Here is a 72,089-nt window from a genome sequence, read left to right as displayed (position 1 = left end):
AAAATTATCAGTGCATATATTCTTTGTCTCAGCAATTCAATTTTGGGGAATTTATTATTCGATGTATAGCACTTTTGTTTTTTAATAGCAAGAATTAGAAATAACACAAATATACATTCTCATGGGCTGGCTTAATAAATTAGGGAACATCCACACAACAGAATTGACTGGAACTGTTAAAAATAATAGTAGTTACTCTCCAAGTTGAAGACAGAATAAGTTACATTAAGTGAAAAAAACACACATTAATATAAATGTTATCTTTTGCAAAGTAAAATGAATATATTTTGATTTTATTTGCATAAATAAAACCTGGAAAGATAAATAGGAAACTAACAAATGGTTATGGTTGCTGTGCAGGATGTAGAAACAGAATGAGTAGAGTGGAGTGAGACCAATACTTTCTATCATCATTTTATACTAAAATGTTGAACTATGTCAATATATTACCTTTTTTTAAAAAAAAATTCACGCTAGTTTAAATTTTTATTTTTCTTAGAATGTCATTAAATTGTGAATAAAAAACAATATAACTTGTCAAGGATGACCATTAAAGAAAAGAAAAAGCTTTACATTTTAGTAACTTCAATGGCACTGTTTTTCTCAGCATTTTAAACAAGGGGCTTCATGCTTTAATTTTGTACTAGGTCTCCCAAATTGTTTTTTATTGTTCAAAACATTACAATGCTCTTGACATATCATATTTCATACATTTGATTCAAGTGGGTTATGAACTCCCATTTTTACCACGTGTACAGATTGCAGAATCACATTGGTTACACATCCACGTTTATACATACTGCCATACTAGTGTCTGTTGTATTTTGCTGCCTTTCCTATCCCCTTCCTATCCCCCCTTCCCTCTCCTCCTCTCCCCTCCCCTCCCTTCCCTTCTTCTCTCTCTACCCCATCTACTGTAATTCATTTCTCTCTCTTGTTTTTTTTTCCCCCCTTTCCCCTACCTCCTCTTATATGTAATTTTGTATACCAATGCAGGTCTCCTTCCATTTCCATGCAATTCCCCTTCTCTCTCCCTTTCAATATATTACCTTTTAATAAAATTAAATGAAAAGAAATAAAATAAAGTTTCATTAAAGAACACCTAACTTTGCAATTCACTGGATATTCAAAAATGATCAAGCATCTTCCATGTGGCAGGCACTCTTCTAGGAACTATACTCCTCGAATAGGCACCAGATCACATAAGTCATGGTCTATAGCAAAATAATTTATGTCTTTAATCATATAAGTCACCCTTCAAAACCCATATCTTCCTAATAAGCCCACCCATCAGTTTTCTCTCATCTCATCTAGTTTCCTGTTTATGACCTCAACATGGTAACAATATCCTCTGATGCCATTTTAGGTCTAGTAATAAGTTAATATTTGTCTTCTCTCTGTGTGTACTCTGTTTATGTTTTCACACTTTGGTTGTCTTTTACACTGTGTTGTTTAATCTGGTTGATAGAAGATGATATTAAAAGGTCAGGACTTTAATTTTATGAACCGTTCAGCTTCATTGGAATGAGAATAAAGCTCCCATGACTAGAGGTTTACCCATCAATCGGATCCAGAGGCTTAGCAAATGTCTGCTGTGTCCTTGGACACTGGAGTTCAGAGGAAAGACCATAGATGGTTTGTTCCATTCAAATCTTTTATCATTAACATTAGTAGGCACAAACTTTAGGTAGTTTGGCAGCAGTTTCTGTTCACAAATAGGGGTAAGTATGGGTCTATGTCTTTGAGTGTAGTTTTGCAATCTCCTCAAGGGCAGTAGAAACAATGCTTGCTATGAACCTATAGGCAAAATCCCAGATACAAACAAGTCTTGTACAGTCACATATTTGTGCTCAAATATTATCTTTCCAGAAAGCTTTTTTTTTTTTTTTTGTGGTGCTAGGGATTGAACCCAGGGCCTTGTGCAAGCAAGGCAAGCACTCTACCAACTGAGATATATCCTCAGTCCCAGAAAGCTTCTTAATGCCTGTCACTAGAATGTAAACTTACTGGGATTTTTGTCTATTTTGTCAACTCTTGGGCTCTCTTTGATCCCAGTTCCTACTGCATTTTTTCATTTTTGGTCGTTGTTTACTAGATGAGAAGTTCCTTAGAGGGAAATACTATACATATTTCCTCCATAACCCCGGCATCTAACAAACTGCCTAACATTTAGAAATCTCTAAATAAGTATTTGTGGAGTGACTGGTGAAGACATGCTCTTTGAAAAAAGAACATGGATATCATTGTAGATATCTCTTTGGTTTGGGAGAATTGGAATCCAAAAGGCATGCTTTGTTTCCCAGTTGGGTGGGTTGGTATACTGCTGGGTATTTGGGGTACACATTGATATTTTCTCCTGCCCAGTTAGCCTGCATCTGCATACATATACAAGGCAGTTGGTTCTCCACAGTGGACTGTGATAGTTCTTAGCTCCCTGCCAGTTAGTTAGACTCTTGCATTAATCTGACCCAGAATCTCCCCTCCCTCTGATCTGACAGTAACTTAATCCCCTTAGATTTCTCTGATCACCGGCCTGTGTTCTCCTCTGTCCCTTGCTGTTTGAGCTGCTCAAACTTCAGCAGCCATGTGGGACTAAACCAAAAGTGAGTTCATCCACAGAGCATGTACTTGGGTAGCCAAGTCCTCCAGGTTTGAATAAAATGACCGAATCCTTTTGGTATTCACTGGGCAGTCACACAGGGACATGTCCATTCTGGAACATCCCTCATTAGGCCCAGAAGCTGCCTCAGCCAGATTTGCCTAAGGTCCTTGACAGGGACTCCTAGTGAGAGGCATGGGAGGTTGAACTCCACCTTCCACTTCCTTGGCAACTAAACCCCTCATTCTACTTACCACTGGTTTTGCCTTAATAATGAATTTCAACATGACTTCCCAACTCCAGTTCTGTTTGGATTCTTCCCAAATTAAAATTGGAATTCTTACCTGTCTATAGTGGCATATTTAAGAGACTCAAAATAAATGCAGCTTTCACAGGCAATGGACTATTTTATTTTGAGAGGGTAAAAAATTAACACTGGCCAAACAAATAAACAACAATTAAAAAAAGAAGAAAATAAAGAAAAAAAGAGAATTGATACTGTATATTCCAATGGACAATACCCTCTAATTGTGTATTATATATTAGCAAGCTGAACTTAAAAGAGACAATTTCATAATGTTTTCCCATAATTGTCTCAGCTGCAGTGTCAAGAATAATTGTCTCAGCTGCAGTGTTGCATACAAGCCAAACCTGTCATTCTCCTATCCAACCACTTTCATTGTTGTGTTGCCCTTTAATGGCGACCTTTCTCAGAGTTTGTGGAGCAAAGGCAGAGACCTACCTAAATGTCATCTCCTTCTCACTCTGGGAGAAAAGGATCCATTTAGATGGAAAAGCTTTGAGTTTCTTATTGCACCCCAGGCCCCCAAGTGGTAATGCCTCAGCAGTTTCCATTATTCATCAACTAAATATTGGGCCATGGGATTGCTTCTTCCTAAAAAAGTTAGGAAATACATTAGACATGAAAAAGGCTCTCGTGACTCCCTAGTAAGCTCGACACTGAAATAGAAGAAAAGCTATAAAAATTATTGTCAAGATACTTTTGAGAGCAAGTAACAGAAAAATCTAACCCAAATTGTCTTGATCAAAAATTTTTATTGGCTCACATAACCGAAAAATCCTGAGATAGAATAGCATGTCTACATTCCAGAACTCCAAAATATTTTCAAGACTTGCTCTTCTGTTCCCATATCTCTGCTCTTCTTTCTTCTGTAATCATGAATTTTACAGTCCTTCTTGCCCTCTTGGCAGCAGTTCAGCTCCAAGATCAGTGGAAATCCCAAGATTTAATCTCATTGGACCAATTTGGGTCATCTTCCTCATTCTGAACCAATCAGAGGACCACGTAGAATTGAGACTGCTGATTGGTCAGGCCTGGGTCACTTTCACCCAGAACTTGGAAGACAGCCTTACATAGATTAAGGAGAAGCATGTGAACGGGGTGGTAGTGATTCTCTTAAGATAATTCAGGTACTGTGACTAGAAAAATGGGACGCAGATGCCGAACAAACAAGAAAAACAAGAAAGGGGCCTCCCCCTTAACTTTAGGAATAAATATCTTTGTAGGTTGCTAATTTGTCTTCTCTCCGACATAATAAATTGATCATTTACTGAGTGACAGCCTTGTACTAAGCGTTTTATATACATCTTCTCATTCAGTCTTCATTATTACCCTATCATGGAGGTATGATCAACTCCCTTTTCTAAATAAAAACGAAAGAGACACAGTGAGGTTAAGTGACTAGCTCAAAGCCATACAAATGTTAGGAGTGAATCATTTTATAAACCCAGTCTTACTCCAAAGTCCATGTTTATTCTCCTTTCTTGTGTTTTCCAAACTTGACCATTTACAAGACTCTCTGGGGTTTTTTTTTATTAAAAATACAAGTTATCTGCCTGGCATGTTGGTGCATGTCTGTAATCTCAGTGACTCCAGAGTCTGAGGCAGGATTGCAAGTTCAGCAATTTAGTAAGACCCTCAGCAACTTAGCAAGACCATGTCTCAAAAAAAAAAAGGTCTGGTTATGTAGCTCAGTGGTAAATGCCCCTGAGTTCAATTCCCAGTATCAAGAAACAAACAAAAACAAAAACCAAAAACTAATAAAAACCCCTACATGCACAAAAAGCAAAAAACAACAAACGGGGCTGGGGATGTGGCTCAAGTGGTAGCGCGCTCACCTGGCATGCCTGCGGCCCAGGTTCAATCCTCAGCGCCACATACGAAGATGTTGTGTCTGCCAAATACTAAAAAAAAAAAAAAAAAAAAAAATTAAAATTCTCTCTCTCCCTCTCTCTTTAAAAAAACAGCAACAACAAACATACAGAAAACAAAAATCCTGCAAAACTATATATATATATATATATATATATATATATATATATATATATATATATATATATATATATATATATTTATTTAGAAAAAAATTCTCAGGCACTCTTCCTGGGAAATTTTTATTTGATAAATCTGTACTAAAGTCTGGAAATCTTTTTTGTTAACAAGTGTGCCCAGTAATCCTTATGGTCAGACAAGAGGCTGCCTTGCTGTCTTAGTCAGCTAGTTGTTGCTATGAGCGAAATACCCAATAAGATCAACTTAGAGGAGGAAAAGTTTATTTTGGCTCATGGTTTCAAGAGCTTCAGTCAATGGATAGCCAACTTCATCGCTCTAGGACCAAAGTGAGACAGAACATCATGGCTGAAGTGATGGTAGACAAAGCAGCTCAGCCCATGGCAGCAGGGATGAAGGTGGAAGGGCCACTGGAAAGATGTACCCTTCTAAAACATGCCCCCAGGGGCCCACCTCCCTTAGTCATGTCCCACCTGCCTACAGTTACCACCCAGTTAGTTCATTCAGACTAGTATGGACTGATTAGGTCACAGATCTCAGAATCCAATCATTTCATCTCCAAACATTCCTGCATGAGCATAGGACCTTTTGGGGGACATCTCACATCCAAACCATAACATTCTCACAGTTTAGCAGCTCCCAAAATGGCCTCTACCCAAACCTAGATCCTCTTTCTTTCCTCTTCCCCTCCCCACAGAGGGAATCACTTTAGCTGCAGATCATGCTTAGTCCACTCTTCAGAGCAGTAGTTTCTGCCCTCAGAGTAACTCCAGTGGGTTTTCATCCTTTATATCTCAGATGTTAGACAGGGTCTGCACTGTTCTAGCTGAAAGAGGTGCCATGAAAGAGCAAAGGGTGAAGAATACTGATTCCATTAAAAAAAAAGATGGTAGGACTTATTCTATGAAATACAAAGATTTATTTTAAAACTATAGAAGTTAGAACTCAGTGGAATGGTGCAAGGATTAGAAAATAATTTATGGAATAGGACATGAAGGCCAGAAATACACTCACACCTATCTGGACACTTGATATATGATAAAGGTAGAATTATAAATCAGTGGGAAAATAATCAATTTTTCAATAAATGGTGACTTGAAAATTGTTTCTTCATATTGGAAAACACAAAATTGAATCTCTGTCTTATATCACAGGTGGGCTGAAATCCTATAGGTGAAAAGCAAAACTTTGAAATGTTAGAAGAAAATATATGATAAAGAATGCCTTTATGACCTTGAGATATAGAAGGGTTTTTATACCATATACCAAAAAAACTCAAACTGAAGGAAAATAAAGATAAAATTTTATTACAGTAACAAAATGTGTCATAAATAAAGAAAAAAGACCAATTATAGACATTTGGGAAAAAGATAAAGTATAAAATCTAACAAAGAAATAATATAGAAAAAAGAAATAAAATGTAGAAAGAACTCCTATACACCAATGATGATGGTAGCTCAGTGCTACTATTCTGAGCCCTTGAGATATATATCAACTCATTTAATATTTCCTACGTTCTTATGAGATAGGTGTTTATTATCCCTATTTTACAGATGAAGAAACAGGCAGAGAAAGGTTTTGATAACTTGTTGAAGATTACACAGCTAGTAAATCGTGAAGCTGAGTTTAAAACCTAGGAGTCTGACCCCAGTTCTTATGATCTTGAACAATATGTTTGCTCTCAAATTCAATACAAAAATCAACCCAAGTAGCTAACACATACATAAGAAAAATCTCAATTTCACTAGCAATCAGGGATGTGCATATTAAAATACCAAGAAAGAGTCATCTACACCCCTGAGTTGAACCATTTTCAAGTGAGGATGTAGATATATGGGAATTTTTATACACTGGAAGCATATGTTTGCAAGACCATTTGGAGAGTAATTTGGAAATATCTAGTAAATTTAAGACGCTCATACCTAATGAGTCAACAATTTCCTATCTAGAAATATATTTTAGAGAAACTCAATATTCCCTCTAAAGGCATGCCTGCCATGACCTAACTTCCTCCCACTGAGCCTCATCTCTTAAAAGTTACACCACCTCCCAATAGCATCACTGGCTTGGGACCAACCTATAAACACAAGGGCTTTTGGAGACTATTTCAGCTTCAAATGATAGCAGTGAGCTTTTGGACAACTGGTTTTTAAGGAAGTAAAAATTGCTTTTAACATGCGTGATTTTAAGCCTCTAATAAAATAATTGATTCAGGCAGTATTCATTTAAGAAGTCTAAAACTGTTAGCTGAAATGTCAATGGGGAATATCAGGGAGACTCTCTAAGAATACTTAGGGTCATGTCAAAACAACACAGGAAGTTCTTTGAAGGGGCTTCCAGGGGTTTAAGTGGGGGCAATTTGTGAATCAAAAAGAATAATAAAGCAATGGATTAAAACCTATCAAATATATAAAGGTCGTGATTTCATAATGATACCTAAAAAAAAAAAAAAATCCCTAAACAACCTAATGGCTTACCACTGAAGGTTGGTAGGGTAATAATTTATTTTTTCTAAAAATGAATAAATACTGAAAAAGTATTTTTTTACCTTTCCTATGCCATCAATATTTTGGGATAACTGAATAGTTGATAAAAGTAGGTCCTCCTATATAGAAGAATTACAATTAATAAATGCAAAATAAATGGTAAAATTTTTATTTTTATTTTTATTTTTTTGCATTTTTTATTGGTTGTTCAAAACATTACAAAGCTCTTGACATATCATATTTCATACATTTGATTCAAGTAGGAAATGGTAACATTTTTAAAAAATGCATAATTTTAAATCTCTAATGAAATACTTGATTCAGGCAATTTTCATTAAGGAGTCTAAAACTATTAATTGGAATTTCAATGAGAGTCATTGCAATAAAAAGGTCAGACTGACCCCACACCCCGTTTTCAGTCAGCCTCCTTAAAAGTTGGACAGACCAAACACTGTGTACATCATGGTGTGATACAACAGAAACTTCACTTGTTTTCTTGTCTCAGAAATTGTACCTGATTGCATCACATCTTTAATATTTGCTGTTAGTTTATATATAAAAGAACAACTTTAATGACAAGAATAGAATCAGCTAAATCCACAATGTGGGACCTTGTATTGGAAAAACAACCCAGTGTCTTCAACAAATATACATTATTCTTAGTCAAAATTACATTAGAGAAAAAGGAGGGGGTCAATTATTATAGGATAAAATATATTGAGAAGAGGTAACAGTGTGATGTTGAAATTCTGGATCCTGATTTGAACAAATCAATAATAAAAAGACATATTTGAAAAAAATCAAGGGAACATACCAAATATTGATATACAAATGAAGGATATTAAGGAATTAATATCACTTTTGTTAAGCATGATGAATGCATGGTAATTATGTTTAAAGTATGTCTTCCCTGACAAGATAAGGACACTTTGGACAGAATGTAACATGGTAAAATGACTTTCTGTTAGTCTTTTACTCCAACTTTCAGGGAACTTTAATTGTATTGGTCAACTTTGTGTCACTGTGACACAAATACCTGAGATAAATAACTTCAAAGGAGGAAAATATTTTTTGGCTCAAGTTTCAGTCTATGGTTACTTGGTTTATTTGCTTTTGGGTCTGTGGTGAGGCAGTATATCATGATGGAAGCACATGGTGGAGAAAGTTGCTCATGGTGACTAAGAAAAACAGAAAGAGGAGAGAGAAGGAGAAAGAGGAGAATGAGAAATAGAAAAGAGAAGAAAGAAAGGGCCAGGAGTTCTAATTCCCCCAATAACTTACTGCCTCCAACTAGGCCAAACCTCCTAAAATCTCCACTACTTCCCAATAGCACCATGAACTGGTGATTAAACCTTGAACACATGAGCTTTTGGGGGACATTCCAGATCCATACATTCTATCTGAATCCTAAAGGCTCATGTCCATCCAATTAAAAATGCATCAGTCCATCTCTAAGAGGCCCCAAAATCTGAACTGTTCCAGCATTGCTAACAAGTCCAAGTTCAAAGTCTTCTCTGAGACTCAGGGTGCAAACTCTTAGCTGTGACCTCCTATAAAAATAAACAGCAACAACAAAACAAATTACATACTTCCAACACACAATGGTACAGGGTAAATATTACCATTCCAAAATAGAGGATAGAAGGATTGGTTCAAACCAAGACTTTAACCCAGTGAGGCAAATATTAAATCCTGTAGCTGTATGTCTGGCATCTGAAACACTGTTGCATGATGTGAGTCTCAAAGGGAAGCACTGTCCCTATGGCCTTGCTGATTGCAGCCCACTTGGCCTCTTTCTTGGGAGGCTGTACTTATTGCCTGTGACTTTCTATGGCAGATGATTCATGTATCTGGCATTGCTAATTTCCTGGGGTCTCAAATGCAGCTGAGACTCCACTATTTTTGGTAGTGGAGTGGGAAGTGGGGTTTAAATTTTATTATTTTAAAAAAGAAATAGTTGTTATTTTTTCTTGGAGAAGAGTATATTTTCATAGAAAATATATATGTGGATAATTGGTTTTTCAGGCAAAGATTATACTTAATTACTGGTAATCTACCTTTCTTTCTTTTACTCTCTCTTTCTTGCTTTGTCAGTGCTGGGGATCAAATCCATGGCCTCATACCTGCTAACAAGCACTTTACCACTGGGTTACATCCTCAGACCCTTGGCTTCATTCTTACAGCTTTTTTTTTTTTTTTTTTTTTTTTTGGTGCTGAGGATTGAACCCAGGGCCTTGTGCATATGAGGCAAGTATATTACTAACAGAGCTATAACCCCAGCCTCATTATTACAGCTTTACATATTACCCTCTCAGGAGATGCTGTGAGGGACTTTGACCTTGTTATACAGGGCTGGGTCTCCCAGGCTTTCCTTTTAAGTCTTGATGAAAGCCCTGTGACCCCATAACTCTTACATTCTATATGCCTGAAAAATTAGCATTATGTAGATGAAACCAAGGTCTGCTGTCAGCAGGAGAAGGTCTGCTGTCAGCCGGAGCAGTAGCTGAGCCCCCGTTGGACCATAGCTGCAGCAACCTCTGAGTGCTTGAACAACTGAATATGGAAAAAGGAATCCCTGGGAAATAATTCTCTAGGTTGCTATGTGTGAGCAAGGCACTCCATGACTCTCAAAGTCTTTGAACCAAGTTTCCATTGAGCTTTCAATGGGCAGGGGTCTTCCTGATTGCTGATATGTCCTTAAGGCATCTTTCCTTGAGCCTTAGTGCAAAGCATTTAGCTTATTTTTAATGGTGCTAATCTCTTTAACTGCCACACCCTCCTTGGCCTCAACTTCACCCATGCTTCTTTTCTGGACAAACTACAAGTTTTTCAGATCTTTCCATTCTGCTTTTTGCTTCCAAACCTCACTGTAAATCTGCTAAAAGCATACAGCAATATTCATGCTACAGCTTGAATGCTGTATTGCCTTGAAATTTCCTTTTCTTTAAACTCAGTCCCCCACAATGTCACAGGGAATAGTGAAAATGTAGATAAGATCTTTGCCAGAGTATAATGTGAATGTCCTCTAGTCCAATTCCCAATAGAGTTCTCATTTCCATCTGAAATCTCATCAGCCTCTCTGTGCTTTACTCTCCACATTCCTATCAGCATTCTGGTCTTTTGAGCTCCCACTAGAACCACCCATTAAGCCCTTCTGAGAGCATTCTAGGCTTCCTCTAGCCCACTTCACTAAACTTATCCAATGTCTTTCAACAAACCAATTCTAAAGGCTTCTGAACCACATCTTCAAATATAGTTACAACAATAACCCTATTTTAAGTACCAATTTTCTGTTAGCTTTGCATCACTGTGAAAAAATACCTGATTTAATCAACTTAAAAGGAGGAAAGCTTTATTTTGGTTCATGATTTCAGAGGTCTCAGTCTGTGGTTTCTTGGTCCAGTTGCTTTTGGTCCTTTGATGAGGCAGTATATCGTGGCAGAAGCACATGACAAAGGAAAGCTGCTTACCTCATGGAAGCCAGAAAGCAGAGAAAGGAGAGGGGAGAAGGAAGGGGCCAGGGTCCCAATATACCCTTCAAAGGCATGCTCTCAATAACTTAGTTCCTCCAACTAGGCCCCACTAAAGTTATTGATATCTCCCAGTAGTACCATCAGCTAAAGACCAAACCTTCAATACATGAGCTCCAGATTCAAACTATAACATTAATGAACAACAGAAACCAGCCAGATAATTCACTCAAGGGTCTATATAATATGCATATCTAATTTTATTCTGCTTGGTGCCCCAGAAAGAGAATGTAATATAGTTGGCCCTCCATATCTGCAGGTTCTACAGCCATGGATTCAACTAACCATGGATAGAAGATTTTTGAAAAAAAAAGTTGTGTCTGTAAAGAACATGTACAGACTTTTTTTCCTTATTATTGTCTAAAAAATATAGTACAATGACTTTTACATAACATTTGTATTATATCGAGTATTATAAGTAATTTAAAGATGATTTAAAGTATAGGGAGGATGTGCGTAGGTAATAGGCAAACACTATGCCATTTTATATAAGGGTCTTGAGCATCCATGGATTTGTCTATCTGTAGGAAATCATGGAACCATTCCCTCATGGATACCAAGGGTCGACTGTAAAAACTGGAAGGAGCAGTTTTCTTGTCTTTCAGTAAAGCCAGTGCTGGAACAGAGCACTGGAGCCCCACATCAGTGTCTGTGGGGCCCAAAATAGGGTCATCAGCTGGGTAGGTGCAACCTAGAAAAGAGTATAGTACCTTGGGCCTTTGGGAAGGGGATTAGCCACTGGATTCCCAGGGGCTCCTGGAACCAGAAAGGCAGAGAATGAGAAAGGCTCCCACTGGTGAAGGTTGAGCCACATGGCTTCTTTGTCAGGGTGCCCACCCAGAGTGATGTGACTTGAGGAATTTTGGTCTACACTCATACTGTGGATTTGGAATTTTACAGACAAGCACAACAGTCCTAACCCTGGGTCCCCTCATTTTACAGTTTGGGAGACAAAAGCACAAAACCATTGAGCTTGTAACCCCTTAAAAAGGCTGGGCAAGAACCACCTTCTGTTCAGGCTGCTCTCTACCCACCACTAGCCCTAAAGTTTTCTTCCTCTAACATGCAGAAAGACCATCAAAAGAGTTGCAGGGCTCAGCCCAAGAGATGTTAATAGCTACTATCTACTTCCTGAACTCTTATCAGGAACTAATGTTTTCACAAATCAAACTGTGAGAACATTTGCCAGAGATTTCCTTGCAATGGGCTTAGATCTCCTGGATGTATCAGCATTAGCATGTTTAGCAGTTGCACTTCTCGGGAACTGGGGCCACTCTCAAGCCCAGATCAATTCTTCCCTAGAAGCTGACCCTCTGTACTTTTGATTTGGTGCCTGCTTCTCAGTGGAGGCTGAGGGGCAGGGGTGGGCAATGTTTCTGTGGCAAAAGGATGAAGCTTGCCCTGAAAATTTCCATCTGTAGGGTCTGAACTAAATCTGGGAATCCATCTACCAAAGGGTCCTGGCATTGAGACTGGAAAGGAGAGGGATACTCACAGGCAGCTAATTTTCTATCTCTGCTTCTTGACAGTAGCACCTGTGGTGGATCTGTTTCTTACATACCCCACACTGTGGCTGCTTCTTTTGATAAAATTCCCTCTTAATTTAGACTATGTAGGCCTTGTTTATCATGAGAGGACATCTTCCTATTATAAGTACATGTTCATTCATAGCCTCTATGAAGGCATGGAACTAAGAAGAGGTTCATAAGAAGAGGATGAATAGAAGAAGTAGGGTAGTTTTTCTGATCTTGATGTCAAAGCCATGGTATATGTTGTCAAATACTGAAGAAAACAGAAGCCAGTTTTGAGTAGAATGGTCTAAAATGGAGAGCTCTAAATTGGGAGGCTGGCAGCATGACTCTTAGGAAAAATTTAGTCTACCTTGGCTTCAGTTACCTCATCTGTAAAGTGAAGATAATTATAACTAGCCTAAATCAAGGCAAAGGTTCAATCTGATAACTGTCTGGTGTGACTTTCCTCTTTCTTAAATCTGGGCCACACTGGCAATCTAATCATCCATTCAATCACTTACTAGTTTTTTATACACTCATTCATTCATACATTTGTTCACTCAACAAATAACAAATATTCATCAAAGACATATTATATGAAGTTAAAACGTATGATACCATGAGGGATCAGGCAAAAGCTGCCACTCTCAGGGATTTCTATTTTAATTGGAGAGGAAGACAAACAAACAGAATGCTATCATGCAGAGTGTGCTAGCTATAGCGAAAAAGGTACCAGGTGCCATGAGAATTCAGAAAAAGAGAAATTGCTTCCCTGAGGAAGTTTCGGGGAAGACTCAATGAAGGAGGAAGAGGTTGAACTGAGGTTTGAATAATTAAATAAAATTTAGAGAGACAGATGAGGGGCAAATGTTCCATTCCATAGACATAGGAAAGGGATGAGCAGAGACCTCAAGATGGGAATGTGTGGATATGTTTGGAAAACTGTAAATCATCTAAACAAAACAGGGGAATGTGGAAGATATTTGAGTGGGCAACCAATGAGGAGACAACTGCCACAGTTCAGAGATAGTAAGCATCTGGACTTGAGGGCCAGGAATAGGAGGGGAAGTAAGAACTGGTCAGGAAGTATGAAAGTGGGGTGAACAGGAAGGGGTGAGGTGAGGAAAGGTGGATGAAGATGCCTCACATTTGCCTCTTTCCAGTAAGATTGGTGGCTGCTTCCCAAAGGCCTAACTGCTTCTCTACTCTGTTTTGAAGAGCACTGGTTTTAATATTTTGTTGTGGGAATTAGGTGCCATGTTAATGTTGGGGAGAGGGCATTGTGTTTCTCAGCCCTTGTATCCTTGCAAGAGAAAATTTCAAGCAAGGCATGGAACAGAGTACAAGTATAGCAAACTTTATTTGAAAACAAAGGAAAACACCCTCAAGGGAGAGGATGAGTCACGTCAAAGAGGATAGTGATGCCATGCCCCCTTTATTTCCTAGTTTTATTGGGATCTCAGGGAAGTTTCTAGAGAGTCCTGTCCAGGTACCTCCTCTTAACTCTTGACTGACATTGGTATCACATCATATTTTTAAGTCCCTACTCTGCATGATCCCCATGGGGTGAGGATCTTTTTATTATAATGAGGTTAAAATGTCATACTAAAGATCTAAAAGCAACTCTCTGTCACTTTGGCCCACAATGACTCATTCTAATTGGAACTTGTTTTTACAGGTTTTTATGGTTGATTGGCTTTTCTCTTAATTATCCTGTCTTCCTGAGTCTTGGAATCTTTGGTCTGTGTAAAGGTCACAAAGGTCTCCTTTCAGAGTAACTTGTCTTCTTATTGGTAGGGAGGATTCTTTGGACATGAATTCCCTGGCCCTCAAAACAGCCCTGTAGATATCAGGTTGTTTGTCAAGGAATGTAACATATTCTATTGCCGTAAGCCAGAGCAGGACCAGAATGGCCTTGGGTAGATTGCTTTTTAAAAGAAAACACGTGAGGGCCAACATGTAGGTCCCTTAACTGTCCCCTTAACTTCATGTTTTTACTGCTTGTCTTATCTTTTACCTATTGATCTGTTCGGAGCATGTCAGTGGTTGACCAAACAAGGTAGTTTCCCTTTATCTATAGTTCTGCTTTATGCAATTTTAGTTGGTCAATTATTGTTCAAAAATGTTAAGTAAAAAATTTCAGAAATATACACTTTATAAGTTCAAAATTGCACAGATTCTGAGTAATATGATAAAATCCCCACTGTCCCACTCTGATACTCTGACCTGCCTGGGACATGAATTGACCCTTTTTCCAGCATGTCCACACTGTATACACTACCCACCCGTTGGCACTCAGTAGCCATCTTGGTCATCAGATTGACTGCCATGGTATTACGGAGCTTGTGTCCAAGTAGTCCTTATGTAGTAGCCTAACACTATGTTGTAGTCCCTGTACTATTCATGTATCATGTCACATCATCACAAGAAGAAAGGTGAGATAGATAGATAGATAGAGAGAGAGAGAGAGAGAGAGAGAGAGAGCACACTCATGTAACTTTAATACAGTGTATTGTTAAAATTGTTTGGTTTTATTATTAGTTATTGTTAATATCTTACTGTACCTAATTTATACACTAAACTTTACCATAGGTATGTATGTAAAAACAGTATATACAGTTTGGTAGTATTTGAGGTTTCAGGCATCTACTTGGGGTCTTGGCATGTATCTCCTATGGATAAAGGGGACCAATATATTGATATCATGATTTTCACTTTGGGTGGTATTGTGTTTTTGAAGTATACCACCTTTCTCTAAAAATGGATGAAAGAGTCAGCAACATTTATTAAAAAACCACTGAGGTTTTACAATTTGTGTTTATTTTCAACAGTTTATTGGAATATCTCTGATGTTTAAGGTGATGTGGGGAGAGGAGGGATATAACTAGTGGGGAGAAGGCAGTATGTGAGAATAATTAGATAAAACAGGATATTAAAAAAGTGCCATGGGATTAGAAAAAGTTTAAAAGGAAGCACTCAGTTCTAGTAATCTGAGAAAGCATTAGGAAGGAGGTGGCCAAGAAAATAAAACATGGGTCTGCTTCTAAATGCTTAAGGGCAAAGGATAGAGCAATGGGAATCTAGTGGTGTGGAATGAAAGGCATGGGTAAAAGATAGTTTTGTCAGTAAGCAGGATACCAGTGTTCCTTATATGGGCCTCCAAACTCAGTTTTGCAAGTTCCACATAACTGACCAGTGCTTTATGCTTTCCTCTGGGTTGAAACTGTCTTAGTCTCTGGAGAAGGACTATGCCTGATGAATGAGAGAATAAAGTTAGTGTAAAAACTAGGTGGTCTCCAAGGGTGGTATTTTGACAAGTTTGACCATGAAGTTGTTGTGAAGGCAGGGCCCTCATGTTGCCATTCCATCTCTTGAAACTGGTATGGCTTATTAAAAATCCCACCTCCTACTCTACCAAGACCAGCTCTCCACACTGTGGAGATGGATTTCTTTTGTGGTCTCTTAGGCCACTGTGTGGTTCCCCTACTGGATTCCTTTTTGTGGTTGGAGGTCAAACCTTTTCTTGCCTGCTGCTTCCAGGAATGTGTGGTGTGTGTATCAACGTGCTACGCAGGAGGGTTTTATTTTACCTCCCTTGAATGGAATGGCAGTCATCCAGCAGGCGGGGTGCGTGTATAAATAGAGGAACACGTAAGCGTACATTTAATATCCAGAACATAAACCAGTCACCACTGTGCACTACACTGTCATGCTTTGATTAAAGGCTGCTGACAGCCCTGCGGACCATGCCATTGGGCCCAACAAACCACCTAATCCCAGGCATGGAGTGGGCAGGTTTCACTGCCAGGAACAACTTCTTTCCAGCCACTAGTACCTCTGAGTTTCTTTTGCCTTTACTGCTTCATCTATCCATTGTGGGTGACCCATGGTCAAAGAGGCCAGCATGAATATGGAAGAGGGCAGCATGAACATGGAAGACTGAAATGTACAGCTAATCCCCAAGTTATTGTCTTTTTTTTTTAAGGCAGAAGATTTAGACTCACTGCCATGTGATCCCTTTGACCACAGAGCTAATGTCCAAATGGCCTGTGAAAGTTCTGCATTTCTGTATCTCTTGACCAGCTTTCTATGTTGTGCCACCTGATATGCCACACTGTAAAGATCACTTTCTAGTCTATGTAGGATAAAGTGTGACTCCCTGATGCTGTCACTTAAATTTTCCATCATCTTGTCCCAAACTACCTTTTTTATTTTTATATCTACCGTATCGGTACATTAACTTATATGTAAATAGATTGATCTACTTTTTGTTGTCCAAGGGCATATGTCATTATAGAGGTCTCTTCCCTAGATCAGTGAAAGTCTTTCTATCCATTAAGGCTGAGTTTAATTCTAGGTTACCATGACCATTCCCATATATTCTTTTTTTTTAACATTAAAAAAAAACCTTTATTATTTATTTATTTATTATTTGTATGTGGTGCTGAGGATCGAACCCAGGGCCTTGTGCATGCGAGGTGAGTGCTCTACCGCTGAACCACAACCCCAGCCTACCCTCCCCATATATTATTTATCCATCTTATATACTAATTCCAATAGACAGATTTTAAGTTGAAATTCTAGATTTCCCCCTAAACTGGAAATCCCATGAAGTCAAGGCCTTGTGTTATTTTCTTTTTTAATTTCTGCATTGATGATTATTGTATTCTATGCATAAGGGGCCAGGAAGTGCTTGTGGATTAAATGAATAATGATCCACTCTTGAAAAACCAGAGTTGATAGTTTCTGTTAGTGAATCCAGTGAACTTTCAAGGACATTCTTTGGCTAAGTGTTAGAAAATTGGAATGTGAAGCAATAATCAAAGTTATTCTCAGGTTCAGGAGGAAACCCAGAGAATATTGCTCCACTAAAATCTCCTGGAGCCAACCAGAATGTCAGGTTAACTGAGCTTCCAGGTTCAGTTGCTTCTTCCAAAGTTTTAAGTCTCTTGGGATTCTATTCTATGGATTCAGAACCTAATTGTCATCCCTCAATAGCCTTCACATTAAATACATACTTAATGAAACAATGGTCTAACTTTCTATTATATATTATAGAGAATTTCTAGGATATTTGTTGAAAATGTAAGTGCTCTTTATACAAGATTTAGTTCTTTTATTTTTCAGTGCCAGGGATCAAACCCAGGGACTCATGCATAGTAGGCAAGATCTCTACCACTGAGTTATACCCACAGCCCACCAGATTTAATTTTTGAACAGTGTCTTTGGAATTCTCTAAATATTTAGAACATATAGTCAGTAGTAACAAAATTTTTCTTTAAACAATGGATTTGACTCTTGTAAATATCTTAATATCATTTTTAGCTACATCAGATTAATAAAATGGAGACTCACATATGGTATTATAATTTTAGCACAAAACAAAGAATACAGAAACACCAAAAAAATCTGTGATTTTTGCATATGGTTTATGAAAGGGCTTTGAAGGTAAATCCAAAAGAGAGTTTTCAGATATGTATTAAATTCTAGAAGTATTCCTGTAACAATCATTTCCACTAACTTAATGTTTGTTGTGAGACATTAAATATTCAGTATTTAAAAATCTCAATTCTAAAAGCAACCCCATGCAGAGACATTTTATGAGCTCCATTTTAGAGGCATGAAAGCTAAAGGTTATAATGGTTAATCAGAATTTGAACTCAAGATTTCTTGGACTGCACAGTTAGGAAGCCCATCTTGCAGGATAAATAGCCCAGTACATTCTGCTTAATATGTTTGAGGCTGCTTAGGGTTGTTCCTTGCACAACCCTGGGAGTGTCACTCATATGCTTGTAGATATGTCACTCATATTTGGATTATGACATATTTCTAGCAGATGGCAGAAAGGTATCTTAAGAAAAGGGGGTTTATAATTTGCAATTGCTCAACAATTGGTATTAGTCTATGATAACATGTATAATGCAGGGCCCCCAAACTGGAGGAATTCAAAATCTTGAGAAGTTTCTAGATAAGCAATGAGAGTCCATATGACTTAGGACTAGATGCGATGCCTCACTTGGCTATTGCCATGGTTCTGATGTTCTGTTTTTTTTGGAGTGAATTGCATTTTCTTCTAATTTTAGGTATTAATTTAGTTTAAGGTAACAAACAATGACTTTACTATATGAGAGATGCTATAATTGGTCCTTGACAGGAGGAAATTATGGAGAATAGTGGGGTGAAGAGTGGAGGTGGGAATTCAAAAGGCAGATGCAAAAGTAAGATGTGGGCTTGATCTCAACTTACAAACTGGAGGAGACAGAATAAAAATCTCATTTGTGTTATAATGGTGGGGGTGAGGAGAGGGTATAAATGAAATCTCTTAGGTGCATGGGGAGAGAAGCATTAATTCTGTCTGGGAGAGCTAGATGAAGGAGGTGACATTTAAGCTAATGCCTGAAGTACAGACAAAGGAGAAGTGAGGACTAGCAGCAGGAAAAATGTGAGGTGCAAGTGGTCTAATGGGTAAGATGAGTGTATACTTACATGTTATTGAGATGATAAGAAGGAAGGGAGGGATTGTGGCAGGAAAGATAATGAATTTTGAATGTCCTCTTAAAAACTTCAGATTGTACATTGACAATGGAGAGTCACTGAAGGTTTTTGAGCAGGGGAGTAGCGTTTTCTGATCTTTTGATTTTTTTCAGAGTTGGCTATTTTTGCAAATATTTTGCAGCATTGGCTAAACTATGTGATTTGACCTTTTAACTTGACCTTTCCAGGGGAGCTCTCTCCAGGAAAAGGAACTTACTGTGCTTTTATCCCCATTTGCCTAGGCTTCACCTGATGTTCTGTCATTCCTCCTCTCTTTCCTTAGACATTTTGGCAAGGAAAGGAAATGTGATAGCATTGCTTCTTCCTGTTGACCTCTGGGTGAAGTATTTGATTCATACTACCGTACAACTATTCCTTTTGGTGTAAGTTGTGATGTAGTCCATGGGTTGAAAACCCAAGAAAATTTAGGATTCAGAAAAAGAGAGACACAGAGAGATGGGACATGCGTCAAAGCACAGGATAGCACACCATGAATTGTGAGAGATCTCAAAATAGAAGGTGCTTCTCTTGGGATTCACACTGTGGGCCCTTGGCAGGCAGCCCACCCTTATCACCATTAATTTCCAGAGTTTTGAATTGGGCACCACACCCTGGTGTTAAGCTGTTAACCTCCATCATCAAGGATATAGCCACAGTAGAGAATTCCTCTCTGTCAAGCCGTGGCTCATCGGAGTCTTCATCTGGTCATGCCACAAAAGGTAAATGTTCCATCTAGTCCCCTGATTCTGGGATTCTATATATACCTTGGTGCCTCCCACTTCTTTATTCTAGGACACATACACGTAGAGCAGAGTCTTCCTGTAGTTGACCAACATGCCACAATTGCAGTGTGTGTGTGTGTGTGTGTGTGTGTGTGTGTGTGTGTGTGTGTATTGGAGCATACTTTTCCATATGCACACAGAAGTGTATAATCTTTTAATGCATAGGACATCAGCCTTCTTCCAGACCTTTTTACTTCTATTACCTGGAAAAATAAAATCTGAAATAATGTCAAGAATGAAAGGAAAGTGACCACAACACTCCAAGTGACCAAGAGATCTTTATTGCAGCAGTGCAAAAGAGGAGAAAAAGGGGGGGGCGAGAGAAGAAAGAGAGAGCAAGAGAGAGCGAGAGCAAGAGCAAGAGAGAGGGGCCTGGCAGGAGGGAGTTTTTATAGCCCAAATCTAATGGGGTCCCTGGGTCTGTAAGCTGCCTTGTTGACGTACAGTGATTGGATCATACAGTAGTTGCTAAGGGTGTCATCTTCTGCCTTCAGGCAGATGGGGCAGGGGTCAGATGTGGGTTTCTGTTGCACCAGACCAGTGGGGGTCGAGTGTTCAGCCTTGAGTGGGGTTGAGTGTTCAGACTTGATGCAAACAGGTGATAAAGGACCAGACAAAGGGGGGTTTGAGTGCGTGGGTTATCCTGCAGTTAACATTTGTTCAGACTGCCCTGTAGACAATTCAGCCTGTCCTGCACCTAACAAAGAACATTTCTAGAGCCTGGCTTTTCATAGCAAAATTCAACCACAGGTCTAGACAGGTTATAGTTCTCAAATTTTGGAATTCTTCAGAGTTCATTCACTTTTTCTTGCTCTGTGGTGTGAAGTTACAGCCAAGCCATCAGCAGAGGGCTCCCTCAACCTTAGAAGCTGGTAGCAATGTTTGGAAGGCAAACCAATGTAAATGGAAGAATTGTGGATATGATTGTGAATTTAAAACCCAACATAGCATATGAATCTTAGGATTACTTTTTTCTACTTCAGTGAAGAATCACTTTTTTCCCCCATGGTACTGGGTATTGAACCAGGAGTACCCATCACTGAACTACACCCCCAAATCTTTTTATGTTTTGCGACAGGGTCTGGTTAAGTTGCTAACTCTGGTCTCAAGCTTGTGAATGTTGTGCTTTAGCCTTCCAAATTGCTGGGATTACAGGTGTTTACCACTGTGCCCTCCATAACATTGGTATTTTGATAGGGATTGCATTAAAACTGTAGATCACTTTGAGTACTCTGGACATTTTAATAATAGTAATTCTCCCAACTCATGAATACAGAATGTTTTTCCATTTAGTTGTGTCCCCTTTAATTTCTTTCATCAATGTTTTATAGTTTTCATTCTAGGGCTCTTTTACCTTCTAGGTTAAATTACTAAGTGTTTTCTTTTTAGTAGCTATTTTAAGTGGTATTGCCTTTTAAATTTCTTCTTTGATAGTTTGCTATTGGTCTGTAGACATGCTACTGATTTTTGTATGCTGATTTTATATCCTACAACTTTACTGAATTTATTCTAATAGTTTCTTTTTAGCAGAGACTTTAGGATTTTATATATATATATATATCACTTGCAAATAAGGACAATTTGAATTCCTTTTTTTCCAATTTGGACAACTTTTCTCTCTTTTCCTTTTTTTTTTTTTTTTTTTTGTACCGGGTATTGAATCCACAGGTACTTAACCACTGAGCCACATCCCCAGCCCTTTTTAATATTTTATTTAGATACAGGGTTTCATTGAGTTGCTTAGCACCTCACTTTTGCTGAGGCTGGGTTTTGAACTTGCGGTCCTCCTGCCTCAGCCTCCTGAACCCCTGGGATTACAGGTATGTACCACTGTGTCCAGCCTGGAGATTTTTTATTTTTCTTTCTTGCCCTAGCTAGGACTTCAAGTGCTGTGTTGGACAGAAGTGATGAAAGTGGGCATCCTTGTCCTGTTCTAGATCTTGGGGCTCATACTGTTAAGTGAAATAAGCCAGGCACAGAAAGACACATACCATATGATTTCACTCATATGTGGAATCTAAAAAAGCTGAGCTCAGAGAAGTGTAGAGCAGAGTAGTGCTTACCAGAGACAGAGGAGTGTGGGTGGGGAACTGGGGAGAGATTGCTTAACAGTGCAAGTCACAGCCAGATAGGAAGAATAAGTTCTGATGTTCCATTACACAGAAGGGTGATTCTAGTCAACAATAGTGTATCATGTAATTCAAAAAGGCTAGAAGAGAGGATTTTTAAATGTTCTCATCACAAAGAAATGATAAATGTTTGAGATGATGGGTAACCTAAATATCCTGAGCTGTTCATTACACAATGCATAAAGAGTACTGAAACATCACACTGTACCCCATAAAGTTGTACAGTCATTATCTGTCAATTAAAAGTAGTCCAGTTCCCCAAAGTACTTTCATAGAGAAGAAACTCTAACCAATCCTGAAAACAGACCACTTCAGCAAGAAGGTATTTGTTAGCGTTTACATGAAATGACACTGTTTAAATTCCTGGATCAAGGTCAGCATAATGTTTATGCTCAGAGTAACACATAGCTGAGTTATCCTTTAAAGAAACTAAGAAGCAGGGCAACTCCCTGACCAACTGTTTAATTGTTTCTGGACTGGTGGCTTGGCAGTTCCTAACTATCAAGTCACAGAACCATCAATCACTATTGGTCCCAGGTCTGGACCAAAGCTTTGCAGATGCCAGATCTTTTGTTGGCATTGCCAAGGTTAAACAGAGCATTTGCCTGTTAATCCTGTAATCCTAATGACTTGGGAGGCTGAGGCAGGAAGATTGCAAGTTCAAAGCCAGCCTTAGGAACTTAGCAAGGCCCTAAGCAACTCAGTGTGACCCTGTCTCTAATAAAATACACACTCACACACACACACACACACACACACACACACACACACAAAAGGTCTGGGGATGATGTTTAGTGGTTGAATGCCCCTGGGTTCAATCTCCAATAGCAAAAAAAAAAAAAAAAAAAAAAAAAAAAAAAAAAAAAAAAAAAAAATTAGAGCACCTAATTGCCCACTTTTCTTAGGTGATCGCAGCTGGCTAACTGCTCTGAATTAAAATTGAGAAGCCCATCTGATGAAAATACAGTCAGAAAAAGGAAACTGAGTATCACCAAAATGCTATTTACGTAAAGTTATCATCTTTTGGGGGATATTCTGGTTCTCTACTCTGAAGTCACTGTGATCTAGGATCCAATTCCAGGTATTAGAATGAATATGCTCTCTCCTGTGGAATTTGTTAGGCAACCACAGGTTTTCTTTCCCTCCAGCTTAAGGCAGATAATCACACTCCTTTATTATAATAGCTGAGATGTGTTACAGTGAATGGTGCCACTGCCTGGTTGACCTTGAGGGAGGTATTGTGAGAACTACATTGGGGAGGTACATTGGGGAGGTATTGTGGTCTTTTATTTGGGGGCAGTGAGGACATAGACGGTTAGGGGACAAGGCTTTCTGATCTTTTTAAATTTCAGGGAAAATAAAGCACAATACTGTGACAAAAGTCTATCTCCCACCTGTCTTCCATCAAAAATATCCAATGAGACCCAATAACCATTGGGCAGACTGGGGCACAGAAGTGAGGCAGGGACTGGAGGGAAAGTGGGATTCGTGAGATAAGAATCCAATTGCATGGTCTGGACAGGTTTTCAGGAAGGAGCATGTGTCTTCCTTGTGTTACAAAGATCAAGACATACAAGTAGAAATTTTGGGGAAGCTACTGCAGCCTATGGCAGTGGGAAATTTGATGATTTCTGTTTGTCCTGGCTTCTTTCATTCAGATGTTTCTCATCAGCCACATTCAGATTGATTCCATTTGCAAAGCTCTCCTGGCAGTCTCGGTGGATGAGGCTTGGTGGCAAAATCTCTGGCATTTCTGATCCTGTCCAGGCCCTGTCTTCTTGTGTAGTTTCTTGGCGCTTTGGCTCCTCAGCAGAAATTGGCTAAGTGGAGGTTGCTGCTGAACAAAGCCAAATGTAAAACAGAACATTGGAAAGCTGAACGAAGTGAATTTTCTGGTTCAGGTTGGGGGAGGGAATGCAGTGGAGAATGGTGAGGGATCAGGAAAGGGAGGAGCTTCCTTAGAATGGGACTGAATCATGCACTGATGAAGGTTTGTCTGTGTCCCCCCAGCATCCTCACTAATTGTGCAAATCCAAAGGTTACTTCCCCTTTATGTTCCAGTCTCACTAATGAATGCCATATAAAATATCTGGGTCTTACTCAGTGCCAGCCTCTCCTTTTCTGGTCCTCATGAAAGTGTGTAATCCAGGAGACCCCAACACCACTTATTTCTTCTCATGAGCCTTCAGCTCTGACTTGCAGTCTCTCTTGGCAAACATATCCCGAGCCCGCCTGTTCCACATACATGCTCTAGCTTTTACTCCTCTACTCGATGCTAACTTGTCTTTGTATTGTATGGGAAAATCCTCATTGTCCCATTATTCCCATTGCTACAGTAGGAAGAGTCTATCTGCTTGGAGCAACTGCCATCACCTCTCTTCCCACTATTGAAAGTGGAAAGGGACATTGCTGTCCACAAACCTTTGGCTCTCTTTCCTCTGGACTGGCAACATGTGTTCTGTTGCTCTGATCCTTCATTTTGATGTTTAGGTTTTATGCCCCCTGTGCAGGTCATAGAATCTGAACTTTGGGGAAAGACCCGATTCTTAATAAGCAGGAAGCTCATTGTTTTTAGGTCCAAGATGTTATCCGATCCAATAATAACACTAACACAGAGGCACATGTATGAACGTGAGCATGAACACATATATACACATGCACATACACAATAATGCAGTCTTATGGCCACACAGTTCACAATCCAAAAGGTACAAAAGAACAGTTTCCCTCACTGTTGTTCTCTATCTTCTTAGTGGCTCTCTTTAGAGGCAACCAGTGTTTAAGTATCTTCACTGTCCTGGACTTATTTTCTATATACACAAAGAAATACAAGCATTACAAGTGCTCACACATTTTTTCCACCATCAGTAGCACACATATATTTCATTCAGTATCTTGTTTTTCACATTTCTAAATGGCTGCACAGCATTTCACTGGATGAGTTTCCATGGTTTAACTAGTGCTGTAAATCTGGGCATTAGGTTATTTCTAGTCTTTTGCTATTATAAAAATTAAGTGATATTTTGATACGAAGATTTCATGTTTATTTCCCAAAGGCTCAGCACACCCAGGAGAAAGGAGTGTGGTGTATAATTTACATCTCTGGCAAGCCTGGTGCTGGATTCAAAGAGTACATCTTGTGTCAGACACAAGATGCAGATATGCAGATCTGCCATTTTGATACCCCTAATTCTCTCCAATTTGCTATCATGTGCAGAATTATACTACCAATTTTTGTATTCACTGAGTTAGCTGATTTTATTTATTCTTATTTATCTACATCCTCCTCCAACCCAGGGATTTGGCTGTAATCAAAATACTGTTTTGACAAGTGGTGCCCCCAGTCTCCTTAGGACCTATGGTATTGAATTCCCTATATTCATGTTGCATGCTGTATTTTGCAAAGCACTTTTTACATACCATTCTTTTTTTGTGTGTGTGTGGTGCTGGAGATTGAACCCAGGGCCTTGTTTATGCAAGGCAAGCACCCTACTAACTGAGCTATATTCCTAGTCCACATTCTTTCATTTGATGTAAGACAAGGGGAAGGGCTAGGTAGATTAAGCAAGGACAAACCAGCTCAGGCAGGTAGTCCCCTCATCCTCTTCTTATCAGGAATTCCAGATGACCCTGAGTTCAGGACCACAGGAGACCAACAACCCAGGAAATTAAAGTTGTCCAAGCATCTTGAGGTTCCAAGGCATGAACCAATCATCAAACCCCAGCATCAAACCCCAGGATCCAATCACATAATGCCAAGACCCCTACACACAAGCCCCATAAAAGCAGTACAGTTGGCTCTAGCAGGTGGCATTCTTGCCTCTCCCAGATACCATCGGGAGCGCTGAGCTCTCTCTTTTTTCATTTTCTTTTAAAATAAAATCCTGTTCTCTTGCTTACCTTGGCTTTGTGGTGTTCATTCTGTGACTCTGTGGAATATGAACCCAATCCTGACTCCTGCAGGTAACATTGGGACATTTTCTAGGTGAAGCAAATGAGGCTCAGAGGGTCTGAGTGTCTGGCTTGCCCAAGGTCATCTAGTTGATAAATAGTAGAGCAAACTCGACATCAGACCACTTAACTCTTTATCTACTGCTTTTCTTTTTGCCATGTATGTGACATCATATTTCCATTTGGAATATAGTGGGAGGCTGAAGTTCTAGCAAAGTCTTCCCCAGATTTCATTTGCATCAACAGATAGAATGAGGCTATTCAGACAAGAGGAATCATGGACCAATTCATCCATAATAGTGTACAGCATAATTAGGGCAGGAAGCAGAAGGTGAAGGAGGGCCAGGTAGCCTGTGACCTGAAAGCTCATGTCTAATGTGAAGCAGGGCATGAGTTGGGGATCAGGAGGAGAAGGAAAGAATGTACACATGGAGAATATGCTACTTGCCACATGTACTCATTAATCACTTGCAGAACTTGAGAAGGACACTTGCAGAGCTAAGACAAAGCTGTGCTAGTTCACAGAAGGCCTTGTGATGCTCTGCCTAGCGGATAAGGGGCAATTTCCAAGGGCAGACAGAAGACCTTGGAAGTAGTGATGCACAGGACTGAGTGATAGATTTTCTGCTCTTTTCAGAACGACCTCTTCTCTCCAGGGACTCATGTCAAGTTCCCTGTGTGTGGCTCTTTCCTTCCCCAGAATGGGGTTTCTCTCCAGCAGTTTCTTAGCTACTGGAGCACAAGTTTCTGGCAGTTTTGCCACATCTGTTTACTGCACATCCTTCGATGTGCTAACCCTGCTGCAGCCATTTGTGCTTTGAGAAAGCTGCTAACAAGGCTTAGCTCCAAACTGCTGCAGAGAGCAGAGCAGCCCTGAAGGAGGCTGGTGGTATTAAAGAAGACAGAACATTGGGCATGTTCCTGAAGGAGAAAGCCATGTTTGCAAGTCCAAGGGAGACCCCAGAGAGAGAGGCACGGGAGCAAGTTATCATGGGTTTAAGAAAAAAAGATAAATGTTAAGCTAAGGACTTTGGGGTATATTCTATAGGTGATGGGAATTTCTGAGGAACTTTGAGGAAAGGAGTGACAAGTTTACATATGAGTTTTAGAAATACTTCTCATTTGGATCCCCAGCATGGCAAAAAAAAAAAAAAAATACCCTTCACCTTCAATTCACTCATTTGCTCTCTGAATACTGACAGTCCATGCTATGAACTAAATTGTGCCCCACCCCAAATCTAGCTTATATGTTGAAAGCCTAACTCCCAGTATCATGTTACAGTTGTCTCCTTATATCTGCCAGGGTGTAGATCCAGCACCTTCTCCTCCCCTGTAGATACTGAAATTCCTGAATGTTCAGTCTCATATAACATGGTCAAGTATTTGCATATAACTTATAGATGTCCTCCTCTACTTTCAATCATCTCAGGGGAAGAATTCCTGAGTCTGTGACCATCAATCTAAGACTAAAAGGGTAAGTTTGGGGAAGACAGAAAATGGCCAGGGGAAAAAAGGATCCCAGGCTTAGGATAGCACCTATGAAGCCCATAGGTAAGAAATGGCTTGGCAAAAAGCTGACAAGAGAAAAGTGTCACCAGAAGGAGAGTGATATAAAATAAGATTTGTAGCTGGCAGGCAACAGTTCACATAGGAACTTGTTCTTGTTAAGAGATTGAATTTTTATTCTTAGTGTATTAGGCAAGCAATTAAAGGGTTTAAGTAGAGAAGTGAAATGATCTAATTTTTGTGTTTAAAAGATCACTCTGAATAATGTGAGGATGGGATTAATACGGTGTCAAGTGAGGTAGAATGGGGTTGTTGAAGCCAGGCTGGATTAAGAAGACCCAGAAATTCCATGAAGGTGGCTGTAATGGGAATGGAAAAAAGTGTAACATTGGAGGGCCAGTTAGATAGAGAGAATGGGGAAAGATCCAGAGGTGGAGGGTAATTTGACTGAGCTCATTGAATCTGGTGGGAATTTGGAAAGGAGTTAACAAAGCAGAATTGGCTCTGCTGTTCTCAGAATCACCTGCCAGCCAGGTGGCCATTGGCTGCTGTCTGCTTAATGATAAAATGGAGGTCCCTATGGTAGTGTTATGCAAATGATATGCTGAATGCCTGCTTTTCTTCTAAGAGTCTAAAATTTTGATAGTACTAAGCAGAAAGGCCAACATAGACAGCCACTGGGTAAGAACTTAGGCACTGAGTCAGTGATGGACTTCCTCAGTAAGAAACATCACATATTGCTGTGTTTTGGGGGCAGGGGGAGAGTGAGCCTGTGTGGCACTTTATGGGAAGGAGGTGGCACAAGGAAGACTGCACTTTGATTCTTCCAGACTCTGCTTGTTTCTCTGTCTCTTATAATTCAGCTGTATATCCCGCCCCTACCACTGTAACAGATCTTATCTAGAGTACAACTACATGATGAGTTCCTTGAGTCTTTCTGGAGAATCTCCAGGTTATGGAATGTTCTTAAGGGTCCCTGAAGCCTCTCAGGTTTGAAATTTGGGAGTCAACAGCATATAGAAAAAACAGAAACCCTAGGAGAAAATGAGACCAACCAGGAAGGGTACATAGAACCCCAAGGAACACCACAACTGAGGGATAATGAGAGGGACACAATGTACAAAGGAGGGCCCAAACTCAGGCCATAGGATTGAAGAACGTCTGCTGGATTTAGCTAACCTTGGCAAGATTGTCCCCCTGGGCAGTTGTGGGGAGAACTCACTCATTAGTAGTCATGAAGAGGGGAGAGATTCCCTCAAGTCTGATTGTGGAGAGAGCAGAGAAGAGCAGAGGTATGTGGGGGGGGGGATGTGTACACATATTTTTTAAGATGGAAGAAAAGGTGATCATTTGTTTTCTCTGCTGTTTCACAGGCTCTAAGCTAGACTCAGTAATGCAAATGAATGTGAGATGTAGACTGCTACTCGTGGAGTGTATGGTGCTACAACAAAGACAGGAAGGAATCCAACATACTGAGTGTTTGAAAAGTGAATCACACAGCCTCATGGGTGGGGGGTGTTTAACCTAACCTGAAGGTTTATTTGAGGATAATAGTGAACTTTAATTTGGAACTTGAGGTATAAGCAGGAGTGTGTTGAAATGGGGAGAAGAGAAAGAGGAAAGGAACATTTTGAGAGGAGGGAAGAATTTATGTATTTGGGGAGAGAAAAGAGTGCTTAGTTTGGAGGAAAATGAGGGATAGTGGAGGGAGATGGGCGAGAGAATGTAGCACCTGCAAATGCTGATGGGAGTAGTCAGTAAGTCATCTAAGGGAGAGACTAAGTCCTTAGGAAAGCTAGGGACATTGGTGGTCTGAGCACCTTGAAAATGTGGCTGTGGTACCTAGAAGGCAAAGGCTTTTTTCAGGGGGTGGGGTACTGGGTATTGAACTCAGGGGTACAAGACCACTGAGTCACATCCCCAGCCCTGTTATATTTTATGTAGAGACAGTGTCTCACTGAGTACCTTAGCACCTTGCTTTTGCTGGCTGGGTTTGAACTCTCTATCCTCCTACCTCAGCCTCCTGAGCTGCTGGGATTTCAGAAGTACACCACAGTGCCCAGTATAGAAGGCAATATTTTGATAGTAGGAAAAATATCTCACTACAAAACAGAAAGAGAAGGGAAAAGGGTAGACTTTTTTTAAAGGATGGATATGACTACAGGTAAGACTGGTGGCAAGAAATGGATAGAGTTCTTGCATGATGATTTTTATTACCTCATGGGGCAGGTGTTTTTCTTTTTCCTCCTTATCCTTTTTTTTTTCTATTTGGCACATTTGTAGGGTAGGAAAACAGAAGGGGGTTTTTAGAAATACAACCCAAGATGGAGAAGAGGGAGATATCCTTTCAGAACTGCAGTGTGCCAGAGATAAGCTCTCAGGAGGCAAAGGTCAGCACTGCAGAAAGTCTATCCTTCAAGATTCGTTGTCCTTTCTCCTGTCCCTGTGAAGGCTTTCTGCATTTCCTCCTTCATCCCTAGGATCTGAATAGCCATCTCCATCTAGCAATGAATCTGTATAGGACTGAATGTCTGGTGAATAATGTCAGAAGCCAAGTGCAGACTCAGAGCAAATGGTGGAGAACAGAGTGGTCAAGGAGGATCATGGTTGGAGGAGCTGGGCCATGGTGGAGACCAGGAACTGTGCCCATCAGCAGACCTAAGGGATCAATTGAATAGGGTAGAGGAATAATCTTTCGACTTTCACCCTTTTATGGACTTGACAGAGATTGGAATATGCTTCCTGAATCCAAAATAAGGTAGAATTATGTTCTTCTGGATTGGTGTCTACACTGGGTCTGTTAACAGTGACTGTGTCCCTTATGTCTTCTATGATTAGAGATATGTTATTGGGTCCACTAAGTATTAGAGGTGAAGTCATATACCCTCAGTTAAATGTGGCAGCATCATGAACTTAAGGAGAGTGGAGAAAATGGAAAATGGTTTATGTGAGAGTTAGAGAGAGAGCTCCTTGTTTGGGTTGCTGCATGGAGTTTCCACTGGACACCATAACTTTATATTGACACATCTGTGCTCCATGATATGATTTTTCCAGTGGTATGAATTCTTCTCATTAGCATAATAATAATGAGTATGAGGAGAGAGTGGAATGTGCCCAAAGTGGGGCTCTGCTGTTGAGTGACAGAGAAAGTCAATGGGATGGGTGCCCTAAGAGACAAGAATATGCCTTGGAAAATGTTGGGGTATTAGTGGCATCTGAATAGCTCTTCCTAGCCTTTGAAAAATCCAGGGAAGAGGATGTAAATCTTATGCTGGGTTGTGTGCATACAAGCAGTAGGTCTCTAAGGAGAACAGCCTTTGGCATGTTGGAATCTTGTGGGTACAGGGAGTCAACAACTTTGGGATAAGGATCGATTCTAAAGACTGGACCAGTCAAGTTGGGGTTAAGGTTTTGGGGAGAAAGTCAACAGAGCAAGGACACTAAGAGTACTGTCAATATTTGGGTTGCCAGAACTTGGAGGCTAAGCAACCCAGGGAAAAAAGTAGAGACAGAAAAGTAAAGATGAATGGGAAAAAGTACCTATGTGGGGTAGTCTAGGACCTAGGGACCTGATGATGAAGGATGTTTAGTGGGAGCTAGTGAAAGATCTGGAAAGATGGGAAGTTGTGGTTGGGGAGTAGGCTATTTGAATTTATGACATCAGAGGTGGAGAAGTTCTGAGTAATCAGTAAGCCAGGAAGTGGTCTCGGGAGGGGCATTGTTGACCCTTGTCATCACTGAGACCCTCTCTTTGATCCCACATTCACATGGCTTTTCTCTCTCCTTTCAGCATCTGATGTACCTCACTTCCCAACTCCCCTTTTCTCACTTTCTGGTCCAGTAAGAGAAACTCACAGCATCTTTTCTTACTTCCGGAGAAATTTATTCCACATGTGTCTGATTCATTTGCGTTTACAGAAACTTGAAATCTCCACTGTCCAAAAATCCTTTCAACTATTTTTTTCTTCCCTTTCTTAGAAACAGGAAGTTGTATTTGGCTGAGGACAAACTCTTTCAGTGCCCCTGGGACTTACAAGACGTTTGGAATGAGGAACGGTGAGGTCTGGGGAAGGCTTCTTTGCTTTCTTCTTTCGTGGGGACAATTGCTCATCTGTCAGGGTAGGCTGGGCAGCCCATGGGGATGAAAGACCAGACAGAAATTTCTTGTCTCTCCTTGATGAGCTCAAGGCCTGAGGGAAAGTAAGTTCTACAACAGACAGGTGGATTTCTCTCCTTGCTTTAGTGTTGCAGTTTGGAATGTGATTGTACATTGGGTATTGTCCCTCTTTTCCCAATAGTTGAGCAGTGGCTATGAGAAGTCCCTTTATTTATTTATTTTTTTCTGGGAAGTGTTGGTTGGCCAGCATTCAATTTTGACCAAGGTTAGCTACTTCTTAAGTGGAATGTTAGTGAATCTCCCTACCTGAAGAAGAATGAACCTGGGAAACATGGCATATTACAATGGGGCACACCTATTTTGATAAACTTGGTCAGGCCATTCTGAAGTGTTAACCTATAAAGTGGACAGATGCCTTGGAGGGACCAACATGGTACAGGCAAAACATGGAGTCCCAACTCAACCACTTTGCTCACTCAACATTCCAACTTCTAATTCTCTTTGTATTGTTTAGAAGTTTCTTTCTTTCTCCCTGCCCTCTTCCCTTCACTCCTTCTTCAACTCTTCCTCCTCCTCTTCCTTACTCATGTACTGGTGGGGATGGACCCATGGCCTTGCTTATGGTAGGCACACACTCTACCACTGAGCTACACTCTCAGTCCCCTAAAATATTGTCCTATGTAAGGTAAATATGACCATGGTATTTACTCCTTTAATACTTACCCAAAATGAACCAGCAAAAAATGTCAGCTTAAATGGGGGACTTCTTTCTCTTTCATGTCCCACATGCTGCTTTCCCAAAGCTGCAGGCTCAGCTGGAGGAGCGCAGATGGGAAACGTGCTGTGCTCAAGGAGAGCTTTCATCATAAAGACATACTGTCCTCCAGCCACAGGCCACCAAAGGAGAGCAAACCCCTGTTTATATTTCTCAAGGATAGGAATGATGTCTCTTGCTTCCTCTGCTTACTGTCCTAGCACCCTAGATGGTGTGTGCCTCAGGGACTTGGGGTAGCTGACAGTCTTGGAGCAAGGGGTGGTGATTGCTGGGCAGAGATATGCTTCTCATTGCTTGGGGAATTCTCTTCCCAAATTCTCAAAATCCTCTGGTCAGCTATAGGGGGATAAAAGGCAGAGAACAAGTGCCAGACAAGGATTTACTTATCTTAAGGATGAACAATTGGAAATGAATTTTGATGCTAATGTTTCACCTTTGGAATATTTCTGGCAGCTGCTTGGAGGATCCAGATTAATGACCGAGTTACCTTCTGAGTCAGGGCCTTAGGGGCTTCCATTAGAAGGCATCAGTACCAGTTTCTATCAGGAGAAATGGTTGGAGAATGCAAATACTAGAGGAAATATAGTCTTTCCTTCTGTGGGCTAAAAGGATGGTTGTGGTTGGCCAGGGCAAACAATGGTGTGGTCTCCCTTTGCAGCTCTATTTTCTGAGTCCCTGAGCTGCAGCTGTTGAATTTCCAGACACAAACAAGTATGTATTCTGTGAGCCTTGCCGAGCCCACACAGCAAGGGAGAGCCAAGCTGGATTCCATTCTGCTTTGCACATCAGCAGCTCTGCTGCCAGCTGAACTTCAGGGCAAAACCTGTGCCTGGTAATAATGCAGGCAGTAAGGATGGCACAGCTGGCTTGACAAGGGCAGTTAATGGGGGACACACTTGCCCTTGATTGCTTGGGGAAGAATGATAAACAGAAGGAGATAAAGACTTACAGAAACATCTATCAGCCTCAACAAAACTGGTTCACAGCAAGGAAAAATCTGCTTTTAGTAGTCATCAGCAACATGCCTCTCTGTGTGTGCTTGTTTATGTTTAGGTAAGCCCGGCCTCCCACTCACTAAACAGACTGGGCAGAGAGGGAAAAGCAATATCTCTGTCAACTGCCACCATGTAGAGACCAGCTAAGGGGGACAGTTGGGGCTGAAACTGCATTGGCCTTGTCTTGGGCCCCAAGGGTCTGAGAACTCATTCACACTGGGGCTCCAACAGCATCCTTTCTGCCTGTGTCCCCATGTCTTGAGAGAAACCCAAAGGGAAGGACAAAGGGGCCAAAAGAAGATCTCTTCCTTCTGTTTTTAGAATGTCATTACTTTCTTTCTTTATTTTAAATTTTTAGTTGTAGATGGACATAATACCTTTATTTTATGTGGTGCTGAGGATCAAATGCAGTGCCTCACTTTTGCTAGGCAAGCGCTCTGCCACTGAACTGTCATTTCTTAATGTTGTCCATTTCTTCTCACCCATTCAAGACCAAGGACTAAATTACTTATATGGAAGACTGAGCCAGAGAGTGCTTCTGAGCCATGAGAGAAAAGAGAAAATATGGGCAGGAAAGGGGATATTGGAGGCTCTCAGGTAGATATGGGTTACCTGGTGGGGAATGCCATCCTGGATTGCTAGGAGCCACAAGCAGATAAATGATGCATGGCACCTTTGGTTGTAAAGTGTCGCCAGCTAGCCACTGAGATGATATGATTATGTTAAGATTTACATTCATATGGAAATTGGGCTCCTGCTGTTCACCTTGGCCTGCTACCGGACTCATGTTACGGGACTCCTGGAGAGTTCCCATTGGTTGGGGAAGGATAGTAGGAGGAAATTCCGGGGGAGGTCCGGGCCCCGGTTCGGGGGGACACGAGTTCCGGCAGACGCCCGCATGGGAGGACCGGGTTTGGCTTGCCGGCGCCTACGGAGTATTGGCGGCTTTTTCAAAAATAAAGTTTTGTTCCTGCTTGAGTGGCTCGTGATTCAGTGCCCAGCCAAGACTGCGGCACTGGATAAAAGGGCTTATGGGGGAGATATAAGTTTCTTGGGCCAAAAGAATTATGAAATCTGGATGAAATTTGGCATATCATCTGGAAAACAGATGCTGAAGTCACTGGGATGTTACCTAGGTACAGGTTTAGAATTCCTGAGATCTTAGAAGGATCGTGTATTTTTCACTTAAATAAAATGAAGCAGAATAGCATGTAAGATGGGGCAGCTTGAAGAGTAAAATGGGATACTCTTTCTCAAGAATAATGAGCCCAAGAGGTACCACATAACCATGGTGATCTCCCAGTTTCCTTCTTATTAAAGATCAGAAGAGACAAGCCAGATGCTAGCTGCTCTGTGTGTGCTTGAGGTGAGCTGACCTAGTTTTACCTTCATTGTGGGGCTTTGGGTCCCCTGCCCTTTCTAAAGAATGAACCAGACTACACCACTTCATTGGCACAAGATCACACTTTAGTTCAGAGACACATTTGCATAAATACTTGAAATGGGTCCACCATGGCAGGTGGCAGCCTGAGAACATGTGGCTCTCCACAACCCTGTGACCAACACTGTGGCCCTTTAGATGGTGAATTTTAACACTGAAGATAGTCATGGTCATTTCCAAAGACAGCGTGGGGCACAGCTACAGAGTTTGCTTTGACATTTGTCACTGACTCCCTGCCCCACGCCTCTCTTGTACTAATATATTTTCCCCTCTGAGGTAGATTATTTATCGGGGAAACCAAATAGAAAAAAAAAAAAACTTTAAATCTAACTTTGCTAGTCCTTTGCAAATAGGCTGGCTCTGAGTCTCCCATTGAAGTCAATAAGTGCACTTTTGCCTTTTAACCTATGCCCTCTATTTGAACCTGAGCAAGGTTCAGTCCACTAGACAGCTGACTTAGGATCTGTCATCCCCATCCCTTCTTCTCCTCCCCCTTATGAATTCAGGCAGTACTCAAGGGGCTGCGGCAAGGGAAGGCCTGGGCAGGCCATGCCACCTTGATATACAGGGTCATCAGAGGGGACCCTTGTCCACACCCCAGCATCCCAAGTCCATGAGCACAAGACCCTTTCCCACCACATGATCACAGGGGACACGGCTGACTTCCGCAGGGCTTGGCATCCTCAGGTTTCAGAGCCTTGCTACAGGTGGTGGAGGCCTGGCCTGAGGGATCCCTGCACTCCACAGTCCGCCGCTGCCAACCACCTCCACAGGTACTGGAACACTCAGACCAGTCCCCTAGCACCCACTGCACATGGAGCAGTGGCTGGATGATGTTGGTGGTTGCTCTCTCTTTGCTGTTTTGTATGCTGAAATCCACATCATTTGGAACAAAGAAGGTGTATTTGACTTTCGGTGGGAAGATCTCACCAGGGACAGTCAGGAGCTGCACTGTCAGAGGCTCAGGTAGGGGCCGGAAGCTCTGTAGCCTCTCCAGGGTGGCAATGGAACCACTGTACTTCAGGATGGTCCCCTTCACCAAGATGTCCTGCTCTATGGCAGAGATGGACAGGTTGCCATTGAGCAGGTACCGCCCATCAGTGGTCTTTAATGCTAGGTAGCTGCCATCATTCTGGACCCCTGGGTGGCTCCGTTGTTTCACATCAATGTTTGTGGCACCAGCTGGGATGGTGACAATGTCATTGTAGCCATAACTACAATAGGAACAGAGAGACACTGTTAGGACTGGTGGCAGCCTAGGTCCTTAGGGTGTCTTTGAGACTGAAGTGAACATCCTTGGTGTTTGGGAGTGAGCAGACAAAAACAATTACTCAATAATAAAGGAATTGCCCCATAGTTCTAAATAAATTAGCTATTGAAGCAGAAAAAAATGTCTTGTACTTAGGATTTTTAAGAGTTTTGCTTCATCTGTCAGCTCTATTATAGGTGTTTGGGTTAAGGAGTTGGGATGGATGGATCTTAAAAACAACATAGAGGGAGAGCCCAAAGGGGTTTGAAAAGCTGCACTGGTGCAGACAAATCTGGCACTTCATGACTCAAGTGAGATCTCAAATATATCTAGTTCCTTGTGCTGGTGTAAAACTAGGCTTGGCCACCTCCACACCCAGACTTCAAACCCATGTGGAAAAATCTGATCTTGTCACCTGTTCCAGAACTGACCTGGGTGGAAGTCCCATACCACCTCTTTGAGTCAGTCAGCATCTATGGTTATTACGGACTTAGGGCAGGATCTCAGGATGGTGGATAGTTAAAGCTTACTTCTTTGGAATCACCTTTTGAGTGTGCCCAGCCATGAGTACCAAGCAGTGAAAGGAAGCTATTTAGGGAAAATGGTTCGTCCATTATAGGCATGGGGCTTTATGTAGGATGGAGAAAATTTAGTTCTTTTGTCCTCCTCTGGGGATCTGGGTTATAGAGGCTGGGGAGAAAGGGAAGAGTATTGAGGAGGACAGTCCAGTTCTTTGCTATTCTTGTCATGTGCCCAGCCAGGACTAGCTGTTTAGTCTAAGGCTATAACAATATCCAAGGCCCATATGTCCAGTGCCTAAGAGGAAGTTGCTAAAGGACCAACAATCTGAAGAACTTATGGTTTTCCACCCTATATCCTTTGAGCTTAAAATTGAATACTACCAAGTTGTCTACTATGAGACACAAATATATATATATATATATATATATATATATATATATATATATATATATATATATATAGAGAGAGAGAGAGAGAGAGAGAGAGAGAGAGAGAGAGAGAGCAGGGAGGGAGGAAGGGAGGGAGAAAAATAAATGAATATGAGGCAGGGTAGAGCAAGCATCACTAGGTATGTGATCACTTTTCAAAGCCTCTGAGGAATTGCAGATGGAGTAGTGGGAGGAGGCTTGGATGATTACCTAGCTGCCAGAAAAATATATATGTACGAGTGCCAGAGTAGCAGAGTGTAGCCCCTACCATGTGACCATGCCCTTATTCTTTAGAAAGTGCATGGAATGGCAGGAAAAAATAATCCCCAAGGACTTAAGAAATCCAGGTTCTCTTTCTGGCCATCATTAACTCTCAGTGTGATCTTAGAAGAGTCACTTAATCATTTTCTGCCTTAGTTTCTTTGTCTGTAACATAATGGGTAATAGTATTTGCCTTGTCTACCTCATAACTTGTTTTAGGAATCAAATGAGGCCGTTGAAATAAAGGACTTTGAAAAATTCTAGGAGCTACATGAATGTGGGGCACGTGGATGTTAGAAAACTGTTCTGAGTTCTCAGATTTGTGAGGTTGCTGAGCCACTCTTTTGTACCCTCTTTTCTGAGGATTCATCTAGAAGAGGACAAGGTTCACCAGGCTTAAGGTGAGATGTCCTTCCTAAAGCAGAGGCCTGGAGGAACTGTTTTCTGGCAAAGGGCCAGGTTACTCAGCCCAGCCCTCCAGCGGATTGACTCAGAGCTGATACATTGTATCCAGGTGGCCTCCCTCTAAAAAAAAAAAAAAAAAAAAAACCAAAAAACAAAAAAACAGCTGCCCTGAGTTCCATCCTTTCTATGGCTTGACCCTGTGCCCAGGGCTCCACTCATTCCATCGCAGTCCTTACAGTGACTCTCAGATAGATGGCTGACGTTCTACAGAAAAACTGCAGCTCAGAGAGTTTAAATAACTTGCCCAATCTACAGAGCTATTAAGGAGCAGCTGCAATTCAAACTTGGGCTGATTAGAGTCCAAAGTCTGATATGCTCTTCTGCCAGTGTACAATTTCTGGGGAAGCTCACCTGGAAGGGGTAAAGGAACTGGAGACCTTCCTGCATGAGTTGCCTTTGCCCCCACACACACCACATTTATCCAGCTTCCTAGGTGAGTCCACCACATGGTCACAGCCAGCCTTGACGCACTGGCCTCGGATGCAGATGGCCAGAGTCTCTGGACCACATAGAGTTCCATCGATTACCTGGGAAAGGAAAGGATGATAGAGTATATGGTACATAGAAACAGCCTGCAGGAGGGGTCTGCCACAGGTGCCTTCTTCCCCATCTGATCTGAGTACAGTAGGATTCTCACCTTGGCTTCAAACACTTTGAACTCACTCCTCCCCCGGGCTCTGCAGAACAACTTACAGCGGTCCCGGGGGGACACCCCCGAATATTTGGGGACCCACTGTAGGAGATTTCCGTCGATATCAGTGTAATTGTAAGCATTATATTTCTCACACTGCTGCTCTCTGAAGCTTTTCCCTAAAAAGAGTAAGAAATGGTGTGACTGTAATATACCTATTGAAGTCAGGAGAACGTAGGTGGAGAAATTCCTTGACTCAAGGACCATTTCTTGGTCTAGGTTTTGGACTCAACCCAAGGATGCAGGACCAGTGTCATCTGGGCCCAATGTTTCTAGACACAGCCTGACCTAGATGCACATGTGATCCGTACTCAAAGGGGTAAGGAAAGGAACCATCTAGCTTCCTGCTGGCCTTTCTGGGATAAATATCCTTTCCATTTGGAAAGACATTGATTTTATTTTACAGATAGGAATAGGGAAAAATTTAGCAAATGTGGCAGGTACAGAATGATGCATGAAGCTATATTTTTGGAACTCTGCTAATAATACTCTATCTTGATTTTCTCAGTGACACTGGGCATGTGGCCAATGGCTCTTCAACTTGTACATCTAGTTTTGGTCTTACCCATCCATATACTCCACTTCCTGTAACTCTGGGTGCTTATGGGGGAGCTCTATTTGCATGTACTACTCTTTCCTCTACTCAGCAATGCCAAGTACCATGTGGTCCTTCCACTAACTGGTTTGATTTTCACTTGATGACACTACCATATTTCAGTCTTGAGACTAGCAGCCTTGACCCTCCTGTACATTTGAGCATCTCTATCCACGATTTTCAATCTGTCATAAAGTACTCCCCTATATTTAGGAAAATTTGTGATCCAAAATGGCTTCATGTTACTTTCACCATCCCCATCAGACCTCAGGGCTTCCACTGGGACCCAGTGACCAGCCTCTTACAGGTACCTGCCTCTACTCACTCTTGCTCCACATTGCTTACAGATGCATCCATATGAAATAAGTTCTGGGTGTTTCCCCCAACATATCCTGAAATTAGACCTGGTCTTCCTCCCGTAATTCTCCACCCTATCTGTGAATCTGAATGACCCGTGGAAACTTCCAGACACAGATGTGGTGCTCCACCCTGAGGTTCTGAGTCACTACAGTAGAGGGGGTCTTGGCTGTGTTTGAGAAGCTTCCAGGTGACCTGATAGGACAGCCTTTACACTCTGAATTAGACTTCAGCTTGGCTTTGATGTACTGGCAAATTCTGCAAATGATGGCACTTCTCACACCTTTTCCTTATCTTGAAATGTTCCCTTGTAACTTGCTGCTATCTCCATTCTCTGGGCCTTCCTTGGTTCAAACTCCCCTAAAAGCATCTCCTTTCTCTGAACTCCTTCCATGCTTAGGGTCTGTGCCTCATAGGTTAAATTGTAATTGCTAGATGAAGGGGTTTTTGGTTCTTTAATCAGAGTACATTTTTATATCATTTATAACAACCATTATATTTCTAGACACACAAGAGTCCTAAAAAATTCTTGATTGAAATGGCTGACCTTGGTGTATCTGAAATCATGTTACCTATTGCCTGTTATCTACTGTGTACCTTATGTTCATCCTCTTCGTTTCTCAGGAACATCTCAGCCCATATGCCAGGCAAACTCTCACAATTCCAGAACAAAATGTCTAAAGCCTCATGCCATTGCTGATTCTTGCAAAACTGCAGAGCCTACAGATTCTCCCATTAGATGTCAAGCAAATGCCAAGGTGTCTTGGCACTTGGACGAGCCGGTCCTAAACCTCTGCTTGTCTTTATGTCTGCCAATCCTTCTTGGAACTGTCCAAAGGGGAGTTGGATGGGTTGGTTGGGGGAAAAATTTCTAATGATTCCCTTTCATAAGTTTCCTGTGGCCCCTTACTGCCTCTAAGCTACTGTGTGTGCTTCTAGCACATTCCAAGGAAGAGGAATATGCCAGGGAAAGGTGTAGGTAGTGTTGCTTCCTGGGACTGTTCTGTCAGGCAGTTGTTATGGCCCCAGGGAAAGATGGGCAACTCTTCTCAGCAGGAATGTATACAGGAATCGGATTCAGAAATCCTCCCTCCTCTTGAGGCCAAGTGCTGGCTGGAGAGACCTTGGAGGTTTGGCTCTGCACTTGCTTTGGAAAACACTTCCATTCTGTGCATAGATGAGGGTTCAGATGCCTCCAGGAGGATTATTATCCTAGACACTAGCCCCTCTGCAAAAGCCCTTCCTCAATAAGTTTGGTTAGGAGTGACACACTCTGTCTCCACATCTTGGAAGATCAGGGCAAAATTTCTCCTTGACTTTGCCAGCATTTCCCAACATAAAATAAGAACTGTCCTGGGTCCCCAAGAGCTACTCCCAAGTTTGCAGAGCCCATTTAAATGTGGATTACAGTTCAACTCTGCATCCTGGGAGAACCACCCTTGTCCTCCCCTGGCAATCTGTTGCAGCAGAAATAGCAGCTGCCCTAGCAGGAGTGGCGGTAAATGGCTGTTACCATCATATGGGCATTCCTCCGTGTGGCATGACTGGTACTTGGATCTGCGACCCAGGCAGTATCTTCCTCCATTCTGAGGCTCTGGGTCCTTACACTCACGGTGTGAAAACTGTACTCCTCCTCCGCAGGTCCGGGAACATTCTCCCCAGGGCCCCCATGCGGACCAGCCTCCATCCACCACAACCTGCAATATACAGTGCCACTGGATCAGAAGTAAAGAGGTGGGGGGACTGGGCCTTACTTTATCATCTAGCTATTCTCATCTTGGTGCACAAAGTTCTGTATCTGCTTCAGTTATTTGATAATTGATTGTGTGGCCTGCCTAGCTGAAGCTTTGTGAACCCTGAAGCTGTGCAGGGCTCATTCACAGTTGACTGCCTGGTATATAAGACAGTACCTCGCCTTATTCAGGTGCACAACAGAATAACTGCTGAATAAATGAAAGAGAGCCTTTCATAGGGATATGGCTGGGTTTGACACCATGGTTCTCTATGGCAGCACATTTTGTTCTACACGGGACACTTGGCAATGTGCGCAAATACCGTGGTTGTCCCAGCTGGGGAGAGTTTATGCTACTGGCAACTAGAAGGATGAGCCCAAGGATGCTGCTAAATCACCAAGAGTGCACAGGACCCACAGTAAAGATTTATCCCAAATGTCACTAGCACCAAGGTTGGAAAACCCATGTCTAAAGGAAGAGTCTCTGAGGGGTGCTGCCACTAGTCTACCAGCTACTGATTCCAATGCTAGGATAATACATGGGACATACACAATTGTTTCCAAGTGTACAATTAATTTATGAGAAGAAAGCTTTGTCCCTAGGTTCAAAATGTTATAAAATGCATGTACATATAAAAAATGAAAAAATATGGAAGAGTGTGAAAAAGGAAAGGAATCCCTTTAAAAATACTACTACCCAGAGAAAACCATTGTTATGATCTTCATCAATATCCTTTCATATTTTTGCTCCAAATATATAATCATAAAGATGGGATATTTTCATTTTAGACAATTCTGTGTATATAAATTATTTTATGATCTGCCCTTTCTCCATAAAAATAGGGGAAATATCATATCCCTCTTTCTCTGCACTTAGCTTGATTCTGCTTCTGGAGGTGGGTGGACTGACCTCTCGCCCCTCCCTTCAATAACGTGGAAAGAGAATGAATGAGGGGTCTGGGAGGTTGCTGAGATGAATCCATGAATCCTGCACTGATGCAGGCTTAGGATGAGAGCGTGTGGCTTATGTGGCCCAAAAGGCTGCTGAAGCCTAGTACAAAAGACAGGCCATGGAGGATGGCCCCATGGAGTGAGTTTGGGCCACCCTGGTGATTCTGTGCTGGGTGGGGATCAAGCTGTGAAACAAAGCAGATGCTGTTTCATAGTGATGGCTCCGTGACTCGCAGTAAGGGAAATGTGATCGGCCTTGCAGTTTGGATGTATTAAGAGCAGTGCAAAGAAGTGAATCATTTAAAAAACCCTCACTGGCATTGCCTTGGTTTTTCATGCAAGTTTCCTCTGCACTGGGCCAAGATTTCTCTGCCTGGTCAGAGGCAGCTCCAATTCCTTCTCTCCTCCTCTTTGAGTATGGAATTCCACAATGACTCTCATTCCCCTCATCTCTAATTAGGAATTCAGCTTAAATATGGGGAGGCTATGAACACTTGTCACTCAATCCTTGATAAAATGTTCCTGTCCATTTCACTCTTTTCATTTATGATGGAATTTGGAAAGGCTGTCTTTTATTCTGTGCCCATCTTTGGCCTTCACACCTCTCATCAATCTGTATAAAAGCTCTCTATTCAGTCTCAAAGCAATTCAAAGGGTGAGTTGCTGAAATTCCCAGAGCAACAGCAGCATCCCATAGACCATGAGTACAGCCTCTAAGGGCTCCTTGCTTGTATGGATAAATATGCTTCAGTTTGTTTGTTATGAGTGATTTTACTTAGAAGTCAGAAGTTGCAGTCTAGCCTGAAGTCTCATAGTTCCTGACTTTCAAGTGTGGTTCCCCCTTTGCAAACAGCCTTCACCTTCTTTTACTCCCACTCCTCCTTCCTCACCTTGGGCCTATCCACTTCCTCCTCTGGCAGACAGCTGCCATCCAAGCAGATGTGCCCAGGTCCACAGGGGGTGCCATCGGCCCAGGGCAGGCTCCCATTCTTTGTATGACAAAGGGGCTCAGAATCATCTGTGCGGCACCACAGCTGGGTGCAGGTGTCCTGCACAGAGGTGTTGGGGCAGTGTCGGAAACCAGGTCCAAAGATCTGCTTGCACTGTTGGTCTAGCTGATAGAGGGCTCTGCGGCCTGGGAGGTCTGTGGGCAGGGGCAGGGCTGAGGTGGGGGCATCGAGGAGACAGTCGCCTGAGAAGAGAGGAAGCAGAGAAGTAAGAACAAGGGGCAGGGTCTCCTCAGTTTGCATGGCCCCACATTACAATCAAATTTCATATGATATAGTTTAAATTCTAGACATCATGGTTTCCTTGACCTTGATCTAAACACTATCAATACCCAATCATCTAAGACTGTTTTTAATTTTTTTTTTGACTAACAATAGCAAGAAGTTTTATAGGACTGACTTTCTCTTTTATTATCAGAACATCTAGGATGCATTTCCCATGGCTCCCAGTGTGGACTTAGTGATAACCATCTAGCCATACCCTTAACCTACATCACAATAATTGGGAATGTGAATATCCTCTTAAAAACCATGACATGACATTCTATCTTAGTTATGGTCAAATTAGTTCACCCATCCTTGTCTTTCAAACTTGGAGAGCGACCCAAGTACTGCTGTTTGGATAATCTACTATATTTGTACTACTTGTCACCCTGCCTCTTTCAAAGAGAAGAATATATTGTGTCACTGCTTTATCCAAAAATTCAAGCTGTTTTAACCAGGCATCCCTGATCCCCCACTTCTTGCTCTCACACAACCTGATGACTGCCTCCTTGCCTTTTCTGAGCTATCATAGGAGAAACCACTCCAGCCTGGAGCATTATCTTCTCTCCTCTTTACCATAAACATTCTTCCATTCCTTTAAGCTCTGCTCAGACTCACTTCTTCCAGACAAACTTCTTAAACTAACTCCACCTGCTTCGATGAATAAATCTAAATTAGCCCAGAGCTCAGGCTACAGGAAGTTGGGCAAGGAGAAGCCCTCTGGGGAAATTCTTAGAATGCCTTTCCAAGAATGACACACCTCTGACGTCTCTCCCCACCCTAAGAGCATTCTGAGAAAGCACAGGTCTTGGGATTCCCCAAGTCAGTGCAGGTGCCAAGAGCTGTCAAAAGGCCCTCTGGCCAGGTGGACAGGGAGAAGCAGAGAGGAAGCCAAGTGGGGCCTACCGTGGCCATCATCCAGGAGCTCCGTGAGGTACATGGCACTGCATGGAGACCAGGGCAGCGTCTTGTTCAAGTGGACGAAGAGCGGTGCCATCATGTGGTGCTTGCCCATAGGCCCAAACAGCCGTGCACAGGTCTTAGAGTCATCATGGGGCATGCTGAGAACGTGCCCTGAGGGAGCAGAGAGACCGTGGTCTATTCCACATGACCAGCCGTGGTGATGGTTTTGGCAGTGCTACCAATCACCAGCTCCTTGTGAGAATAGCCACACCTTGACTACCTAAAGATTTTTGTTTTTAGCTTTATCTATTCCAGAAAGTGTTCTCAGATGACTGAGGAACACTAGTAACCCTTTATTTTTTTGTCTCTACCTGTCTGATTTTCACATTTACCTCTTCTAATTGCTGTCCAACATGGTACCCCACATCCTACTGCTCAGTTATGTATGGCATCATGGCTCTACCTGGACATTTGTTTCATGTTTTGGCACTCTTCAGGTGACTTTGATGATGCCTCAGGACACTGTTGTGGTGTTTTGTTCTTATGCTCAGGATGGGAATGGAGTTTACAATAGCATGCACAATGTCTATTGTATATAACCCACTCTGTCAGAATTACGTTATGAGATATGATGGCCAATTGTGATAGCTGACTATTGAGCCCGGAAGAAGTAGTTCCCTCCTATATGTGGTAATGTGGCTTTGACACAGCAAATCTTACCTAGCTCATGGGCCAGGGTGTAGGCTGCCTGGAGCCCTTCATCCTCGATCACGGAGCAGCTCTTGTTGGGGTCACAGATTGTGCCGATGTCCGCCACACCCAGGGTGTCACACAACCCCTCCTTCCCACAGAAGTTCTGCTTGGTGAAGAGAGCCATCAGTGATTGTGGCATGTGTACAGCAGGCATAGGATCACAGGAAGGCACCAGGTACACGCGAATCTCCCCACCGGCCATTACATGGGATACTCAACTGCTGGCCTAAGTATCACCTGTGTTAACTGAGCTTTGTAAAGGTCTAGGTAGCAGCAGTAGGGTTCTATGTGTCTTGATATCCGACCTTGTGGCCCTTCATTATTGTTTTTTTTTTTTTCTATCTTAGTTATGGTCAAATTAGTTCACCTATCCTTGTCTTTCAAACTTGGAGAGCGACCCATGAAAATCACTTTTGTCAAAAAACGAAGCAGGGCATAATGGTGCATGTCTATTAATGCTAGCTACTCAAAAGGCTGAGGCAAGAGGATCCCAAGTTTGAAGCCAGGCTGGGCAACTTAGCAAGATCTTATCCCAAAAATAAAAAAAATAAAAGGGTTGGGGATGTAGCCCAGTGGTGCTTGCTTAGCATGTGTGAGGCCGTGGGTTCCATTCTCAGTACTGCAAACATCAACAACATCAACAACACACACGAAGCTATCTGAAGGGCCCCGTGTCCTCCCATGGGCCACTCACATAGGAAAGCCTGTTCCCTATTTTATGATGGCAGCATCCTAGGGCTACTAGGACTTCATAGGCTCATTTTGAGAGGCAGAACAACACAGTGGTTCAGAGAAAGACCCCACAGAAAGCCTGACTGGGCTCAACTATGGGAATTGCCACTGTGTGGCAAGAGAGCTGTGTAGCCTCTCTGTGCCCAGTTTCCTCAATTATAAAATGGGGATAGCACCATCCTTGGCCCTGGGTCTGTTGTGAGTCCTGAAGGAGCTGACAGGGCCTGGCACATAATACCACGCTCCCTTGTCTTCAGAAAGCTGTTTAAATCAAGCCTGGTGGGTAAGCAGCCCTCCTGCCATGGGAAATCTTGAAGGACTGCCTGGTTACCTGCTTCTATGTTTAACAACCCCTGAAGACAGAACCCTTGTCCCACTTCCAACTCCAGCTCTCTCACTGAGTGGCTTGAGCTTGTTTCCTCTTGTTATGACCTCAGCAGACAGCTGGTCACGAACTTTTGGAAAAGAGCCCTTACAAGATTCTTCTCCTTCCCTTGCAAATACCTCACACTTGTCCTCATGACCTCCTCCTCATCATTCCAAGCATTAGGCTTCTGGCGTCCAGCTGAGGCCAGCAGGGAGACAGTTCCCATGTTTGGGCAGGCCTAGTGGCCCTCCTTTTGATCCACCCAGCCTGTCCCCCTTCAGGCCCAGGATTTCTGGAGCCAGCCCACACACCTGTCTGGTGAGCAGGATGGCCGTGTCATAGTGCTCCGGGTGGCGGTCACTGGGATGGTTGAAACGCCGCTGCCAGTTGCAGAAGTTGCGCAGTGTAAGCCCACCATTGTCTGACACCTCTGGGCCCCATTTTTCATCTTCCACTATTAACACTTTGACCACCATGAGATTGATGGAGTTCCTGATGCTGGGGTGCTTGTAGATGCGGGCTGCCACTGACATCAGGGTCAGCATGTGGTTCTGTCAGGAAGGAAGAACAATGGGAAGGGGGAAGTATTCAATCTCATGGCCCTTGACCTGCCCTCTGCCATCATGGCTTGTGACAGGGCATTTACCTTGTTCCTTCCAGGCTCTGGGTTGAGCATTGGGTATATAATATCTTGCCGTGACTCACAAAACCCATTGTGGGCTTGTTGTTATTTCCCTTCATTTGCCACGGTAGTAAACTGAGGCTCAGTAATTGGTCCAAAAATCATAGGGTGAATGAGTGGATGATCTGAATTTAAACCCAAATGCTGGCCCCAAAGCTTGTGCATTTAACATCCAGACAAGCCACACATGGCTATCTAAATCCTAGGTAATTAAAATTTCATAAAATTAGAAGACAGTTCTTCCATCACACAGCTATATTTTAAGCACATAAATAGCCATATATAGCTCCTGGCTATTGTGTTGGAGCTGCAGATAGATAGTTCTTCTGGGCTGCATGGTTTATTCTGCCTTAATCTGGACACCAACTGTCTTCCTGCCAACCTCCTCCCCTTCCCTGGCCTCAGCCTGGAAGCAATGATCTGAGTGCTGAAGGTTAGAGTTTCTCTTTTGGAATTCAGCCAAGCATTTTCCTAATGTCTGTTGGGGTAATTTCTTCTCCTTAGAATGGGAATTGTTAACCTCAAACTTTGCTCATTATAATAAATACTCCTAGCGATAGCTACTCTGCACCAGCCACTGGCCACACTAGACACACATCACCTCATCAAATTCTCACAATAACTCTATGAAGCAGACACAGAGGAAGTGGTGAGTCACACAAGTTCAATAACTTGTTGAAGGTCACACCACTCTAAAAGCCAGGATGCCAGCCCAGGTAGGTCTGTCTCTGACAATCCTACTTTTCTCATTTAGTTTCCCAGGGTTTGGCTTGTTGATGTTTGCTTGGACAGCCCTGAAGGATTTATTCCCTTTTGCTTGGGACTTGAGAGAATCCAGAAGGCCTAATGAGACCCATGTGCTTAGGATCCCACCTGCTCTCAGTTTCACCCAAGCCAGATGAAGGAACCTACATCACTGCTTGGCCTCTATCCTGTCCTTGGGCTTCCAACAGCTCCCCTGATGAATTCCAAGGCTTTGAGGGGAGGCCAGATGGGAGCTGATTCTCCTGTCACAGGGGCTTCTTGAAGTTGCCCTCTTGGATTATTTTGCAGAGGCAGAGACAAAGGGACAGAGGCAGGCATGCCTTTGTTTGCAGAATGGTTAGCTGGGCTGCTGTTCATGTGTTCTGCTTCTCTGTTCCCTGGAGCACCACCTCCTATCAGCCTCTCTTTCTGTTCTTCTGTGGTCTGGAAGATGGGAATTGAAGGAGGGGGAAAGACTAGAGAGGAACATTCCAATGGGGCAGGCTGTGTGTGGGAGTTCCAGATGAGTCTCATTTTTTCTTTCTTTTTTTTTTTTTTTGTGAATGGGACCTGTCTGTTCACTTTGAAGGCAAGAAGCCAGGTATTTTGTTAGTTCTACAGAAAAAGGTTGGCAGGTTACTAAGTGCAGGTTATTTAGCATGTCAAGTACTCTAGTTGGGTTTAGGCTGATGTAAATATCAGCAAAGCTGAAACTTGGCATTTGCTCCTGGAGTTATATTCCTAAAAAAAAAAAGCAATCACATATTATGCAACTGGGGGTGAGCACTGAGGAATGATAGCTTGCTGAGGCTGATTCCTAGCCAGGTCTTTACTGCTTCTGGGGTTCAGAAAGAGTCTCCTAGTCTCTCTAGGAAGGAGCAGGGTCTGACAGGCAGGGACCACAGATTTCTTTTCATGGAGTACCCATTTCATATTCTGAAAATTGGGGAAGAGGAGATCTTTCAAGTATGGTGTGAAGCCATGAGGTGCCAGTTGCTAAGCATCGGGCCAAGGCAGGTCAACACAAGAAACTTAGACTTGAGGTCTGAGAAGAGTCTGTATGATCCAAGCTGATCAAATGAGACAGACTGAGTGAGAGATGATGCATTGGTCATGTCCTCAGTGAAGATAAAGGAAAAGGGTGTAAATTGGGCTGGGGTTGTGGCTCAGTGGTAAAGTGCTCACGTGGCACATGTGAGGCCCTGAGTTCAATCCTCAGTACCAAATAAAATAAAATAAAATAAAGGTATTGTGTTTAGCTACAACTAAAAAGAAAGTGGGTGTAAATCATTCTATGAAAGTTGGGGTAAAACAAGAGAAGTTTCCCAGAATTAAGATTTGCAGGGACCTTCTTCTCTGTAATTTAGGGAACTCATATGATTCTCTTCTCCAGACACTGCACAGCTGTTGGGCCAGGAAGCTTTGGCCAGGGAGCCATGTTGCTTCAAAGTGATAGGTTAGACTTGAAGACATCTGAAATTCCTCCTGGTCACTTGCCATCTCATTTTTATTGCTAGGATTGTGTGGTCCAATGTCCCTTTCAGAATCCTAAGCCCTGGTCCTGTGGACCTCTCCAAGTCTATTGTGTCCCTGAGCAGCTCTGTCATCCCTACCATCTCCTGCTCCCAGTTGGCCCCTCAGAGAAACACTGGCAGGAGTTTTTGCATTTTCAGGGTATCTGGGAAAGACCATTGAGCCTGGGCCAGGTGTGTCACCTCGGGTCTGTGGACCTCTGATTCCCCACCAATCCTCTGGGTCTAAAGGGAAAGCCTGACTTCTAGTTGTACAGGGAGTAGGCCTGGGAGCTGATCAAGGGAAAGGTCAGATGGCTTGTTCTACCACCTGGAGTCTATTTATACCTCCCACACCTCCTTACTCACCATGTAAATGCAGGAAGTATGCCCAAGAATGTGAACAAGATCCTTCCCTACCTCATACCCAGGACTATCGGGTCCATGGTTTGCAGAAAACCTCTAAAACCACCCCCAAAATTGGTAGGAACCCATGATCAGTCTGGCCAAGAATGGTCAAACAAACCTACTCTTGAGTGACCTGGGGATCTCATGCCCTTAACTCCTGTTAGGGAAAGAAAGAATTTTTTTTTTTTTTTTTTTTTTTTTTGCGGGGGGCGGTGGGGGGAGTCTTCTCCATTGGTATCCACAGGAATAGAAAAATATGGTCCAGTCAGCTGGCTGGGACATACACCTCTGATTCTTTCAGATACAAACAAGGGGATTCCCCCTCCAGTAGGGGGGCTCCTGTGGCAGCCAAAGCTGGTTGGGAGTCTAGGGGAGAATGAACCTGGGCCAAATGAATCCAGCAGTCGTTTTCCTGGTCAGAACATCACCTTTTATTCTCTGCCCATTTGGTCATCACATAACAGGCCCTAAAGCTTCCCCTTGTGACACACCGGCAGAGATCAGAAGAGTAGCAATATGGAAAAGCCAGTTTTCACAACCAGGGGCCATTATTCTTCCTGGCATTTCTCTAGGGCTCAAGATAGTACTGGTGAGTAGATGGAGGAGAAGCAAAGAAAGAGGAAAGAAGTGAGAGGAGGAAAGAGAGGTATCTGCATGGGTATCCTTTATCTTGCCTTATTCTCCAAATAGCAAAGAGCAATGTCACCTCTCTAAAGCTTACACTTAGACAGGACTACAAGTTGTCAGCTTTAAACACTCGGGAGTTTGGGCAAGCTGAAAAAGAAGGCCTTTCTGCCCTCTGGGAGAGCAAAGCTGAAAAGCAGTGGCTGGCACTCCAGTGTTGTGTGGCTGCACCATCATCCAACTGTGACAAATGGTTTCCTTCACTGAAGGCAACTCTAGTAATCGCTATGCTTTGTTGAGCACCTACTATGTACAGGCATTGGATCAAGTACTTTCCGTATTTAGTTCTATCTTCAAGACAATGCTAGGACTTAGGTAACTGCTTCTATTTTTTCTGGTGAAGAAATCAGGGTATGCAGAAATAGGTAACTTGTTCAAGGACACAGTTATTTCTATTTCTCCCTAAATTCTATGCTCCTGGTTGCCACACTACCACCCATCATCGCTACTGCAAGGAAAACTATAGTCTGGCCAAAACAAACCCAAAGCATGCCAGCAAGCAAGGCTGTCCCTGTCATTGTCTATGCACACCTAGCCTTTAGATATTAAGATATTTTCTTTGGGAAATACTTCATATCTTTAGTAGTTCTGACTGTAGCAGACACAAGGGGAGAAGACTCATGCTTTTGCCGGTGGGAAGAACATAATTCATGCACAAACAACACTTGTCTTTCACCCATGAAAACTGGGATAGCTACAGAACAGGTGGGGCCTCTGTTTCTGTTATCTTCTAAACGAGGACACTCTTGACAGTGAAAGATGATGTTATTAATAATTATGCCACAACAGGCATAAACTTGGACTGTGCTGGGTGAACTAGGCTATATGATCAGTGTGAGAGCCTGTGGGAGACATTGGCCCCAGAGGATAGGAGTAAGGAGATGAGATAGATAGCTGTGACAGGAGCCTGATATCTAGGGATGCTCTGGTTGGCTTTGGGGAAGATCAACACTTCTCCCAGCCCCTTTCTGTTAAAAAGAGAATTCAGAAGCTCAGCTTTCTGCCCAAACACTGGCAGAGACTTCCCAGACAGAGCCTGGGGCACTGCTCAGCCCACCACTCACTCTGTCTGGTCAGGTTCATCCAGGGGGCAATGAGCAAAGGCTGGATGCAGACATTGTTAATGTTCTCTTTCAAGGTGGTCCTTCCTTTCAGCAAGCCTTCTTTGTCTGAGCTCTCTAACTCTGAAACCAGATAAGAAGGTGGGAGGCAGGGGCCTCTTTTGTCAAGGGATTAAGTGAAAGCAATGGTACAGAGTTCTGGAAAACTTCATTGTCGCTTAGCAGTGGGACCAGACTGGAGCACAGCTCTCACAGCTTTGAAGGTGAAGGTGGTTTCTTCTCAGAATAGGGTTTCACACTTCAGCTGGATATCTTTGGATTGCTCAATTTAAGGATCCACCCCACAACATAGACAAGTGCCAAAGGGTGAACTGGAGTTACAGACTTTCTTATGCTAAAGAGGTACCATGGTGCAATCACAAAGAGTGCTGGACCCAGGTTTGGGAGACTTGGTTTGCAAATCTATCCCATTACTCATTAGTGTTGTAACCTTGGAAAAGTCTATGGCTTCTGTGAGCTCTCTGTTACCTCACAGGTATTTCCATGAGGTCATGCATGTAAAACCACTCTGAAAATTGAACATACTCAGAAAATGGTGGAACCTTCCAGGAGATGGGCTCATCATGGAGCACCCTCATAGGCACTGAGACTAGAATTGATTATGTACAGGTGTCCTTTACTCCCTAAAGGGCAGAGATGCTCTTTTCAACATCTTTCCCCAATTACTCTAAGATACCCCAAAGTGCCCTCCCTTCATGTGAATGAAGTCTATAGGAAATTCCTTGGAGAGTTATGTTTAAAGAACTGGCTTTCAGCTAAAAAGGCTAAAGGAAAAGGTTGAGGGGGCAGGGATCTCATGATAATCAAAGGGAGATCAGTAGAAGAAAGAGACCATGGGGTAGGAGTAGGGAAAGGAGGGGGCAAGTGCTAGGGAGTAATATTGGCCAAATTATATTGCTGTATTGAAATCATGTATGAATATGTAACAACAAATCCCATCATTATGTACAACTATAATGAACCAATAAAAATATGAAAAAAAAAAACCCACCCACTAGCTTCCATCTGGGGATAAAGGGTTTGAGTAGGCCAGGCCCTGGGGTGCCAAGCCTTGATTTTCACTCTTCTCTCAGCTGAGCATATGGACCTGTTTTAGAAAGCCCAAGGCATTAAGCTGAAAATTTCAGTGGCTGCAGAGGAGCCAGTGGTTGTCATAGAGACAGATGTGCCCCAGCCCCTCTCTCACCCTAATAGGTGGGAGCAGGAGTGCAGGTGGGTTGCCACTTGATGAGACCAAGGTGGAGGGGGCAGGGTTAGTCCAGCTCAGTAAAGACTTCTTTTCTGCATGAGACTCAGAAGTACACTCCCCAGGGAGAAGAATGCAGCCTTCACAGGTGGTGACCCTATTCTGATGCTCTCTACTTGGTGCTAGCTGGGTGCAGAGGTGCCTGTGTGTAGCTGTCAAAGGTCCAGAAAACTTGCATATGTGGAGGAGGAGGGAACGGAGCAACTATCACCCAGGTCAATCCAGCTAGGTGTCCCATGAGAATAGATATGCCCTGATGGCTCTGTGACAGAGAGAGCATCATGTCTGGGGTAGGAGAACTGGATCTCAATCAGAGTGAATAAAACCTGGTGCAGAACCCAGTTGAGCCTTCTGTTACAGTGGCTGGAGAATCCTGAATCCCAGTGCCAAAGTGTGGCTGCCTCTGGACAGCTGTGATGTCTGGAGATGCCAAATATGTCTTTGAGGGAAATACTTGGCATCTCCCGTGTCTAGGAGAGGAGCTGAGAGAGTGAGACCAAGGAAGGTGTTGGGGAGGACATTTTGGCATGAAAGACTGAAAAAAAAAAAAAGACATTTTTTTGATACTTCCCCATGTTCTTGTTTGGCTTTTCTGTATTAGTTTTCAGGTACATGTCAGAAACTGGTCTGCTCAGGAGGACAGGCCCAGACTCTCTCTTCTAGGTTTGCAATAAATATATCTCAGCTTCTTTCTTAGTGGAGCTCCCTAAGCTGAGCATTGTGATGTTAATGAGATAGGAGAGGCCCTCTTACCTTCTTCTGATACCCTCTTCACTACTTGCTTGGGAAAAGGAGTCAGAGGAGGCTAGTGCCTCTCTCCTGCTCTCAGGGTCAGCAGAGAAGCAAATGTTTAATCAGTATTAACCAAGAGCTCATGAGTTAGAGTGCCCTGAGGGCTCAGAGCCACCTTGCAGTGCTCTGGGAGAAGCCAATACCACAAAAGACTGCAGTAGCCAGAAGAGCAGCCACATGGATCTCTCACCAGCAGTACTTCCTGTCCCATCCATTTTTCACTGGATCTTTCTCACTCTGCACTTCCTGGTGATAGGAGAGTGGGTAAGATCAGGTGAGAAATAGAGGGCTAACTGCCTTCTTTTCTGGACTATTCTGCATAGGTGATGCCAACGCCTGTGGTGCCCTCAACAGTCGGGCACAGGCTGAACTAGAATTGGGTTTCCAGCCAAGAATGCCATCACTACAAAAGTGTTAACTGAGCTGCTGTGGTGTCAGGATCCCTATTTCAGGGAACTGTGACCTCTGGGCAAATCAGTTCTTCTCTTACTGGCGAATGTCTGGTCCTGTGCTCCCTAGTTGAAGAGAAAGATAGCTCTCTTCTTTTTTCACTGAAAAGACATATTTTTTTCTCCTGGAAAGACCTCTGCCCAGTCTTTGGGAAGGAGGTATCAGGGCTTAGGGTGATACAGACATCTCTTGCTAAATCAGCACCATCTTTATATCTAGTTAGAGATGGTCTGGCTACAGCAGTCATCCCCTGTACTCAGTATTTCTGTCCCAGTCATTTGAAAGTTAGTTACATCTGGGCAGAGGACAGCTGGATGGACCAAGCACAGCTCTGGCTCCTCCAAAGACATTAATTGCAAGAGTTTCATTCCCACTCCCCACTCCCTTCCTTTTTTCACTGAAATGTCAGTTGCCTAGGCTGAGCCCCCAGGCAGAAATTTTGTTCCCCTCCCTCCTTGTGCTGGATGCTGGCACTGCCAAGTTCTGCAGGGGCTCAGCGCCAGGTTGGCAAGGTAGTCCATGCCCCTTGATTACAACCAGCTGGGCACACAGAAGTTGGGAGCCCCTTTCCAGGTTCAACTCCCTCCAGACAATGTCTTTTACTTATGGCAACCAAAGTTCCTTACCCAAGGGGAGCCAAATAGCTACCTCTTTTCAGTCTAGCTGCCTTTCACTGGGAACCTCTCTAGCAACAGTAGAGAGCTGAGGACATAAGGGTAGGGGTGGGTGTTCTTCCAAAATGTTCAAATTTCATCTCTTTTGGGAGAAGCAGGTGCCTGGGGGATGCGTTCAAACCCACTTTCTGTTCCTATCACTGCTGGAGACTAAGACTGAGAGGGTTGTGAGCGGGAAGACTATGCCAGCACCTCCACTCTAAACTGGGGGTTGGAGTGGAGAAGTCAGGATGGAAGAAGTTAAACATTTTGAGTTATTACTCTTCCTGGTTTGGGGTTGGGTTTGGGAGGGTGAAGAGGGCTTGGGAAGGGAAAAATTGACAGGTGCTGGGAGATGTGTTGGGGGCATCCAGGCAGAGCAACTGGGGAAAGCTCTCGGAGTCCTACCTGCAGATCGGCCCCATAGAAGGTAGCCATGGACGCATCGGCCACCAGCAGTGTTTCCACGAAGCGAGCCTCAGATACAAACCGCTTGGTCCTACTCTTGGCCCCCAAGGGTGGTGGCAGTTCACTGGTGCCTTCTGCCTCTTCTTTGCGCTCCTCCTCCTGGTCGTCCTCCTGCTCACCATCCTCTCTTTCCTGCTCCTCACTCTCTTTGGTCTCCACCTCCCATTCGGGTCCTCGAGGGAGGGGGCGGGCTTCGGCTGCAGTTAGCCCTGGTTCCCCGCTGCGCTCCCCAAGTTTCCAGCGCTGTAGGAGGTGCGGCCGGTCCAGAGAGTCCCCAGTGCCCAGCGGTTGGATGGTGAACTCCTCGTTGGCCAGGAGGAAGGAGCCGCTCAGCCCGCGACACAGGCTGAAGGCCGCCAGCGACTCAGGCTCCCCATTCACCGTGCCGGAGAAGAAGCAGCCGCGTAGTTCCCCCCCTCCCCCGGCCGACCTGCCGGAGCCCCCGAGACGCTCGATCTTAAACTCCGGCGCCAGGAAGGTGGGGTCGGCCGTCAGGCTCAGCACGAAGTCTTTGCCGAAGGCGGACAGGTGGAACGTGAGTTCGCCGGTGCTGCTCGACAACAGCCTGGGCACTACCACTTCCGAAGTCGGCCCCCGGGTCGCCCTCCCGGCTGGGGCGCCGCGGGCAAGCGGCGGCAACCGCAGCAGCAGCAGTAGCAGCAGCAGGAGCGCCTGCCACCGGGCTGCGGCAGAATCGGGGAGCATGGGGGCTTTGGCTGCGGCGCACCGTAGAGTTTGCAAGAAGTCCGCCCGATGCGGGCAGGTGTTGGTAGCCGGAGGGTGGCCCAGCCGCTCTCTCCAGGAAAAAGATCAATCAGATGCAAGGCCCACTCGGCCAGTGGCAGCAGGCGGCCACAGCGCGCGGCTGCCGCGGTCCCCTGGCGGCCCCTCTGGCTTGCGCAGCCCGCTCCTCCCGCGCTGAGCTGAGCGCTAGCAGCTGGCGCCCCGACCCGCGTGCGCTGGTCTTCCGCCCCAGCCCCGCGTCGGCCCCGCGCAGCCGCCTCCTGCCTCCTCCACTCTCCGGGAAGCACCGAGTGGGCTGCTGAGCCCTTCGTATTTATACTTCCTTCCCGGCTTTGACATAAGAGGTTTATTTTTGATCTCTCACTATTCCGGTTTCCCCTCCCCTGGGGTCAGAGAAGGAAGCTGAAAAGAGGGAGTGAGAGAATGAGAGAGGAGGGGAAAAAATTGGACAAAATGTAAAACCAATCAGGAGTCAGCGAGACCCGCCCCTCTCGCCCCCGAGAAGCATCAATTCCAACTTCTTCCCCTTCCATTCACGTGCGGACCCACATTAACTCCTACAATGCTGGACAGGCCTTTCAGGCAAAGCCCTTGGAGAGACCCTAGCCTCTCCATCCTGTGGGGCCAGGTGTCCAGGATAGAGCCTTGGAAGATCTGCCTGAGAGAAGGTGTTCAGGTCCCTGCAATCACTCCGGAGGAGATCCCCCTTTGTCCAAAGAGAAGTCTTAGGAGAAGATTTCAGAGCTTTTTAATTGTAAAGCACAAGTCGGAGGTGGAAAGGTGATATTTGAATAGTTCCCTCCACTAAAACCACTGTGTAACCTAAGAGAACCCTATCTGTTTAAGTTATCTATGAATCTTTACAGCTGTGTTCCCGGGGGTTCTGGGGCAGATATCTAGCACAGTGGAAGTTAACCAGAGAGAAGTCAGCAGCAAAGTGAAATCACCCCAGAGGGAAAGTTAGCACATCCCTAGAAAGGAAGCAGGACTCCAACCACTACTACAGCTTTTCTTCTGCCATACAGTCCTGCTGATTATCTGAGGGACTTCAGGAAAAGTGACAGGTCCCCTTTTACTGCCTTGCCCATAGGGGCAGGTACCAGTATGAGGTTGATTCATTCTGTCTCATCACTTCTTCCTGGAGAAGAGAGTGGAACCCAGGAAAAGAGGGGTGATATGGTCTCAAGACAACAAAATTCAGCATTGGTGTCCCTCTCTAATTCTAATTGTGCAGGTTTAGATTGGTTTCAGAAACCTATTCTCTAAATACTGGCTCTAGACTTAGCCCCTCTATGTCCTTTGTCTGAGTTGACAGCATGGAGGATTAAGTGGGATCCCCAAAATCTGGTCCTTTAAGTCTATTGCCAGGTCACCTACCCCCGGCTACCCAGCTTTCTGCTTATGCTGGGGATACTGTCAGTTGAGGTCATTCCTGCTTCTTTTAGCCCACCTAATCCCTTCCTGTAGTTGTGAAAGCCCAGCACACATGGACTCTCAGGCTTCTTACCTCCAAAGGATAGTCCCTTACAGCAACAAAAATACTTTTGTGACTATAGTATCTGGGGAGAAGCCCTGCCAAATATGCCTTCCCTAAGTGTCCCCACTCTGCTTTCTCATCAACACAAAGAAATGGCTGTGAATTAGACAAAAGTGTGAATCTACTATGCATCCTGTGTAGTGTAGTACAGAATCTCCTAACCCTTAATCCTATAGGATAGGATTAAGCTGAGTCTAAGATGTTTTGGAGGAAACATTCCTAGAGACAAGGGGATGGAAAGAGTCACCTCTTCAATCATTTTTTTTAAAGTGAGCAAAACACTTCATTCCAACACAACAGTGTGATAACCCTGGGGCAATCTGACCTGGATAGACAATGAGTAATCCATTTTCCCTTAGGACTGTTGTGACATTTCAATCACAGGTTTTTGTTTTGTTGAAATCCCTTATTTCCAACAGTAATTAGCTCCTTGAAAGTTCTCTTTTTTTTAGCATCAGAGAAGAGCGGAATGGAGACTTGGGGCCAGTTTTCCCATTTGTCCTCCTGGATGTATAGTAATGGTTGGAAGTGGGAGACTTAACCATACCAGCGAAATTCTCGAGTGTCTTTGGAACCTCCAGTTGGAAGGAGACTTTGGAAGTTGTTGGTCCTTTATTTTTTTAATATTTTTAAATTTTAGATAGAAATGCCCCCATTTGGAAATTGTTTTTGGAGGGAGAAGACAGATAATGAACTTTAGGGTTGATTTTGCTTCTTTTAGTAAACAACTACCCACAATCAACTACCACTATCACTACCACCACATTACCACATAGTGTCCCATGAACCTGCAGGACTCTCCCTCCCTAGATTTATCCTTTCCCAAAACTTGTCATGCTGGTGGTAACTTCCAGGTTGGTGTCTGCCATTTGCAATGTAACCACAAGGTGTCAGGCTTACCTTAGCTATGCTTAACCCCAGACCTTTCTGCAGGGTCAGGGAGAAAGTGGGTGGTTTGTAGACAGCAAAACAAACACCAACACATTGACTAACGAAAACCCCAATTGGGCATTCCGGATTTCCTACATTACCACTTTCTTTTATAAAATATAACTACAGCAAGGGTTGGCAAAAGGGTTGGGCTAAATTCTGCACAAACTGCCTGTTTTTGTATAGTCCACAAGTGAAAAATGGTTTTTACATTTTAAAGTGGTAAATTTTAAAAAAATAGAAAGAATATTAGTATTTAATGATACTTTAAAATGGTATGAAACTCAAATTTCACTGTATGTAAAGAAAAATTATTAGAATGTGGAGTCATTCATTGATTCTTTGGTTGCTTTTAGCTATAAGGGTAGAGCTGAGTAAGCCTAAAATATTTGCTATTTGGCTGGCTCAAAAAAGTTTGTTGAATCATCAAGGTAAAACAGCATTACTTTGTATTCCTCAAATTTGGAATATGAGATTATTTAGACTCAGTATGTGTGATTCTCATAGAATAAGAAACTCAAATAATTTCTTGTTCTGAATACAAAACAGAATCCATATAAGAAATAAAATATCTTCGTTTCATTTTGAATTTATTATCTAGTAGTTATTTGTTCTTTGATTAATACTTAAATAATTAAAGAACTTTTATGTTTGTGATGCTTATACTGTAGATCCATTGTGAATTTTAAGCTTTTAATAAATGTATACCATTGCTAACTGATTATTTCTTAGTTCATAGCTGGAGTTTTATATAGTGCATACATTTTTAGTATGTACTAAATTCTGGTATTCTCTAGAATTAAAAACTCTAAGGAGGCAACATAATTGGTTATCTAATTCATTTCTACTTGCATTATACAGATAAGAAGGAGAAAAGCAGGGTTTCAGCAACTTACCTGAAGTCATGTAACAAATGTTTTTTTTTTTTTTTTCTAAAATGCTGTGGCACCACCCATGTAAGGATAAAGAAACTGTTTCGCTTTAAAGTATCCTTTGCAATTCTTACCTCTACATTAGTACTGAATGCTAATTGTGGACTAGATATTTTAATTTAATTTAATTTTCATTTACTCATCAGTAATAATTTCCATCTTTTGAGTACTTGCTGTGGACTGGCCATCATGCTACATAGATCACAAATGTTTCTCATTAATTATGATGAAATTCTTTGAAAAAAGCATCTTGCAGGTAAATAATTAGGTTTAGAGAGGTTAGGTAACTTATTTAGAATCACCTAGCTAGTGAGTGATAGGTTGTTTAACCATTGCTAATTAAACAGATGACTTTTTTTTCTGGAGAGAATATCCTACACAGAATTAGTGTTCTTTGAGTAAAACCAAGGATTAAATCACCGTATTATAGACCTGGACCCTAGAAATTCATTGGGGCAATCTCTTTCACTGTCCATTTTTTAAAGGTCTCAAGGAAGGAAATAGATAACTTCTCTCAGAAGTCTGTTATAGCACTGAAAAATAAACAGAACTCTTTCTAAACAAAGTCATATGCTTTTGTGTCATGATTTATGTCCATTTTCTATAATTTTTGCTGTTTTGCCATGACCAAAGCTCTGCATTGACTACAATAGAAAAAGGATTTCTTGGTCTTATTAAGATATCATATACCTTGGACAGGCAAAGTCTGATTTTGGACATCACCTTTGTGTTGACATTTATATTGTATTCTGTTTGGCATGCAGGTTTTTGTTATAACCACCTGTGTGTATGCAAACTCTCCAGTGCCTCTTAGTTACTAGATTCTTTCTTAGTTCTAAACATTCTATCTTCTGGAACTTCATGAATATTTGGAAAAACAATAATTCATATTTTTCCCACCATTTTAAAATTAGGTGCATTATTGTTATACATAAAGGTGGGATTTATTGTTACATATTTGTACATGCACACAATATAACGATATAATTTTTCCAATATAATCCCATTAATTCATATCCTTAGGCCATTTTCAGTGCGAACCCCTGCAAGATGCCAGCTACTGATTCATTTTTTTTAAACCTTCATTTGGCTGCTGTTTGTACAAGTATCCTCAATGGGCACACCCCCAATTCTGTTATCTGTATCACTGAGAAGCAAATCTGGTATAGACTTTACTGCAATATTGACATTGACTTGCTTGCTAACAAGACTTTTGATTTTAATATACTGAGAATCACAGGCACAAACAACCCTTTTGTTCGTGTCACTTGTATTTTTGGTGACTGTCAAGTATTGCATACTCAAATTTGCATGTGGTGGTCCCTGCTCAAGTTACGGTCTGAATTCTGCCTAGGATTCCATGTAGAACACTGCTGTGATTATAATCTGTGATTATTACTGTAACTGGCCAGTAAGAGTTACTTGCACATTTGGGTGTTATATGCAGTAAAAATGACCACATTTGAGAGCAAAGGTCATGTGTGCCTTACTACATATGGCCAGGAGATGGCACTATTGGAATTTGGTATTTCTCCTCCTTTCCCCTTCCTTATCTCAGCAACTTTCTCAAAAAGTAGCCTTCTCTATAGCATCATTGAAGACTAAGAATACAGTCCTTCAAAATTGTACAAATAAGCTGGGTGTGGTAATGCACACCTGTAATTCCAGCCACTTGGGAGGTGAGGCAGGAGGATCACAAATTCAAAGTCGGCTTCATCAACTCAGAAAGGCCCTAAGCAACATAATGAGAACCTGTCTCAAAATAAGAAACAAAAAGGGTTGGGGATGTGGCTCAGGGGTTAAGCATCCCAGTGTGAAAAAAATGTACAAATAAAAAGCTGAGTTATTTAAAATAACTTGCACTCTGTCCTACTATCCGTTTCTTCACCTTGATTTCTAGTCTTTAACAGGTCAGTGCCTCTCAATTCAAATTATCAGGCAGACTAGGAAAGCTGGCCAAATTGAGACATCTCCAGCAGCAGCTGGGATCTGCTCCTTCATAAGAAGGACTTTGTTTCTGTATACCTGGTTAATCATTGGTAGGAGCAGTGTTTTCCCCAATTCACTAACGATTTTAACCACTAGATGGGAACCTTGTCACATTTTCCTTTTATAGCTGCTATGAGATGTTGAAAATCTCCTTGAACAATGGGTCTCATTAACTGCTGAATCATTTCTGGTTCTATGTAAAAGTGGTTAAGTGGAGATCTATCTATCTATCTATCTATCTATCTTTCTATCTATCTCCACTTAACCACCTGCACACACAAACACACACACATATGTATAGCTATTCCAACCAACTTACAAAATTGCACTTATTTATCCTGTTTTAGAAGGAAAGAAAAGAGAGATGAATGAAAGAAGCTGAAATCTTAAGGATGGAAAGTGTTTACTCAAGGTCAAGGGACTTGCTGTAAAAACTACGCAGTTTTATAAAAGTATTTACAATGAATTAGAATGTGAAGTGCTAAGAAGAATTATTGGCAATGAAAGCATAGATAGATGTTGTTTTCTATCATCAATATCACCACCACCATCATTTTTATCACCACCCCCACCACCATCAGCATAATCACCATACCACTATAATCATCACAACCACTACCATGTCACCACCACCGTCATTATCACCACCACCACCACCACCATAATCATCACCACTACTACCACGTCACCACCATCATCATTATCACCACCACCACCATAACATCACCACTACTACCACATCACCACCACCATCATTACCGCCACCATCACCATCATCACCACTACTACCACCATCAACCAGCAACATCATCATCACATATACCTGGAGTTAATCTTGTTGCCTTTCCTCTCATCCTTAAAAGCTCCCTTCTTTTAGAGCTGCTCAAGGCTCTTTAAATCTAACTTTCTGCTCTCATGAACAGAATAGTTTGATTGTAAGTACTACCTACTAGGAATGTTTGAATTTTGAGAGACCCAAGGAAGGAGAACCAACAGAAATAGACAACTAAGAGTAGAATTTCAAATTCTGTGAGCCTAGCATGCGGGAGGCCAGGGACACATACCAATTTTCCTCAGTAATTGTATTACTTACCCCTGCTTGCACCTCTGTCTTGGAAGTAATCAAGCAATGACAGGGAACAGCTGCAGTGGTGTTCAAAAAGAAGATTCTTGGATTGAGTGGGAGTTGATATTGTAAGACTTGAAAGGTCCCATTTATTTTAATTTTCATGTATTCTGGAGTAATGGAGGATTATTTTTGGTTCTGGCTAAGAAACCTATTTTTTTGTTTTTGCATTTAGGCATCTATACTTAGTACAAATTGTTCAACTGTCCATTGATCTCACTTCCTTAGATCATAGGGTTCTTTCTTTTTTTTTTTTTTTTTTCAGAACTGTCTTCCTGGAAGTCCACTCTACCTGGAGTCTCATCCTGCTTTTTGGTATTAGAGAATTTTAAAAAGGAACACAGATATTAGAAGGGGATGGGAGCTAAGAGATGCCTCTTTGAGACCCTTCACTTTACAGATGTGGAATTGAGACCTGTGAGGATATCATTTAAACAGAATCACACAGCTGGTTGGCATGAGATTCAGGGATAGAATGGGGTTCTCAGTCCAGGGTTTTCTTGACATCATGTCTAATTCCACTGTCTCCTGAAGAGTGGGATCTAAGAATGACATGACCAAGGACCAGAACTGTCTGGAGGCAGGGCTAATAGCAGAATCTGGGTCTCTGTAGTGCAGAGGGATATGCTGATGTATTTCAGCTTCCTCATTAGCCCATAGATCATGTTATCTTCATTCTGACTTTTTTCTTTTAGTGTTTAATTTTCTTCAGCAAAAGAACCTTCCATTATGGAAGAATTCAAATGTTTAGAATTTAGTCCTGTTTAGTGACTTGCATAGGAGGGTTTCACCTTATGTAAACTTATCTAAGAAATGTGAAGCTGTTTTCTAATTGCCTCACAAAGTGATGGAGAAAGAATACATCAGAACTTAGAAAGAGAGGGACCAAGTGGCAGGAGAGGAAGGAAGGAGGAGGGATGGACGTGGCCTGGTGTTCTTGCCTGGGATAGCATTTTCATTAGTATTGAAGCTTCAAATATTGAAGGCACGTTTTGATTCTTTGCCTTATGTATGTGTGAGGATACATAAAACTACCTATTCAACTACACACACACACACACACACACACACACACACACATTTTGGTGGTGATAGATGAGGTTATGTACACCTTTCTACTTTCCTCTTTCTCGTTTTTCTTGTCCTTCTCCCATCTTTTTGGCTCCCACCTGTCCATTGTTTTCTTGAATCTAATTCAATTTTCTTCTCTTTCTAATTTTTTTTCTTGCCTTCCTTTCTCAGTTCCCTATCTCTTGCATCTTCACTTTTAGTCATTACATAAACCTACTATGTGCCAGAAATGGTCCCACGCACCAGGGGTAAAGAAATGCAAAAGATAATTCCTGTATTCTGATCAACTCTTTCATCAAGGTACCTTGTCGTCTGGTGAAAGAGAAAGTGAAATAGCTAACTATCATCTAAGGTCACAAGTACAAGAATAAAGCTGTATGCAAAAGCCTGGTATGTGGATTGTTGTTGGAACTAGTTAATAAGTTATGAGTGCCCAGAGAGAGTAGTGATGGCTGTGATTTGACAGGCAGATGGCTGGTTGGGAAAGATTTCATTCGAATGGTATTTTTTTGGACTTTAATGAATGAGTAGGAGTTTGCTAGACACTGGAGGGAGAAAATTCACGAAGGTGGACACATGCGCAGGTTCACGAAAACAGAGACATGAAAGGGGCCTGACATGTCTGAGAACAAGAAGGAATTCAACGAGTCTTGCAGATCTGCCGGTGGAAGGGACAGCAGAGGAGTGGCAGGTGACCAAGCTGGAAAAGCCAGTTGGGGCCAGCGTGCAAAAGGGTATATTCATTGTGTTGGGGTCTATGAACTTCTTTCCAGATGTCAATGCGATGCAATCAAGATTTTTAAGCAGGGAAGGGACATGACTGTGTTTGTCCTTTATGAAATCACCCTAGCAATTATGTGGAATACAAATTTCAGGAAGGCAGAGTTTGAATGGAGACTTGTTAGGATAGGTTGCAGGAGGTAGTGCTAGGCTAGGCTTGGTGATAGCAATGAGGATGGGAAGATTTGGGAGTCCCTTTGAGTTAGCAAAGGTGATGGATTCAGAGGGTCAAGGAAGAGAGATGAGGGATGAGGTGAAGAGAGATGCCATTGGCCTCATGGAGAGGGGAAATGATGTATCATGCCTGTGTGTTGTTTTGCATGTGTGCATAGGGGGAGGAAAAAAGTTTGGTTTTAGGTTTCTTAAGGACCATCTAGGATGTCTAGGTGGACACAGGTACATGGAATGAAACTCAGGCAGTGATGGGGGCTAGAGGTACATATTTAGGAATCAAATGTGGACACGAGAATAGTTGAAGAGCAATTAGATCTTCTTTTAAAAATTCTACCCATGTTTTCAGCTTTCCCTATTCCTCCTACCTCTTTTCACATTTTTAAGAACGGAGGTGACATCTGCTCATCCAATCACCATCCTTTCTGTCCCCTGTCTCCTCACATCTGGACTCCTTCCAGATGCAGTAGGTACCCTTACCCTTCCCTTATGGAATACGTTGACTTTTACCCAGATGGGTTCTGTGATCTACATGTGTCCTCTAGTTTGTCTACTGGCAGATTCAAAATATCAGGATGGGATGTCCTGATATGATGAAGGAAGAGATTCCTGATTAGTTCAGGGAGAAAAGGGGGAAGAAAGGAGGAATCTTTCTTCAGAGTGACTTGACTTTTGGATCCTCACCAACCACAGTTTGGAAGCATTGGACAAATTATTGGGATGCTCCTGCCAGATTGGCTAAGAAGTGACATTACTATATCCTGTCACCATTTGGCTCTCCACAGGGACAAAAGTGGCTGCATGGAGGGACAGGGAGGAGGAAGTGAGGGAAGGCAGAATGTCAGAACGTTCATAGAAGGAGATGACATCTGACTTCAGCAGTACATGGGGGAACCCAAGGTAGGAAAGCAGCAGGATATTCTGACTACCTAGGTCTCTGCTCTGGGATTCACATGCAGAGAGAGGGTGACCTGCAGCCAGCACAGTCAGAGCAGCTCTTCTTCCATGATCAGCCTGGTGCAAATGCTAGTTTTATATTATATATTATATTTTTTAAAAATCAATGCATTATAATTATACATAATAGTGGAATTAGATGTGCCATACTTGTACATGTACATAATATAACTTGATCAATCTTATTCTCCAGGACCTTCCTGTTTCCTCCCCTCTTCTCTCCCCCTGTTCTGCTTGCTCTATTCTATTCTCTTCTATTATATTATTTTAATTAGTGCATTGTAATTATACATAAAAACAGGATTCATTTGCACTGTGGTATATTTGGACATGGATATAGTGTAATTTGTTAGACATTGTTCTGCAATACTTCCCCATGCCTTTCCCTCCTTCCTCCCCTCTCAATCAATTACTCTGCTCCATTGATCTCTTCTATTTTCGTGAGATCCTTTCTCCCCCACATTTTTAATTGTGTATTGCAGTTGTACATAATGATGAGATTTGTTGTTATGTATCTGTATGTGCACACAACATAACAATATAATTTGGCCAATATCACTCCCCAGTACTCCTCTTCTCCCTCCCTCTTACCCCTCTTGGTCTTTTTCCTCTAGTGATCTCCTTCTAATTTATTCTTTTCTCTCTCTCTTTCATATAGGACAGAAGACAGTTGACCCTTGACTTTTTGAGTATGGTTTATTTCATTTAGTGTGATGTTCTCCATCAAGTTCCATCCATTTACCAGCTAATGACATAATTTCATTCTTATTTATGGCTGAGTAGAACTCCATTGTGTATATGTGTTACATTTTACGTTCTTTCTTATTGCAGAGTTGTTGCCCCTTTAATTTCCAATGTCCTTGAGGATTAGAGAGAACTCACATCTATAAGACTTATGCACATTGGGTTATTGGTGCTCAGTTGTAAATTTTATCTGCCACTTTGGATTCATGATCTTACCTCAGCCATCCATGAAGTTCATTCTCATGAGCCTGCTTGCTTTCCCACTTCCAGAGAGGCATGAACACTTAAGTGAAGCAATGAGCATTGACTAGATTAGTAAAAGAGAGGGTTAGAGAGGTAAAGTGTTCAACCCAACATTTCTAAATGAGACAGTAGGCAAAAAAAATGAGGGCAGTAGCTCACTAAGTGAAAGCCCGTCCATCATGGTCTTGTTGGGTTAAAAAAAAAAAGCACCAGATGAATGAGATCAGGGTTAGTAGATGGAATCAGTTGCTGTTTATGTGTTTTATTTCCGGGGGTCCTTGTAGATGAGAATATGCCCCTTAGTGCTGTGCTGTGCACAACCTGTATAACTGTTAATGGCCATCTTGCCTGGAAAGGTCTTTTTACCACCCCCTTTCTGCCTCCTCCCCTTTTAAAGACTGTTTTTGCTTGACTGCTGTCTGGAATCCTACCATCAGAACTTTGAAAAAGACTTGGAAGCTTTTAAGGTATAAATATATATGAATGGGAAAAATTTTAGAGCTGTTATCAGTTATTTTCACCTTAGTGTAAATGAGATGCTGGCAGAAATTTTGAGAAAAGAGAGTGAAGATGCGTGAGAAGAACTAGAACAACTAGAAGAACTAGAAAACATGGTGGTGATGGGGCCAAGCATGGGGTGTGGAGTGTGGAGGTCAGGAGGGCATGTTGGGTAGATTAGAATGTAGGAGCTAGGTACAGACAGGGCTTGCTCACTATGGGTTTGCACAGGCAACATTCCTACCTGCTAATTTTACCTGAATGAAGAGAGCAAGAACCTGCAACTCACCTCATTTTTTTTTTCTTGGCAGAACAAATCAAATAAATTGCAAACTCCAGATTAAAGTGAAAACTGCATTATACTTTCTAATTACAAGAGTCCCAAACAATGCTATTCACTCTGAGCTCAATATGTTGTTACTCATGATAATAAGAACATTCTTCCTCTTTCATGAATCAGGGCTTCAAAATCCCAGGAGGCTGGGTTGTTTAGCTAACACCCACAAATAAAACAACATCAAATTAGAGTTGAGGCTGGGTCCTGGCTTGCTGACCTGCAGTTTGGGCATTGAGCTAGGCTATTTGCTTCTCCTAATCTCTCCATCATATAAGAACTTGGGTCTGGAACAGCTTTTCTGATTTTCAAGTACTAATAACTTGCCCTCTGTGGGAGAGGAGACTTTTCCTCCTCTTTGGGCACAGGCAGGTCTGGCTAAACTTCTAGAAGAATGGGTTTCTGAGAAGCTACAAATCTTCCAAAGTTGTGGAAAAAATTTTTTGTGTGTATGTATCTGGATGTTTCTTCAGGCATGAAGTTCCACAATGTTTATGACATTCTCCAAGATCCCCAAATGATTTAAGAATCTTTGTATTGGAGCCCAGGTGATCCATGCTGATCTCAGTGAATTGGGTCCCCTTAAGTGTCACAGTATACAATACAATAGAAGTGAAAATGAATACAATAGAAAAATATGCTCTTATAATACCCATTAAATACTGTCCCTTTATTATGAGTTTTCTTCATGAATTCGCAGTAGACCAAGTCACTTAGGACCATCATGTTAATTGTTGATCCAAAGAAAGCACAGCTTAAAGGCAATTCACTGGATTCTTATAAATCACATTAAAATTAACTCTTTTTTTAAAAAAGAATTTTTATATACATATTTTTAGTTGTATATGGACACAGTACCTTTATTTTATTTATTTTTTTTACCTTTATTTATTTCTGTGGTGCTGAGGATCACACCCAGTGCCTCACATGTGCAAGACAAGCGCTTTACCACTGAACCACAATCCCAGCCCTAAAGTTAGCTCTGGATTATGTGTTCAAGGAGGATGAGAAGGGAATATGGAGAAGACTGGGAAGAGCACTGTATGGCTGGGAGGATGTAATGGCATGGATAGGTGAGCGAGGATGAGCAAATGAAGGTGGTCCATGCCAGAAGAAAGGCAGCTGAGGTCTGGGAAATCTCCAGGGCTGGAACTTAATACCAGTTGAGATTTTCAGTTTGAATCCTGCTTCTTACAATCAAACTGATTTCTTTTCAGTCATCCAAACTCTTTGGGCCTTAGGTTTTTTTTCTTTCTTTTTGTTTTAGTTGTAGATGGACAAGATACCTTTATTTTATTTTTATTTTTATGTATTGCTGAGGATTGAATCCAGTGCCTCATATGTGCTAGGCAAGTACTCTACTACTGAGCCACAACCCCAACCTGGGCCTTAGGTTTTCTTGGTCAAAGTGGAGATGCGAGTTCCTGTCCCACTATTCCTCTCCCCAAGTGTATTTGTGAGGACAAAGTGAGAGGATAAATGATCTCATTAATAAATCATATAATATGTATGTGTCAAGTGCTTATTAGGAAGAAGAATGGATACTTAGGGGGAATGATGAATTTTGTCTTGGAGCCTCATCTAATGTGGAGGAATCTAGAAGTGATCCTTTATCATTGTCTAGAGTGGAGCCTGAGGCTCAAGGTCAAGTTTGATCTTGAAAGTATTATTAGGATGCTGATGAGCAAGGGGAAAGGGGCATTTGAGATGAGTAGGGAATATTGAAGTTTGTTTGGCAGAAAAAAAACCTAGTGGTTTTCTAAATCCTTAGATAGGAGTGGAGGATTTAGCATTAATGTTATCTCAGTTCTAGGCATTCACCCTCAATTAGCACTAAGGTCAAAGGTGCATCTATATACTGAATGGCCACGAGCCCTGAAGGGTGTGTTTGTGAAAAGTCATAAAATAAATGACTGAATTGGGGAATCTGAGATATGAGAGTATGGGCTATTATTTAAAACTGTATAAAGGGGGATTCAGGGTGGAAGGAGGAGATAGCTTGGAATTATTTATTGAGTTTGCCAAAGTCAAATAAGGACCCTTTGTTCTGACCCTCTAGTGTTCAAGGGAATAAGCACAGAAGTTAAATATCAGAGGGACTTCTACCTGCATTCTAGCCCCAGAGTGGGGGAAAAACAGAGTGGGAGGCTGAAGGGGAAAAAACAGAGTTAAATATTTCCTCTGAGAAATGAAGAATGGACTCGGGCCCAGGACTATAATTCATAGGTGCTTAGATGAATCTCTAGATGTTTCAGCTGTCTCCATATCTAGAAAAAGATTGTCTAAGGGCTCCAGCAGTTGTGGTTGCCAGTGGATGATGGCGGCTCTGTAGGTTAACATTTGCTAAGCATTCCAAGAGGCTCCCCAAGGCCTGTGCCTGCTAGGTGTTGTCTGCTTTGACCATCTCTGTAGCATCGGTTCCATAAAGAGTGGATGAAACATATCTAGGACTTTTTGGGATATTTCACATATAATGATAAAGAAAACATAAAGCAAAAAAATTGATAAATTGATAAATTCATAAACTTGTTTTCATGTTGCTGTATAAAACCTGATTTAAATCCCAACATGGTAAGTCAATGATTTATAATATCTGATGTGAGGAGTTGGGAGACTTCTTCCAACCACTTTCCCTTCCATTACAATCTTGCCTAGATTATAATGCCTGCCCCTGTAACCCCTACTTCTTTCTCCTTGATTTTTTTCTTTCATTTGGGAGATCCTCCTGAATGCTGATGTTACAGATTGGCAGAGGGCATTTGGCTTCAATAATGGTGAATCATCAGGATCTGAAAGAAGTAAAATCACCCTCCCTCTGGCCTCCGTGCCTTTGGGGGTTGATCTTCTGCCTGGAACCTCTTGAACCTAACAAGATCAGCTGAGTACTCAATACCTGTTTTGAGAACAGTCATGAAAACCAACATAAAAGGGGATGGAGACCTACTTTTGATGAGTTTCCTGGCCAGAGTGGCTGTAGCTGAGCTTAAGGGAAAGGGTTCAATATTAAATTATTAGCAAAGGGCAAGCAAGTTTAAAGTGAACATGCCCATATTGGAAATGGAATACATACAAGCCAAAAGGAATTAAGAAAAGAAGGAACAACCAGAACTGTATGAGTTCAATCAAATGTCATCTACAGACAGACATAGACAAGGTTGAGAGGGCCTCCTATGCAAGAGAAATGTCTTACATAGAGATATGCATCTAGAAATAGCAGCATGAAGCCACCAAGATAGTTAACTTAGTTAGGATCAAGTTCAGGCAAAGAATAAAGAGAAAAGAGTTCATGAAATGAGTAAAGAGCTGACTGAATTGCCTTAGACAAGTCATTTTATCTCTCTGGACCTCAGATGCCTCAGTTCTGAAATGAGGTTTCTGGGCTTCGGGTGTAGGTGCTAGGCTAAGGTTTCTGTCAGAGAGGTGTAGGAAATAAATTGTTATGGGAGTAGTGTGTTAGGCCCTCAATTCCATGAGATAGCCTTATTCATTTTAGAGATGAAATATTTCGCCCAACATTTTACAAACTGTGAGTGACCAAGCTACGAAACAGAAGTGGGTTGATTTATTCATTCAATATTCATAGGAGTCCCTTGTGTGCCCAGCACTGGGTCAGGCCCTGTATAATAGAGGAATAACTGAGACAGAATCCCCCTTTCATTCTAGCAGGGAGTGGGGGAGGGTGTTAGTCAATGAAAAAGTAAAAATCCAAGCAAAAAATGGTTTTAGATAAAGATAAATTCTAGGGACTAAATAAAGCATGCCATCTTCCTGATCTGGAATGGTCTTAGTTAGGTGTTACTGAGGCAGAGGATTCAGATACTGTTCTCTGACTAAAGACCTCCAACCTAGGATGATCCCTTCTCTTTTTTAGGGGGTGGGTGGGATTGAACTCAGCAGGGCCACTTGACCATTGAGCCACATTCCCAGCCCTATTTTGTATTTTATTTAGAGACAGGGTCTCACTGAGTTACTTAGTACCTCACCATTGCTGAGGTTGGCTTTGAACTCCTGTTTCAGCCTTCCAAGCTACGATCCTTTCTCTTTTGATAAGGATATCCAGAGTCCAAGAATCAGAGCAGTAATTGGAAATGGGAGTGAGGATCGTGAATTCTTTGACTTGAGGGCTTTCTGTACATTATAGCAGCATATCTTTTCATCCTAATTCCTGGTTAGGAATCTCTGGTAAAAGTAATTGGATGGAAATACAGGTTCCCAAGGGGAAAGACAAGTGTGAAATAAGACAATGAGCACAAAACTCTTGGTGCAATGTTTAGCACACAGTAAGTGTGCAATACATGCTACAGCCTTTGAGTAAGTAAGTCCAGGGGGTCAGTCTTTGTGTTCAGGGATGAGATCAGTTGGGCTGTGACAGGGGCAGTGAGACCAAAGTACTTGGATGGAGATGGGGCTTCCTCTTCCTGGACCTGCCATCTTGATTGACACCCTGGAGGCCTTCCCTGAATCCATTCATCAGAGTGAAAGTAAAATGTGTTTGGAAAATTTGTAACCTGCCATTAAAACTGCTGGGTGTAGGAAACAATTGCTTGCCCTTAGTAAGTGACTTATGATTGCTCTTGGTTGTTTGAGTTGTTCTTTAATTACAGTCCTTCTTTGAATACTCAAACACACAGGGCCTTTATAAACTAGAACTCCCTCTCTCTCACACACAATCCTCCCATATGTGTACTCTCCTTTTCATTTACAAAGTATAAACACCCAACTCTTACTCATTCACATCATGAATTTCAATTCTTCCTGCCTCAATTAAGGAGGGGCACTAGTAGAGTTCAGTACATCTGTACTGTCTTCCTGTTCCAAGGCCCAAGGGGTTCTTCCAAGAGTGAATCCTTATGGGGAGAAGATAATGGACAGAAAGTACACTTCATTAATGGACTAGACCCAGCTTTCTCTTTTCTTCAGCACTAGAGTGGTCTACTTGAGCAGACACTTCTTTAAAAAAAAAACACAACTCCCAAATTCTTCCAATCTGCCCCTCTTTTTCTTAAAATCATTGCACATCCCCTCTTCTGTTTCCCCCATTAGGTTCTTGAAATATTTTCTAGGCATCAGGAGAGATTAGAAAAGTCTCCTTCCTCTCCTTTCCTTTCTTGTCAGAGAATTAAGTGAATTCTACAAGAGAGGTACGGAGAAACTTGGGCTCTTGAGCCATTAATGGTCTTCTACAAACTCGATGGGATTTTATGGCACTGTTGTGTATTCTCAACCTGTTACATACTTGACTTCCCACTCCAGTGCCCTATCACTTGGTCAAGGATCAAATGGGACAATCTTATGGAGGATGCACTGCCTGGTTTTTCTACTGTCCATCA

General features: G+C 42.3%; 1 protein-coding gene across 1 annotated transcript; it reads right to left on the bottom strand.

The window, feature by feature from the left end:
- Positions 1-34,958: 34,958 nt before the first annotated feature.
- On the bottom strand, positions 34,959-55,619 carry ADAMTS8 (ADAM metallopeptidase with thrombospondin type 1 motif 8). Its single transcript, XM_081280567.1, has 9 exons — positions 54,644-55,619; positions 46,256-46,495; positions 44,813-44,948; positions 44,096-44,263; positions 42,809-43,110; positions 40,749-40,932; positions 38,230-38,402; positions 37,944-38,119; positions 34,959-35,881 (listed from the first exon to the last, which is right to left on the bottom strand). The coding sequence occupies exons 1-9, from the start codon at positions 55,406-55,408 to the stop codon at positions 35,311-35,313; spliced, it is 2,715 nt and encodes a 904-aa protein (XP_081136693.1). The 5' UTR covers positions 55,409-55,619; the 3' UTR covers positions 34,959-35,310.
- Positions 55,620-72,089: the final 16,470 nt, after the last annotated feature.

Source organism: Spermophilus citellus, assembly GCF_964194105.1.
Source record: "Spermophilus citellus genome assembly, chromosome: 2".
Taxonomy (NCBI): domain Eukaryota; kingdom Metazoa; phylum Chordata; class Mammalia; order Rodentia; family Sciuridae; genus Spermophilus; species Spermophilus citellus.
Note: the sequence above shows the minus strand (reverse complement) of the source record. Positions and strands in the feature narration are given on the sequence as shown.

Bases quoted from the DNA above. Each gene is read 5' to 3' on its own strand.
- ADAMTS8 (XM_081280567.1), bottom strand. From the start codon at position 55,408: ATGCTCCCCGATTCTGCCGCAGCCCGGTGGCAGGCGCTCCTGCTGCTG. The intron at 44,949-46,255 runs GTGTGTGGGCTG...TTCACCAAGCAG, and splicing joins CCATCCTGCTCACCAGACAG to AACTTCTGTGGGAAGGAGGG. The intron at 43,111-44,095 runs GTAGGCCCCACT...CTCTCTTCTCAG, and splicing joins GCTCCTGGATGATGGCCACG to GCGACTGTCTCCTCGATGCC.